General features: G+C 43.1%; 1 protein-coding gene across 10 annotated transcripts; it reads left to right on the top strand.

The window, feature by feature from the left end:
• The first annotated feature begins 17,583 nt into the window (after positions 1-17,583).
• BCL2L14 (BCL2 like 14) lies at positions 17,584-54,216 on the top strand. 10 transcript variants are annotated; one of them, XM_059886235.1, is made up of 9 exons: positions 17,585-17,715; positions 19,251-19,309; positions 35,043-35,167; positions 37,279-37,724; positions 43,366-43,530; positions 44,443-44,547; positions 46,083-46,153; positions 48,316-48,582; positions 53,434-54,216. In XM_059886235.1, the coding sequence occupies exons 4-9, from the start codon at positions 37,286-37,288 to the stop codon at positions 53,470-53,472; spliced, it is 1,086 nt and encodes a 361-aa protein (XP_059742218.1). In that variant the 5' UTR covers positions 17,585-17,715; positions 19,251-19,309; positions 35,043-35,167; positions 37,279-37,285; the 3' UTR covers positions 53,473-54,216.
• The last annotated feature ends 17,873 nt before the right edge of the window (positions 54,217-72,089 follow it).

The following is a 72,089-nucleotide window of genomic DNA, read 5'->3' as shown; positions in this document are numbered from 1 at the left end:
CCAAAGATGGAGAAGCTCTATACAGTCAACAAAAACAAGACTGGGAGCTGACTGTGGCTCAGAGCATGAACTCCTTATTGCCAAATTCAGACTGAAATTGAAGAAAGTAGGGAAAACCACTAGACCATTCACGTATAACCTAAATCAAATCCCTTATGATTATACAGTGGAAGTGAGAAATAGATTTAAGGGCCTAGATCAGATAGATAGAGTGCCTGATGAACTATGAAATGAGGTTCGAGACATTGTACAGGAGACAGGGATCAAGACCATCCCCATGGAAAAGAAATGCCAAAAAGCAAAATGGCTGTCTGGGAAGGCCTTACAAGTAGCTGTGAAAAGAAGAGAAGGGAAAAGCAAAGGAGAAAAGGAAAGATATAAGCATCTGAATGCAGAGTTCCAAAGAATAGCAAGAAGAGATAAGAAAGCCTTCCTCAGCGATCAGCGCAAAGAAGTAGAGGGAAACAACAGAATGGGAAAGACTAGAGATCCCTTCAAGAAAATTAGAGATACCAAGGGAACATTTCATACAAAGATGGGCTGGATAAAGGACAGAAATGATATGGACCTAACAGAAGCAGAAGATATTAAGAAGAGGTGGCAAGAATACACAGAACTGTACAAAAAAGATCTTTACAACCCAGATAATTACGATGGTGTGATCACTGACCTAGAGCCAGACATCCTGGAATGTGAAGTCAAGTGGGCCTTAGAAAGCATGACTACGAACAAAGCTAGTGGAGGTGATGGAATTCCAGTTGAGCTATTTCAAATCCTGAAAGATGATGCTGTAAAAGTGCTGCACTCAATATGCCACCAAATTGGGAAAACTCAGCAGTGGCCACAGGACTGGAAAAGGTCCATTTTCATTCCAATCCCAAAGAAAGGCAATGCCAAGAATGCTCAAACTACCGCACAATTGCACTCATCTCACATGCTAGTAAAGTAATGCTCAAAATTCTCCAAGCCAGGCTTTAGCGATATGTGAACCGTGAACTTCCTGATGTTCAAGTTGGTTTTAGAAAAGGCAGAGGAACCAGGGATCAAATTGCCAACATCCGCTGGATCATGGAAAAAGCAAGAGAGTTCCAGAAAAACATCTATTTCTGCTTTATTGACTATGCCAAAGCCTTTGACTGTGTGGATCACAATAAACTGTGGAAAATTCTTCAAGAGATGGGAATACCAGACCACCTGACCTGCCTCTTGAGAAACCTGTATACAGGTCAGGAAGCAACAGTTAGAACTGGACATGGAACAACAGACTGGTTCCAAATAGGAAAAGGAGTATGTCAAGGCTGTATATTGTCACCCTGCTTATTTAACTTATATGCAGAGTACATCATGAGAAACGCTGGACTGGAAGAAGCACAAGCTGGAATCAAGATTGCTGGGAGAAATATCAATAACCTCAGATATGCAGATGACACCATCCTTATGGCAGAAAGTGAAGAGGAACTAAAAAGCCTCTTGATGAAAGTGAAAGAGGAGAGTGAAAAAGTTGGCTTAAAGCTCAACATTCAGAAAACGAAGATCATGGCATCTGGTCCCATCACTTCATGGGAAATGGATGGGGAAACAGTGTCAGACTTTATTTTTTTAGGCTCCAAAATCATTGCAGATGGTGACTGCAGCCATGAAATTAAAAGACGCTTACTCCTTGGAAGGAAAGTTATGACCAACCTAGATAGCATATTCAAAAGCAGAGACATTACTTTGCCAACAAAGGTCCGTCTAGTCAAGGCTATGGTTTTTCCTGTGGTCATGTATGGATGTGAGAGTTGGACTGTGAAGAAGGCTGAGCACCGAAGAATTGATGCCTTTGAACTGTGGTGTTGGAGAAGACTCTTGAGAGTCCCTTGGACTGCAAGGAAATCCAACCAGTCCATTCTGAAGGAGATCAGCCCTGGGATTTCTTTGGAAGGAATGATGCTGAAGCTGAAGCACCAGTACTTTGGCCACCTCATGCGAAGAGTTGACTCATTGGAAAAGATGCTGATGCTGAGAGGGATTGGGGGCAGGAGGAGAAGGGGATGACAGAGGATGAGATGGCTAGATGGCATCACTGACTCGATGGACGTGAATCTGGGTGAACTCCAGGAGTTGGTGATGGGTAGGGAGGCCTGGTGTGCTGTGATTCATGGGGTGACAAATAGTCAGACACGACTGAGCGACTGAACTAAACTGAACTAATTTACAGATCTGTTGTGAAAGTAAAATGGAAGCATGAAAGTGGAACTCTGCATCAAGCTGGCCTCAGAACAGATATGAGGTCTGAACAGAGGGTTTCTAGGTGGAGGGGAGGAGAGTAACAATTAAGGAAATGGAAAAGTAAGCCTGGGGGGGCGGGGGATGTGAAAACTCTAAAAGAGCAGGCTCTAAGTGGCTATGCAAGTTCCCACACTGATTTTTCTGGACACACACAGCCATGAGCCACTTACACGAATGGGGCCTGGAGCTGGATGATTGAGTGCCATCTTCATGAATGTATGGGACAATGGCATGAACTTGGCTTAGGATCTACCCCCATGGGAGGGGAAGCTGAGCTGGTCTGCAAGGCCTGTACTGAAGAGGTATGGAAGGCAGGACATGAACAACCAAATCTGCTCAAATGAACAGCTGGTGGGACAAGAGCATCCTATTGAAGAAAAAAAGGAAAAGGCTCTCTTCACTGAGAGGATCACATAAAAAGATGGCAGAAGAGAACGAAGGCAGCAAATCTAGGCAGAAAAATGATAAGCAAACAGGGACTTCCCTGGTGGTCCAGTGGTTAAGACTTTGTCTTCAATATAGGGGGCGAGGGTTCAATCCCTGGATAGGGAACAAAGATCCCACATGCCTTAAGGCCAAAACCCAAAACATAAAACAGAAGCAATATTGTAACCAATTCAATAAAGATGTTAAAAATGGCCCACCTCAAAAAAAAAAAAAAAATCTTAAAAAGATAAGCAAACACATGATATAGGAAGCAGGTAAATGTAAAATTAGAATTCGACAAGGTACTTAATGGGCAAAAGAGAAATGAAAACAGGACTCTCGAGTGTAGACAAACCTCGGGTATTTAACTCAAGAAGACTCTAGAAGTGTAGACACAGCACCATCTCAACTAAATGTATTATCTCATATTCGTAACTAGTCAGCAAAGAGATGCAACCAAGTGTGATTCAGTGCAGCTCATGAATTTCCTGAGGACTTTCCGACACCGGGCTGTTGTGTGTCAGGAGCTGGGGGACCAAGATTACGGAGACCATATCTCTACCTGCACAAAATACCCAGCTCTCATGGGGGAAAGGCACACGGAAACCAGTCAAATGTAGTGTGGCTTTGGTTCTTGTATCCCTCGGCCACTCACTGGCTGTGTGACTGTGGCCAAATGACTTAACCTCGGTTTTCTCATCTGTAAGATGGGGATAATAATTAGCAGCAGGCCAGACTATTATGAAGATCATTGTGACCACGAGTGAGAGCGCGCCTAGCGCACTGGCTGGCCTGCAGTAACTCAACGACTCTCAACTTGACAGCAGGAGGCGTGTTCGAATGTGGGCAACAAGGAGAGCCCCTAATCCCCTCAATGTCCTGACAAGGGGTTGGTGTCCATCTATGCTGAGCCCATGACAAGCCCAGGAACAAGGTAAACTTTGAGAATCACTGTGAGCATCTCATTCAATTCAGTACTTACAAAGAATTTTCTGTATGCCAGGTTCAGAAAAACACTATAGTTAACATTATTGCAGCATAGTGATTGAAGAATGCATAAAATGTTGCTGCTAAGTCGTTTCAGTCGTGTCCGACTCTGTGTGACCCCATAGATGGCAGCCCACCAGGCTCCCCCATCCCTGGGATTCTCCAGGCAAGAACACTGGAGTGGGTTGCCATTTCCTTCTCCAATGCATGAAAGCGAAAAGTGAAAGTGAAGTTGTTCAGTCGTGTACGACTCCTAGCGACCCCATGGACTGCAGCCTACCAGGCTCCTCCGTCCATGGGATTTTCCAGGCAAGAGTGCTGGAATGGGGTGCCATTGCCTTCTCTCTGCATAAAATGTTAAGAGAGTACAAAAGAGACAGCTCCTGGCACAGGGTCGGGTAAGACCCGAAGACCCTGGCTGTTAGCCAGGCAAACAGGGGTGAGAACAGAAAGGCAGGAACATGACTGTGTGCAAGGAACTACAACCCAAGCTTTAAATGGTTGGCAAATTGTGTGTCTGGTAGACAAGGGCAAATTCATGAAAGACACACATGTCGAGAAACTTACCTAACCCTGGGGAAGGTGAGTGTACCTGAGGGTACGGATGGTGTGAAAGGGAGGCTCAGGGTTTGCACTGTGCTCCAGGTGGTCTGGGAAAGCAGGTCCCAAGCTGAGTGTAATGAGAGCACAGCCGGCCTCAGCTAGCCCAGTTTGAAAAGAAATACCTCAAAGGTAGGGTCCTGCCACACTCAGCTTGGCTTCCCAGACACCCACCAGAGTCTGACCCACAGGAACCATTCGATTGAACAGAATCAAAATGAATCAACTTCCTTATCCAAACCTTTTGCATTTTAGACCTTATCGCCAACTCTGGGATTCATTCCATCACAGTTTTATTAAGCCACCTGATGGGTGCACCCTCAAGTGGGGAGGGAAGATATGAAAGCAAATAATTACAATATAGTGAAATAAAGGTTATAATTCAAGTGCATGCAAAGTACTTTAGGAGATAGACAAAGAAGCAATTCACTGTCAGGGAAAGCCAGGAAGTTTTCACTATAGAAGGAATATTTGAACAGGGTTTTGAGGGAAACATAAGAGTCTGGTAGTCAGTGACCTACAGCCTGAAGATGGGTAGAAGGAGGGAGTTGTGAGAGAAGAGCTGGAAGCATTCCAGGATGGATGATCAGTACTTCTATTCACTGGGGATTAGGTGTAAGATGACAAAGAGAAGAGCCTAGAATAGCAGGTTTCCAACCTGGGCTGCACATTAGAAATACCTGGGAAGCCTATAACCATCAGATGCCCTAACCACCCTCCAAACCAATTAAATCAAGATCTCAGGCTGGCAGCCAGTCATAGGGACTTTTTTAAAGCTCCCAGAGTGATTCAGTGTGCTGCCAAGTTTCAGGACCACTAGTTCAGAAAGAAGAGAGAAAGATTTGCAGCCATCCCTGGAGGTCAGGCCCTTGCCCCCGAAGTCCAGGCACACATGCCCCTGTGGGAAAAAAAGACCAGCCAAACCACAGCCAGGGGCTTCCTCCTGCTGCTCCTCTTCCCCCACCAGCTCTGAAAAAGCGGTTCTCAAAAGTGTGGTCCCCAGGCAGCCTCAGCCTCACAGGAGAACTTGGTAAAAATGCAAAGTTTCCGCCTGCCCCTGAGACCAAGGCCAACTAGAGCGAAAAGTGCGGCCCAGCAATCTGGCTTTCCAAGCCCCCCAGATGATTTTGCTGCCTGCTTAGGTGTGAGAACCACTGCTCTGGAACACTGATTCCTCCAAGTTGCAGCCCAGCAGCATCTAGGTGTAGCTCTGAAAGTGTGGAGGTGGGAGTACCCCCAGGACCTGGTGGAATCTCTGCTTAATCAGCAGAGATGCTGGAAGCTGACCTGTGCCTGGAGTTGAAGGAGCCAGGGGGTGGATACAGCAGGCTGCTTTCTATCAGACCAGGAAAATGCTTTAGGGTAGGGAGGCATCAGAGAAGGCAATGGCACCCCACTCCAGTACTCTTGCCTGGAAAATCCCATGGGCAGAGGAGCCTGGTAGGCTGCAGTCCATGGGGTCGCTGAGGGTCGGACACGACTGAGCGGCTTCACTTTCACTTTTCACTTTCCTGCATTGGAGAAGGAAATGGCAACCCACTCCAGTGTTCTTGCCTGGAGAATCCCAGGGACCGGGGAGCCTGGTGGGCTGCCGTCTATGGGGTCACACAGAGTCGGACACGACTGAAGCGACTTAGCAGCAGGGAGGCATGGGTTTTGCTTATTTTCTCCTTTCAATACAAAGTGTCCCCTTGTAAGCCCGCCAGGCTCCTCTGTCCTTGGGAATTTTCCAGGCAAGAATATTGGAGTGGCTTGCCATGCCCTCCTCCAGGGGATCTTCCCAAATTCAGTGTCAAACCCAGGTCTCCCACATTGCAGGCAGATTCTTTACCGTCTGAGCCACCAGGGAAGCCCCTTGTAAGCCAACTTTCAAGCTGTTTTAAATCAGGACTGACAGGAAAACCCATGATGTCCATGGGCCTGGATTTACCATACGCATTTTTCTTTTTGCAGAAAGGGGTCAGTTGGGGTGCTGGACGGCTTCCCAGGTGGTGCTAGTGGTAAAGAACCTGCCTGCCAATGCAGGAGACCTAAGAGATGCAGGTTCAATCCCTGGGTCAGGAAGATCCCTGGAGGAGGGCATGGCAACCCTCTCCAGTATTCTTGCCTGAAGAATCCCCCAGACAGAGGAGTCTTGCCGGCTATGGCCCATAGGGTCAAGAGTTGGACACGACTGAAGCAACTCAGCACAGGAGACGGTGGAAAGCCTTAGTAGGGGGAGGGGTGGGAAGGAAAAGAGGGCGCTGCTAGTTCACAGCTTCTTCCCTGCCCTCCTCACGGGTCCCAACCTGGCTGAGAATTCACAATTCTTGGGAGGAAAATAAAGGAAGCAACAAAGGAAATGAGTTTTCTGTATAGAAATGGAAATTGCCTTTCCCCTTAAGGTCAGACGGTCAGATGTGAAGGAGTACACCTTGCAGAATGACCCCGGGCTTTCTTGTTGCTGGAGCCAGTCGCTTCCTGAGTCCCCACTCAGGGGACTTCCTGAGTCCCCATTGGAGAAGTCAGCCAGTTGCTCATTTACTCAGTGAATTCAAAGAACACCAGTGGATTCTCGGCCACACAACTAAAGAATGCTCTAGGGGGTCGGGGGGCGGGGGGATACCATCCCCTTTCAGTTCTACTGGCCCATGCTGAAATACTGGAACCACGTGTTTTGCCTTTTTTTTTTTTTTTTTCCTGTTTCAGTAGATCAAATTCCCCAGACTGGGGAGGAAGAAAAGCTCATACACGTTGTTAATTTGACAGCGAGTGTGTAGCGCCACCTGGTGACCACTACTTATCAGAACAGCTTTCTTCCCAGTTCTCTTGTTTATGTTTGTATCAGAGGCTCCAGCTTACAGACAGGTATACACGTTCAGATCGCATGGCTGGTCTACTTTCCCGTGGGAATTTCAACCTTGGCTGAACACCTCCTGTGTTTTCACAGGCACAATATAAATAAGCAGCAGAGCTTTTTCTCTCTCCCTTAAATAACCAAGCATTTTAAATCTCCTAAGGTAACAAAAAGCTGGAGCTCCAATACTTTGGCCACCTGATGCAAAGAGCAGACTCATCTGAAAAAAGCGTGATGCTGGGAAAGATTGAGGGCAAGAGGAGAAGGGAGTGACAGAGGATGAGATAGTTAGATAGCATCACTGACTCAGTGGACATGATTTTGAGCAAACTGGGAAATAATGAAGGTCAGGAAAGTGTGGCATACTGCTGTCTATAGAGTTGCAGAGTCGGACATGACTTAGCAACTCAACAAGAACAAGGTACAAATTAACTGACAAAAGGAAGTGAGAAAGCAGTTTCTGGCTGTTCCTATCAATCATGACGAATTGTCAGGGGTACTTTCTCTCTTACTATGATTCCTGTGGTCCCAGCAAAACGAAGAGCTGAAGTATCTTTGACACTGTATATCCTGGTTTTCAAGTTTCCAAAGCAACATATTTTTTTAATTGGGGTATAATTTTACATACAACAGTGTTAGGTGTACAACATAACAATTTGATATTTGTATACACTGCGAAATGATCACCACAGTAAGTCTACTTTACATCCAGCACCAGACATAGAGGCTTCCCAAGTGGCTCAGTGGTAAAGAATCCACCTGCCAATGCAGGCGACACGGGTTCAATCCCTGGGTTGAGAAGATCCCTGAAGAAGGAAATGGCAACCCACGCCAGTATTCTTGCCTGGAAAATCCCGTGGATGGAAAATCCCATGGACAGAGGAGCCTGCAGCCCATGGGGTCGCAGAGTCGGACACGACTTGGCGACTAACCACACATAGTACCGTGTTCTGGTGACCAAAGAACGATCTGGGGCTGAGACAGAAGGATGGTCTGCAGGGCTGCTCTAGGTAGTGGACCTTGCAGACAATGAGACACCAGGGGAAATCAGTCCTTGTCTGGGCTGCTGCTAACCTGCTGTGTGACCTTGGGCAGGAATACTTCATCTATTTGCAAACTTAGTGTTCCAGACATGTTACCCTCTTCACTGTTTTCCCGTGATTCCAAAAGACGTTGCCTTCCAAAACGCAGCTCTAAAAGTAGCTAACAAATCCTCTATCTTTGGGAATCAGATGGACCCATGTCCACTGGAGCTTCTGAACATCATAGAGCAACCAGAGTTACTGCAATGACTTTACATTCCAGACAGAAGCCGAGACACCATATCCCTCCTTATCCTGATCCTTGGTAAACATATGATTTCTATAAGGCTTTTAGAGTATCAAAACTAACTCCCAGACTCTAGTTATGATGTTCCCAGGCCCTAAGGGCTGGGGAAGCCCAATGTGGGAACCAACATTTGGTTAATCATGAAAGCAACTCGAGCTCTTATGAACTAACACAAGAGAATAACGTAAGGCTGTGGTATGTGTGTACAGGTAGCATCTTGATTTAAGAAACGTCATTACAAGGAATTAACATTTAAGAAATGCCCGCTCTGTGCTAGTTCTCAATGCGGAATGCCCATTGGTCCCCACACTAACCTCTGAAGTAGCCATGCAGATGAGGAAATAAGCACAGAAAAGTCAAATAAATTGCCTGCACCACACAACTGGGATCAGAACCAGGTCTAATTTCAGAGCACACAATCGTTTAAAATAGCCAACTTGTAAAATAAAACATGGTAATTCTTGAGTAGGAACCAATATCCCAACTTAAATCTCTTTGTTGAATGGATACCCTAGCCATTGCAAGTTCCCATCTTCTTAACATGGATCATTTTTGGTTTAGTGGTTATTGACAAACCTCTTGGATATCTATGCAATGTTAATTATTTTTTCACTATCCAATCGTTTACTGTAGTAAAGCCAATTTCCTGACCTCCTGTCCTCTTATCTGAAAGCAAACTGTGAAGTGCTTCCATTCTACATCCTGCCAGTTTTTAGTGACTTGAGCTCATGTGTTATTTCAAGATATGAAAGCTCAGTTCTGAAATATTTTCTTCTATTATTCCTTTGATAATTTTTCTACCCGTTATCTCTGTTCTCTCTTTCTGAAATTCCTAACAGTTGAATATTGGACCACTTGAATAGATATTCTTGTTTCTTAACTTTTCTCTTTGTATTAAGGAATATGATTCAGCTAGGAGTAGAAGAATATCCAATTAAACAGTAACTTAAATAAACTGGGTTTGTTTTCCCCACACAAGAAGTCAAGAGCTAGCTGGGCTGGTATTATTTCAGAGGCTAGAGAATATCCGAGCAAGGATCTCTGGAACTCTCTTGGCCTCTTAATCACAGCTGCACAACAATTGCTGCAGCTCCAGCCATCACATCCACATTCATAAAGAATAAGGAGGAAGCAGAAAATGTTGCATCTGTAGCAGGAAAGTAAAGGTTTTCAGAAATCCCCTGCAGACTTCAACTTTTGACTCATTTACCAGACATGTGTCAGAAGTCAAATCTAATTATAGGATAGTCTAGAAAAGGAAGTTTAGTATCCCACCCCCAACAGTGAGGGTAGAAAAGAGATGGGGCAGCATGGTTTGTAAAGGAGAATTGCACCAACCAGGTGTCCCACTGTACAGTCTTTTCTTTTATACTACTTTATGCAAGAATTCTTCAATTTCACCTTCCAAACTGATTTTTTTAAATTTCTGCTCTAATCATTTTGGTTTCCAAGAGTTCCTTCTTATTTTCTAATACTCCTTTATTTTGTTGCTTTAATGGCATCCATTCTAATTTCATGGCTGCAATATTTTCACATCTCTCTACTTGTAATTTTTCTTTAAATGTTTTGCTTCTTCCTTACAATATTTTCTTTTTCTTAAAATTGATAGTTTACACTCACACACACACACTTTGATCTCTTTCTTTCATGTTGGTGGTGTCTGATGACCCTTGGTTATTGGTTTATGCTCAAAAATGAAGTCGCTCAGTTGTGTTCGACTCTTTGTGACCCCATGGATTGTAGCCTACCAGGCTCCTCCCTCCATGGGATTCTCCAGGCAAGAGTACTGGAATGGGTTGCCATTTTCCTTCTCCAGGGCATCTTCCCAACCCAGGGATCAAACCCAGGTCTCCCGCATTCCAGACAGACGCTTTAACCTCTGAGCCACCAGGGAAGCCCCTTATGCTCAAAAATGAGACACAAAGAAGTTGTTTGGAGACGCTGTGTGATTAGATCAGTATTGTCATCTGACAGCTTGCAGAAATATCAGGTGTTGAGCCCCTCTGTCATTAGAGGAGCACACACCTCTCCCAATTGTCGTTCTGTGTGAGTATTTTCTCCAGGGCAATCAAATTTTTCCATTGACTTCCTCTGATCTTCTCTGACTTGATGGAGTTAAAGAACTGGGTCTGAGTAATGAGCCTGGAGCCATAGACGGAGAAGGGAGTCTCATGGGGGCTCATCCTAGCATGTCCCAGAGCCGGAGACTCTGGTCAATTTCTGCTGAGAAAGAACTGTGTTCTACACTAATCAGGGACAGGTTGTCCCATATTGGTGTAGGTCAGAGGTATAACAGATCCTTCAAGAAACTTTTAAACCATCTCCCTATCCACAGTCCCATGAGGGGTCCCATGTGCCCCCTCCACTGTCATCCTGTCTTCAATTCTATATGTTTCCATGGTTCTAGCAAATGAATCTGCTGTTGATCAGTCTTCCTCTCCACAGGCACTTGAGTTTTAGCCATCTCTTCTCAGCTAAGCCAGTTGCCGTCCTTCAAAACACTTTTCAATTCTCAGATGCTATCATATCTCTCCCCTAATTCTTACCTCTCCTCCAATTCTCTCTGTCCTATGGATTTCTGCTCTTTATTCCTTCACTGTAATTTTGGATGGGGAGAGGGGAGGGAAGGTACAGCACAGAATATGTATGTATTTAGTCTGCCATGCTTAACTGCAAGTGTATGTATATATATGTGTGTGTGTGTATATATATATATATATATATATATTGGAGATTTTATATATATTTAAAATCTCCAATTTCAAAGCACATTTCAAAAAAACCCCATATAGTTATTTATTATGAATGTGGCACCAGGCTTCTCTCATAGTGATAATATGTCTTAGCAAGTTTATAGGCTTATACAAGGTTGAAAAAGTTTGACAAACACTATTCTGAAAACCACATTTAGTTGGTAATCCCTATGAATTTCTCCAAAATAAATAATTTGTTAAAGAGGAAGAAGGTGAAACAAATTCAGATCGTGTTCATGTTCTGTAAGTCAAAAGAAGAGGGTTTTGAGAAGAAAACTCAGATCTTCCAATATTACAAGATCTGGAGGGACAAGATAAAGTGAGCTGGGCTGGTATATCACCAAAATAGCTGAACACCTATTTTAAAAAATATGATTTCCAGGGAAAACCAAACTGTGAAATTTTACGAACAACCTCAAGATAATCAAACAAAAGAAAATCCATCTTCATATCTAGGAATAAACTTATCTAAGGAGACAAAAGAACTGTACACAGACAACCGATGAAAGAAATCAAAGACAACATAAACAGACAGAGAGTTATTCCATGTTCCTGGGTAGGAAGAATCAATATTGTGAAAATGACTATACCACCAAACACAATCTACAGATTCAATGCAATCCCTATCAAATTACCAATGGCATCTTTCACAGAACTAGAACAAAAAAATTCACAATTCATATGGAAACACAAAAGACTCCAAATAGCCAAAGCAGTCTTGAGAAAGAAGAATGGAGCTGGAGAAATCAAGCTTCCTGACTTAAGATTATATTACAAAGCTACAGTCATCAAGACAGTATGGTACTGGCACAAAAACAGAAATATAAACCAATGGAACAAGATAGAAAGCCCAGAAATAAACCCATGCACCTGTGGGTACCTTATTTTTAACAAAGGAGGCAAGAATATAAATAGGGCAAAGACAGCCTCTTCATTAAATGGTGCTGGGAAAACTGGACAGCGACATGTAAAAAAATGAAATTAGAACACCTCCTAACACCATACATAAAGATCAACTAAAAATGTATTAAAGACCTAAATGTAAGGCCAGAAAATATAAAACTCTTAGAGGAAAACATAGCAGAACACTCGATGATGTAAATCAAAGCAAGATCCTCTATGACCCCTTCCCAGAGTAATGGAAATAAAAACAAAAGTAAACAAGTGGGACCTGATTAAACTTAAAAGTTTCTGCACAGCAAAGGAAACCATAAGCAAGGTGAAAAGACAACCCTCAGAATGGGAGAAAATAATAGTAAATGAAACAATTGACAAAAGATTAATTTCCAAAATATACAAGCAGTTCATACAACTCAATACCAGAAAAACAAACAACCCAATCAAAAAGTGGGGAAAAGACCTAAACAGACATTTCTCCAAAGAAGACATACAGATGGCTAACAAACACATGAAAAGATGCTCAACATCGCTCATTATTAGAGAAATGCAAATCAAAACTACAATGAAATATCACCTCACACCAGTCAGAATGGCCATCATCAAAAAGTTTATAAACAATAAATGCTGGAGAGGGTGTGGAGAAAAGGCATCCCTCTTGCACTGTTGGTAGGAATGTAAATTGATACAGCCACTATGGAAGACTGTATGGAGATTCCTTAAAACTCAGAATAAAACCACCTTATGACCCAGCAATCCCACTCCTAGGCATATACCCTGAGGAAACCAAAATTGAAAAAGACACATGTATCCCACTGTTCATTGCAGCACTATTTACAAAAGCTAGAACATGGAACAGCCTAGGTGTCCATCGACAGACGAATGGATAAAGAAGTTGTGGTACATATACACAATGGAATATTACTCAGCCATAAAAAGGAATGCATTTGAGTCAGTTTTAATGAGGTGGATGAACCTAGAGCCTATTATACAGAGTGAAGTAAGTCAGAAAGAGAAAGAAAAATATCATATACTAATGCATATATACAGAATCTAGAAAAATGGTACTGAAGAATTCATTTGCAGGGCAGCAATGGAGAAACAGACATACAGAATAGACTTATAGACATGGGAAGAGGGGAGGAGAGGGTGAGATGCATGGAGAGAGTAACATGGAAACTTACATTACCACATGTTAAATAGATCACCAACGGGAGTTTGCTCTGTGTCTCAGGAAACTCAAACAAGGGGCTCTGTATCAAACTAGAGGGGTGGGATAGGGAGAGAGATGGGAGGGAGGTGTAAAAGGGAGGGGATATATGTATACCTATGGCTGATTTATGTTGAGGTTTGACAGAAAACAACAAAATTCTGTAAAGCAATTATCCTTCAATTAAAAAATAAATAATTTAAAAAAAGAAAAAGAAAATGCATTTTCAGAAGCTAAGAGACACAGAGGAAAAAAGAGCTAGCTGAACTATATGGAGAATATTGATAAACCAAGGACTCAGAGTGGCTTGTGAAGCTCACCTTTTGATCTAACAAAACTAATTCTAGGGATCTGTTGTACAGAAACAGTTGCCCAAGTGTTCAGCTATGTTCATTCAAGTATGTTTATTTTGAAGTATTTAAAATAATAACACAAAATGGAAACATCCTATAGATCCTTCAGTAAGGCCCATGAGACCCAGAAGTCCATGATATCTGATACCTGGGGAATGATACCTGAACCCTGAGTATAAACCAAAGGACTGTAAACCTGGGCCAAAGTTCAGCACCAGCAAGGTTTGTGGTGCAGCAGTGGGTGGTGTCTCACTGGGTTGAGCAAGGCCCATTCAATGGCAGAGGTTTAAGACTGCTGGTGCTCAGTCTCTCCAACTCGCTGCCTGGCATCTGGAAACCACATTAACTTCTTAAAATTGAATAAATCCCTGGAATAGACCATGTGAGGAGCCAGGACTTCCTCCTCCACCAGGTGGTAAAGAGGAGGCTCTCCCTTCCCTGATGGGGTGATATCAAAGGAGGCAGGATTCTCACCGTTGTCCAAAGGTTATGAGACCACTTCCCCATGGTGTCTGTGGGAGCCACACAGAATCTCAAGGACCCATGAAAGTGTTAGTTGCTCAGTCGTGTCCAATTCAACTGTCTGTGACCCCATGGACTGTAGCCCACCAGTCTCCTCTGTCCATGGAATTCTCCAGACAAGAATACTGGAGTGTGTTGCTATTCCCTTCTCCAGGGGATCTTCCCATCTCAGAGATTAAACCTGGGTCTTCCACATTGCAGGCAGATTCTTTACCATCTGAGCCACCAGGGAAGCCCCCAAAGACCCATGGGATGCTAATAAAAGATCTAATATTCATGTCATTGGGGTCCCAGAAAGAAAGAAGAAAGAAGGCAGAGCTAAAATAGTATTATCATAGAAAAAAATGGTTGAAAACTTACCAAATTTGCCAAGACATAAAGCTAGTTTCAGAAAGTTGAGTGAAACTCAAATAGAATAAACCCAAAGATATCCAAACCAAGGTATGGCACAGTTAAATTTCCCAAAACTTAAAACAAAGAAAATCTTGAAGTCTTCCAGAGAAAAACAGGGACAAAACAGTTAATGACAGTAGAGTTCATATCAGAAACCACGGATGCTAAAAGGAAGTGGCAAAATGTTCAAGTGCTAGAAAAAAAGTACCAGCAACCCAGAATCTTATGCTTGGGTAAAAAAAAAACAATCCTTCCAAAAATAAAGGGAAATCAAGATATTCTCAGATGAAAGAATACTAAAAGAATGTGTTACCAGGAAGCTAAGAGAATGTGTTAGCCTAAAAGAATGACTAAAGGAAGTTATCCAAATGGAAAGGAAATGATAAGAAAGAATCTTAGAACATCATGAAGCAAGGCAGAGCATACACAGTAAGCAGAAATATGGGCAAATACAATAGACTTTCTTTCTCTGAGTTTTCAAAATTACATTTGATAACTGAAGCAAAATTGACTTACAACACTTAACACTGATATAGTTCTCAATGGGCATGAGGAAATATTTACAGTAAATATACTATGTAAATAGAGAAGTCAAAGAGATGTAAAGGGGGAAGATTTATATGCTTCACAATAACCGATAAGATAATAATAGCAGTTGACTATGATAATTATATAAATTATGTATATATAATTTAATACATAGAGCAGCCACTAAAAAGGCTATACAAAGAGACATTTAAAAACACTACTGGTAAATCAAAATGTAAAAATGTTTAACCCAAAGGAAGGCAGGAAGATGTATAGAGAAATGAAACTCAAGAAACAGAAAACAAAAACCAAAATGTCAAATCAAAATTGACAAACCTCTAGCAAAACTAACCAAGAAAAAGATGGAGAAAACATAAATTACCAATGAATGAAACAGGGGATGTCATTACAGACCCTGAAGACATCAAATGAATATTGAAGGAATTCTACAAGCAACTCTACACACATAAATTTGAATATATTGATGAAATGGAACAATTCCTATAAATAACTAAATAAAAAACTGCAATTCATGCAATATGAAATCGGTAATTTGAATAGCCTTGTGACTAATAAGAAAATTAAATTCATAATTTTAAAACTCACAAAGAAGAAATCTCCAGGCCCAAATGGTTTTACTAGATGATCTACCAAGTATTTAAAGAGTTAACCCCAATTCTACATAATCTCTTCCAGAATGAAGAGAAGGAAACATGTCCCAATTCATTTGATTTATACCACAACCAAAGGCAGAAAAGCAGAAAACTATAGACCAACATCCTTCTTGAGTACAAAAGTCCATAAAAAAAAAAAGAAAAATCAGCAAATAGAATTCAGCCCTATACAAAAAGAATTATACACCATGAGCAAGCAGGGTTTATTCCAGGGATATAAGACTGTTTTAATATTTAAAAATCAATCAATGAGTCAATCACATTAACAAACTACAGAAGAAAAAAATCACATGATCATATCAACTGACTGTATCAATATCAATATCCTGACTATGATACTGTACTACAGTTTTTGAGTGATGCAACCATAGAGGAAAACCAGATAAAGGGTACACAGGATCTCTTTTTATTATTTCCTACAAGAATCTGTGAATTTACAATTACCTCAAAATAAAATGTTTAATTTTTAAAAACTCATGCATGACATAGCAAGAAAACCACACCACTTAATTTTCCATAAATCTGCAAGGTTCAGCTGATGTAGCTGGCTCTGCTGATTTGGTTGGCCTCACTGATGTGCATGGTTTTCAACTAATCTAGGCTGGGTCCCCCTAAGTCAATCTGGGAGCTTGGTTCCAATCCATGTATCTCTCATCCTCAGCAGCCAGGCCTGGACATGTTCTCCCAGCTACTGCAGAGGTGCACGAGAAAGCATGTTCTAATGGACAAAGGCCTCTCAAGCCTGGACTTAGTCATGGCTTTCACATTATGATGGTTGAAGCAAGTAACATGACTGGAGTCCAGTCTCAAGGGACAGAGTAGCTTATTCTACTCATGGGAGGGTACTCGTAAGGTACAGGCATGGACACAGGGAGTAGTGAAAAGCTGGAGCTGTGATGGACTCTACCTCACCATCCCTGATCACCTCCAGGATTAAAAACACCTACTGCTATCTTCCTTCTCAGAGGCAGGCTGTGCTTATTCTCCACTGTTTCAAGGGTCATATAACAGGATCTGAGTGTCCCTTTGCCAAAGACAGGTCACAGGGGAAGAGAATATATGATGTCTAATAACTTCCTAGTGGCTCAGAGGTTAAAGCGTCTGCCCGCGATTCGGGAGACCTGGGTTCAATCCCTGGGTCAGGAATCCCCTGGAGAAGGAAATGGCAACCCACTCCAGTGTTCTTGCCTGGAGAATCCCATGGATGGGGGAGCCTGGTGGGCTATAGTCAATGGGGTCACAAAGAGTCAGACACGACTGAGCGAATTCACTTCACTTCACTTCAATAACTTCCTACACTGAGCCAAGCTCCCTCTAGACTGTCCTACTGCCCTTGTCTCCACCTTGCTCAACCCCGATCTAATCCTTACTCCATCTGTGCTCCATCGCTGATTCTCTTCTCACCCCTTAATCTTATAGATTGAAGTTCCTTTCCTGGCATTCACCAGACTCTTTTTTTTGTTTTTTTTTAGAATCTCTGTCTAAAGTCACTAAGATTAGTCTTTTCTGGTCTCCATTTTCTCATCTGTAAAGAGGGAATAATAGCAGTACCTACACTGCTCCATCAGAGGGTCCCTGTGGGGATGAAACAATACAACTCACATAATGAGTTTACACTGCCTGGTACATAGTAATCTCTCAATAAATTGTATTGTGTTTTTTTTTTTTTTTTTTTCCTTTTCTTTCAATATAGAGGTGAGAGGCATTCCCAGTCTAACTACAGGTACAGGAGAGTCAGCATTCCAAGTTGGAATTCTGAACATATTTTCCCATAGAAGCACTGTTCTACACTGTGATGGTATTCTACACCACCATTACCACTCCTAAGGATTCCACAGTGCTGGTACTTCAGCTTACCCCTACAAGTTAAATGGGCTCTCCTGGACTGGTCTGGCAAAACTCACCACCATGAAGAATACTACTTCAAGAGAAAAACGTGAGTTCTAAATAAGTCCCTTACAAATGAACTTTTGAAGTAGAACCCACTCTTAAGTTTAGTGCTGGCTAGAAAGTTGTGAAGCCAGATGCTTTGGAGACTACAGATGTATCAGGTTGACGAAGGGTAGATATTCTACAGACCTGACCTCTCTGAGCAAGAACCTTAGGAATGAGGCCAGATGGCAAAGATGCTCAGGGCCAATGGTGAGAAGCAAAATTGTGTTGTGAAGAAAATTAGGTTGACCTTGGGGGTGGGGGCAAGATCACAAGGTCACAAGTGATACCTGGGTATACAGAGGCCGGGTAGATGTCTTGGAAAGGAGGCTCAAAAACAGGGTCTTGAGGGCAATGCCAAAGGAGTAGGTACATACTTGTTGGTGGGAGGCTGTGAAAAATGAAACATTTTAAACCAGAAACTTATAGAAATATATCTGGAATCCAAACATAGCTAGATCCATCATTTGAAAATGAAATGGAGGGACTTCCCTGATGGTCCATCGCTTAGGATTCTGTGCTCCCACCACCAGGAGCCCTGGGTTCCATCCTTGCTTGGGGAACTAAGACCCCACAAACTCTGAAGCTGTGTGCAGCAAAAAAAAAAGAAGAAGAAGAAAAAGAAAGAAAAATGAAAATGGAATGGAATGATCAGAAGAAATGTAAAAACTATAGCTCCAGGGCTAAGAGCCAAGAAGAGAGAGATTTGGGGCCTTTATGTGGGATGCTTGTAAGGTCTGCATCACACTATAACCGGATGTTAAAAGCCAAGCTGAGAGCTTTGGGATATAACTGAGACACTCAGGACACTCCACGCTAGAAAGTTCACATGAAGGTGACCTTCTGGGTACACAGGATAGCAATGAGCAGAGGAGGAAAGGGAAGGAAAGAGATTCTGCAAAACTAGAGGAAGTAGGGAGAGGAGCTGGTTGTCTGTGGTGGTACAGGCCCTACGCACCCTGGACTAGCAAAGCTAAGAATGAACCTGAGAGAGACCCAGGTCTCCCTGGGCAGTGCTGGGGTCCCTCTCAACCCTGCTGGACACCCTAAACCTCTACTGTGTCTGCAACTACATGTGGACCCTAAAATGGCACCAAGATCTTGAGTGATGCTGAGCGTAGCTAGCAAACAGGGAACTTGGAGGATGTATCCTGTATTACTACTTACTTCGTCCCTGACAGTGGTTACCAAGCTTCAATCTGAATATCTTCACTGATGGAGACTCACCTCTCATAAGGTCCCCCTTTCCTTATTAAATGTCTGTCATTGTAAAGGGTTCTCTCCAAACAGCCAGACCAAATCTGACCCCACCCTGGTCCTCCTCCTGTTCTCTGAAGCTAAGTAGCTAAATCCAATCCATCCTCCTCCGGAGAATCAGTTTCATTCCCTCCAGATCTTCTCTCTTCTGAGAAATAGTCCACATTTCACAACCTTAATTACCAAGTCCAATGATCACGGCAGGACGGCCCATCTATGCAAAGCACCATGCACATGCTAAGTGGGATCCTAAAGTGAATAAATGATCTCCTTGTTCTTCAGGCAAACAGGGTGAAGACAGAGGTGTGGACAAGGGACCCTAATACAAAGAAGACTGATAAGTACTATAATCAATGTTCAAAACTTGCTATGGTGTAGCTAAGGGGAAAGAGGAGACCAATTCCATTCAGGAGCATCTAGAAGGGTTTCTAGGAAGAGACGGGATTTGAGTTGGAGTTTGAAAGACTTTGATGAGCAGGGGTGAGGAAGGGGTGGTGAGTGGAGAAAGCACACAATATGGACTTGACCCTGGTTCTTAACTTCCTATGTGACCTTGAGAATATTGAAAATGAGGGCACTGAATTCACTGATCACTAAAGTCTAGTGATGGAGACCCAAAAGGGTATGAGTTTGAGCATTCCAGTTTAGGGAAGAGTCCGAAATTGTTCTGAAGCCCCTTCTGTATCACGGGAGTGGTGGGTGTGTTTGGGCCAAGGGTAAGGGGAGAGGAGGAGGAGAATTTATTCAATATTCTGCCTGTCACATGGCTGCAGCACCCAGCACCATTCTGCTCCTGTCACTGGGGGAAACTGCCAATGCCCTTCTTAGAAAGGTGATGATACCACTACCGCCAGCAGCAACAGCACTTCTTTGGCAATTATTATTAGCCCAGATTTTAGAAGCGTTTTATATGTTTACACTGACATCCCATTGAATCCTCATGACAGCCCTAAGAGGTAGGTACCAATTATATTATTCCTGTTTTACAGATAGGAAAGTAGAGGCACAGAGAGGTTGGGTAACTCAATCAAGTTCATAGAGCTAGTCTCATGGTAGAGCTGGGATTTGAACTGCTGCTGTCTAGCCTCCTGCTTTACTTCCTCAATAAAAAACACAAGGGCGGAAATGACCCCAGCTCTGTAGGCGTGTTCTGCCTCCCCAAGAGGAGAGTATAAATGGCACCATAAGCTTCTCTGCACCCCCATTAATTCAGCCTAAGACAACACTGACTTTTTTGGAAGCCATACCATGCTGATGATTCACATTCATCGGGCAGTTGCCCAAAATCCCTAAAATGATTTTGATATGAACTGCTCTAAAGCCAGGTCAGTCGCATTCTGTTCACATGCAGTTGAGTAGTTAATCCTAAACGTTGGGCTTTAGGCTTTAGTAAGCCGGACTACATTCTAACTCTAGGCTCATAGCTTGGCCCTACAGTAATTTTTAAAACATACTATGTTATCCAATATAAATTCTCCCAATTTAGGGATAATGTAACAATAAGAGCTAACAGTTACTGGAGAACTGTCTTTGGGCCAGGCACCTTGATAAGTGTTTTTTCATGTAGTATCTTATGTAGTTATTTAATCTTTACATGGAATCTATTATTATTGTTACTATTTTTGTTATTATTCAAGTAAATAGAAAATCAAGGCTAGTGAAGTTAAGAAATCTGCTCAAGATCCAATTAGGAAGTGACGGACCCAAGGTTCATATTCCAGGACTGTCTGACCCTGGGGCTTGAACTCTTATTCATCCATGTGTTCCCTCAGCTCTTTGTATCAACCATGTACTTGCCATTAGATAAGTCAATCATGAAAAATGTCAAACAGAATCAAGGACAGAACTCAGAAATAAATTACATCCCTCCAGGCATACGTGAACCAATTTCTCATGGAGTTATAAACAACTAGAGATTGAAGCATTTTTTATATAATACTGAGAACCAGGGAAGCTGAGCGATTTGCCCACGCTCACACAACAAATTAAGGAGATGGAGAAGTAAACAGTCCAGAGAATCCAGTGCTTCATTCCATCAACACACACTTTGAGTATAAAGGAAAAACCAGCTGAAAAGTTTTGCAATTACAGCATCATCTAAATTGCCATTTTCCAATTTGTTCACATTGATCTCATGAGATTTTTATCAAAAACCTTGCTGGAGTCAATGTTCACTTCATCAAAAGCACCCCCCTGATCTGGGGAGATGGGATTAAACTGTCCCAACCAACTCACAGTGAACACGTGGAACTCCCTCCTCTAAAGGTTCATAAATCGTCTGCCTGATAATTCAGTAGAGGATTTTGTGGAGGATTAACATCTGTGTGAGGTTTTGCAAGGCTGCCAAGGCCTGACAACCATGCAAGTTATCCCCAGTCACCAAGCATCATCCAACAGTGTTACTGAGTCCAAGCTCGTACTGCTTGCCAAACTAAAACCATTTGGGTGTCGTTTCAGCGGCTCCAAAGAGCTCCAGTACCATAGTCCTTCATGTCTCAGCACAGAGAAGAATCCATCGAGAGCAAAGAGATAGATAAGAAGAGATTTATTAGAACAGGACACTTGTGAGGCTTAAAAGCAGGCAGGCGAGGGGGCACCCCACCCTGAGAACTTACTGGGCTTTATAATCAAAGGAAAAGTGGGGAGGGGGAGAAGAACTTCTTTGTCTTTCTTGAGTGGATGTCATGCTTCCATCATCACTTCCTCCTTCAGGCCTGGCAGGGGAGTTTTCTTGTCCCTACATGGTCAGGCTAGGTCCACCAATTATAGTCTTTTATGTGTGCAGAGAGCATGTCCTAGGGATTATTAACTTACTGAGCTCAATGGGCAGGATACGGGTCTCATGTCACCATCGCTTTATTGTGGGGGGGCATGTCTCATGCTTCTGTTGCATTTTTTTTTTTTTTTTTTTGCTAAGCAAGCCTGCTTGGTTTTGTGGTTAAGTAAATCTTCTTTCTTGAGCAATCATTAACTTATAGGGAGTCTCCCATATTTCTTCCAGTTATTGATACAATCCCCTAGTGGGGTTAACTATTTAATCACCTACTTTGTCCCTTCACTCTGTCCCTATCAAAATGACAAGTCAATAAATTGAGAGATGAGGTTTGTGGAAAGGAATAGTGATTTTCTTTGGAAATCCAGCAGACAGAAAAGATGATGGACAAGTGTTCCAAAGAACCATTTTACTGCCTTCTTCTATACTAAAACGGGAGAGAACTGTGGCTGCTTGTTACAAGCTTCTTGGTGCAGGAATCCTTTGTTCTTGCAGCTGTCTGCATAGGTTTGATCACAATGTTCCTATATACTTCCAACAGGACAAATGTTATTCTCTGTTCTGCAACTTTTTATCTCTATATGAATGGGAAAATGCTACCTCTTTAAAGGTCAGAGACCTGAGAATATGCTATCCTGTATATTTCAGGCTAGAGAGAACATACTTTTAGGAAAGATTCAGAGCCAGCATGACCAAGCACGGGAAAACCACACAGGGGTTAGAGCTAAAGCAACAGATGCAATATGGAGTCAGATCTGTTCTTCTCTGTTACAAATGGTGGTTCTGGGTCTTCCTACTGTGGGCCTGAGATCTACTTAAAGATACTCAACACATCTCTGTCATCTAAAGTTCCAACTTCTCTCTGTCATTCCCAAGTGAGACTGCTTTTCTTGGTACAGAAGACGAGTCAAATTGAATCAGAGTGGTTCTGTTTTCTTTCTGCCTTCTGTTGTTGTAACTGAATCTGAAAAACCCCTTGTTTCGTCATTTACATTTTCAAGAACCTCGGCTCAGTCTGACACTTAACTCCAGACCTATCTTTGCTTTTTGTCACAGTCCTTGTCAAAGACTGTCCCTGAACAAACTTTAGTCAGGTTCCTCTGAGCCCAGCTAGGTCCCATCATTGGGCACATTATCCAAGAGCCCAGTTTTGGCAAGAATCCTGCTAAGTTAGTTTAGCCAGAATCTCCCACCCTTGATATCTGATTAAGTTCTTCATCCTCGATCATTCCTCAGTAACATCTGGTTACCCTGGCTTGCCTTCACCAAGAATCCTATCAGGTCATTTTAGCCAAAATCTCCCCTTACTCCTGATTCTTCCTTAGTAATTTTTCATCCACTGGTACCATCTTCCCCCAACCCCGATTCAGCTCCTTGGCTATGAATTCCCACTTTTCCTTACTGTATTCACAGCTAAGCCAAGTCTCTCTTCCCTATGCAAAGCCCCATTGAGGTAGCCCCTGTAACCTATCACGACAGTCCTGATCACAACAGTGACACAAGAGACAGAATAAGTCTTCCTTAATATCTCCTCCAGACTTCTTTCATACATGTAATTTTTAAGCCCAAGAACTTCCTTTCAGCCTCAACTTCAAGTGTCTTTCTTTTACTTCCTTCTTCAGAACACTCTCCCCTACCCTTCATTTAGTAAGAGGTGGGATCAGTATTCAACTGCAAACCACCTTTGGAGCCTCAGCCTTTTACTGCTATGCTATACTATACCTATATTATCTGCAAATGTATCAATAACTAAGGCATTGATTAAAACACAGCCCCTAACAGAATCTTGAGATTTCTACCCACCTGTCTCTCAGTCAGTTAAGCAGACCATCAAAGAATAGCCTGAAGGGAACATGAAGGTCCAGAGATTTTGAGTAATTTAATCAGTGTTAGTAGATAATTTCTTTAAAGATAAAAGCATGACTCTGGCAAAGACAAACCCAGTAAATGTGGTCAGGACAGACCTTAATCAGTCATAGACTACAGCAGTAAAGAAACCAAAGTGAGCTGCATTTGGATTTGTGCGTTTTGAAGGGAGAATGAGGGAATAGGGACAGAGTGGGGACTCGGTAGAGTCACAGGAGTGGTACATTACAGAAAATAGGAAGGGGAGGCTGGTCGGCATGTTAGGCTTCTCTCCTCCTACAGACACTGGGGAACAGGGACCCTACATTTAGGTGTTGGTTGGAACAAAGAGCAGATTATGTTCTCAGGTAGGCACTTGAAGGTGGGGGGTGGGGTGATGTGGGGGTTGGGTTGGGTCATCCTAAGGATGTAGCTATGAGCTGTTAGTGTTGTGTTCACATCTTTAAAGGACTAGTCAAGAAAGGCTCAGAATTTGATTAAGGCTAGAATCTTAGTCAACTCTCAGAACATGTGTCAAATATTTTACTTAACTCATTAATTAATAATAGAACCAATTAAAATGTTACAACCAATTCAAAGGAGAACTCACACTACTGCACACTTATAGTCCAATAAGAAATACTGAAATGATTTTACAAATAGAGACAAAACTGGAAAAACCAGTCTGTACCCATGGACTGGTTTTTCCCCACAATGATAAACAGTTGCATTCCAAAAGAGACAATTTGCATTTTATGAAAAGAAGTATTTGCGTTACTATCAAATAAATAAAACCAGAAATCAAAGAGGAGATGTTACAAGTGAAAACGCAGAAATACTAAGAATCATAAGAAACTACTATAAACAATTATATGCCAACAGATTAGATAACTAGAAGCTGCTGCTGCTAAGTCGCTTCAGTTGTGTCCGACTCTGCGAGACCCCATAGACAGCAGCCCACCAGGCTCCCCCATCCCTGGGATTCTCCAGGCAAGAACACTGGAGTGGGTTGCCATTTCCATCTCCAATGCATGAAAGGAAAAGTGAAAGTGAAGTCGTTCAGTCATGTCCAACTTTTAGCAACCCATGGACTGCAGCCTACCAGGCTCCTCCATCCATGGGATTTTCCAGGCAAGAGTACTGGAGTGGGGTGCCATTGACTTCTCCATAACCTAGAAGAAATAGATACATTTCCTAGAAACATACATCCTATCAATATTGAATCATGAATAGAAAATCTGAATAGAATAATTACTAGTAAAGAAATTGAATCAGTAAAAAAAAAAAAAAAAAACTCCCAACAAACAAAAATCCAGGAAGAAAAATCTAGTCAGGAAACCAGATCCCACATGTGACAAATAAGAGTTCAAATGTTGCAACTTCAAATGCTGGAAGATTCTGCATGTTGCAGCTAAGACCTGGCACAGCCAAATAAATAAATAAGCTGCTCATATTAAGAAAAAAAAAAAAAGGACCATGCTGGAGAGGATCTCCATTATCCTTGGGATTATGCCTTCTGCTTCCTTCATCCATCTTGAGGCTTTCCAAATCCTACTGACATACGGTACAAGCTGATAAGGAACTGGCAGCCTGCAGTGCAGTGAAGTGAAGTGAAGTCGCTCAGTCGTGTCCAACTCTTTGCAACCCTGTGGACTGTAACCCACCAGGCTCCTCCGTCCATGGGATTCTCGAGGCAAGAACACTGGAGTGGGTTGCCATTTTCTTCTCCAGGGGATCTTGCCGACCCAGGGATCGAACGCTCGTCTCCTGCACTGCAGGCAGACGCTTTAACCTCTGAGCCACCAGGCAATAAGCCTGCAGTAACAAACCCCAATAAGGATTCTGAACTCTTAAAATAAAAAAAATATGAGGACCCTCCCTGAATTGAGGAAATTCTTTAATTATGGCCCTTCATTTTGTCTTTGACCAAGGAATGAACAATACCCAAGGAGGTATAGTTCTTAGGTATTGTTCACCTGGATCTTGGGAGGTTTTACCAGGTAACTGTTTAACAGTCTCGCCAATGGAAAGGCAGTTCAGAGAATCAGGAAAATGTGAGTTTTCACATGAGGAAGGACAGTGGGGAGAAAAGGGTGGTACCTCTTATCTCCTGTGTAGTTCACTTTTCCCTAGCCTTCCATAACAAGCTTTTTAATGAAGTTATTTTGAAGCTTCAGAGCAGCTCTGTAGACCAATTTGGCAGACTTTATTTTAGGGGGCTCTAAAATCACTGCAGATGGTGGCTGAAGCCATGAAATTAAAAGACGCTTACTCCTTGGAAAGGAAGTTATGACCAACCTAGACAGCATATTAAAAAGCAGAGACATTACTTTGCCAACAAAGGTCCATATAGTCAAGGCTGTGGATTTTCCAGTAGTCCTGTATGGATGTGAGAGTTGGACTATAAAGAAAGCTGAGCGCCGAAGAATTGATGCTTTTGAACTGTGATGTTGGAGAAGATTCTTGAGAGTTCCTTGGACTGCAAGGAGATCCAACCAGTCCAGGAGATCAGTCCTGAGTGTTCATTGGAATGACTGATGTTGAAGCTTAAACTCCAGTACTTTGGCCACCTGATGAAAAGAACTGACTCATTTGAAAAGATCCTGATGTTGGGAAAGATTGAAGGTGGGAGGAGAAGGGGATGACAGAGGATGAGATGGTTGGATGGCATCGCCAACTCAATGGACATGAGTTTGAGCAAGCTCCAGGAGTTGGTGATGGACAGGGAAGCCTGGCGTGCTGCAGTCCATGGGGTCACAAAGAGTCGGACACAACTGAACAACTGAACTAAGAAGATGGCATACTTGACTCTAGAATTTAAGAATCCAACGGAAAGACTCCTTTAGAGAATGAGTTTGGGGTGGGGGCGTGGGAAGGGACAGTTAGGGAGTTTGGAAGGGACATGTACACGCTGCTGCTGCTAAATCACTCAGTCGTGTCCGACTCTGTGCGACCCCATAGACGGCAGCCCACCAGGCTCTCCCGTCCCTGGGATTCTCCAGGCAAGAACACTGGAGTGGGTTGCCATTTCCTTCTCCAGTGCATGCAAGTGAAAAGTGAAAGTGAAGTCGCTCAGTCGTGTCCGACTCTTAGCAACCCCATGGACTGCAGCCTACCAGGCTCCTCCGTCCATCGGATTTTCCAGGCAAGAGTAATGGAGTGGGGTGCCATTGCCTTCTCCGATGTACACACTGCTATGTTTAAAATGGATAACCAACAAGGACCTACTGTATAGCACAGGGAATTCCACTCAATGTTACATGGTAGCCTGGATGAGAGGGGAGTTTAGGGGAGAATGGATACTTGTATATGTATGGGTGAGTCCCTTCACTGTCCACCTGAAACTATCCCAACATTGTTAATCTGCTATACTCCAATACAAGGTAAAAAGTTTAAAAAAAAAAAAAAGAATTTAAGGATTCTGTGAGCTAAGTGTTTGGGTTGCTGCTGCTGCTGCTGCTAAGTTGCTTCAGTTGTGTCCGACTCTGTGCGACCCCATAGACAGCAGCCCACCAGGCTCCCCCGTCCCTGGGATTCTCCAGGCAAGAACACTGGAGTGGGTTGCCATTTCCTTCTCCAGTGCATGCAAGTGAAAAGTGAAAGTGAAGTCGCTCAGTCGTGTCCGACTCTTAGTGACTCCGTGGACTGCAGCCTACCAGGCTCCTCCGTCCATGGGATTTTCCAGGCAAAAGTACTGGAGTGTGGTGCCATCACCTTCTCCCAGTGTTTGGGTTACTTGGAGCCAAAGGAAAACCTAAAAGGGTTCGAAGCTGTGTTGGGTACTTTATGTGTTCTACAGTGTCCCTCGTTGCACAGAAGTTTCCCTGAGGTTGGCAGGTAACCTGTAGGTCTAACCTATTCCAAGACCAACTTGTCTCAACACTGGAGTTTTTTATTTAGGCAGCAATGGTTCACTTGTGCCCACCAATTATTGCAGCTTTTTGGCCTCTGAGACCCCCGCTAGCAATAGCATTTACATAAAACAAGACAAACATGTGCACTTTGACATACCAGCAGTGCCCAAGAGATGCCACTGTGACCTGGCCTAGAGAAGGCCTGTGAACTACAACAATTTCCACAGAACCTTGACCAGTCAAAAGGACTGAACCAACAATGGGGATGTAACATGTGAAACTGCAGCCTGGGGGCTCTACATGGACAGAATCAAGGGTTGGGGTTTTTCCACTTAAAACCTGCAAATTGTCTGAAAGGCTAGCGGCTTAACTCAGTTGGCTGGGGGTAGAACCACTCACCAGCAGAAGCTGACCTCCTCCGTATGCCAAACAGATCAGGAGCTGGATGCAAAGAGAGAGGGATGGGACTTCTCTATTGGTTCAGTGGTCAAGACTTTACCTCACAATGCAGGGGGTGCCAGTTCAATCTCTGGTCTGGGAACTAAAATCCCACATGCTTCAGAGCCCCCAAAATCAGAACATAAACAGCAGAAGCAATGCTGTAACAAATTCAATAAAGACTTAAAAAAAAAAAAAAAAAAGAACCAAGAGGGAAATTACCCACAGCCCTCAGAAAGACAGTGAGCTCAAAAAGGGTCTCACAGGTACCTCATCAGTGTTTTTCATTGTCCGTGAGGCCATCAGGAGTCTCCTTCATCCCTCTGCTGCCGTCACATCTGTTAAATAACAAGTCAACGGTTAAGGCTCTAATTGGCTTTATTGGATGATTCACGAACCAGGCAGGATCCCATCTAGCAAGTAAAGAGGAACTCTACTGAGCTGCAGAAAAGGAAAGGTTTTCAAAAGGCAGCAAGGGAGCAGACAAAAGGAAATTATCAGCAAAGATGTATTGTTTTAGGCGAGGCCTCACTCCTGAGGGGAACAGAAGGGTCTATCTGCAAATTTCCCAAGACTGACCAGGAAATTCCAGCGTGGCTGGAATCACATTCCTCGGAAGGCTGAAATTATAATCAGCTTAGGCATCAAGTCCTGGTCTGCTGCCATGGACCCAACACAAGCGACTCCATTTGCGGTCTGTTGTTTCCTTCTTAACAAGGGGCAGGGGTCACTTGGTCCATGTGACTGCAGGGGAGCATCCTGGTAGATGCATGACTGAGGGCAGCATGCAGAGAACGGGCAGTGGGCCACACAGACACCTCAAGGGCAGCAAAGTGATACTGTCCCAGAAGGAAGGAATTACACCAAGTTTTTAATTATGTATCACTGGATGACTGGATCATGGTGGTCTTTATTTTAGGTATGCTATTTTTTGTTCTACAAGTTTTCTACAACAAATGTGCATTTTTTAAATTTTTACAGTGTTGTGTTGGTTTCCGTCATACAACATCAATCAGCTATAATTATACATATATCCTCTCCCTCTTGAGCCTCACACTCTAATGTGTATTTTTAGAATCAGAAGAGAGTAGGTTTTGCTTCGTCTGCTGCTGCTACTGCTAAGTCACTTCAGTCGTGTCTGACTCTGTGTGACCCCATAGACAGCAGCCACCAGGCTCCCCCATCCCTGGGATTCTCCAGGCAAGAACGCTGGAGTGGGTTGCCATTTCCTTCTCCAATGCGGAAAGTGAAAAGTGAAAGTGAAGTCCCTCAGTCGTGTCCGACTCTTAGCGACCCCATGGACTGCAGCCTACCAGGCTCCTCCATCCATGGGATTTTCCAGGCAGGAGTACTAGAGTGGGGTGCCATTGCCTTCTCTGTTGCTTCGTCTATTAATATATAACATGTATTGAGCCCCATCTACTTTGTGCTAGTGTGTTGGAGGTGGGAGCCACAAAGCTGAATGATTAATGAACATTCTCTGTCTTCAGTGAGCCTGACTCCCGGTGTTCATACTTCCTTGTGTTCATACTTACCTCGTAAGACCTCTAAACGGTTTCTGTCACCAGTGTCCTTAAGTTATGTAGCTCTGAACTCCAATAACAACTGTCATCCCTACTATGTGATTTACTTATTGATTACAAGCATTTGTTGATTCTTAAATTATTTTGAATGAATATATCTTTTCTTCCCAAAAAAAAGACCAAGTTATTAAAAAAAAAAAAAAAGTCAATATTTCTTTAACATCTCTCAAGTTGACTAGACTGGTATACATTATGGACAATAATATGAGTTTGCTGGTTAAAATTCACTTCAAATCACCAAAGGACTTTCCCATAACTGTGCACGCTTCCTTCATCTTTACATTTTGACTAGCCAGTGCTCATGGATTTCAGTCAAGAATCTGGATAGAGCACAAAATCATATGTTTCTTTTTTCTTTTACATAGGAAATTCTATCCCTAAACTGTGGCACGTGGCCTTTATCAGCGTTTGTGGCTTTCACTATGGCTGGTGTTGGATTCCATTTGGAAGTGTTTGCAGTGGTCCTATTTGAATACAATCTATGCTATGGTGTAAAGCCAAAAAGACCTAGCTTTGGATTTCAACTCAGCTGATGGGGGACCACCAGCAAGATACCTTAGCTCTCTGAGCCTCAGTTTCCTAGTATATAAAATGGTAACCCTAACACCTCCTTCTTGCCGTGAAGAATAAACACATGTGACCATATCTGCCACAGAGGTGATCAGTAAACATTTGCTTAACTGATGAAGGCTTCCCAGGTGGCGTAGTTGGTAACGAACGGCCTGCCAATGCAGGAGACTCAAGAAACTCGGGTTCAACCCCTGGGTCGGGAAGATCCCCTGGAAGAGGAAATGGCAACCCACTCCAGGATTCTTGCCTGGAGAATTCCATGGACAAGGAGTCCTGGCGGGCTACAGTCCATGGAGTTGTAAAGAGATGGACACAAGTGAGCACCCACACAGTTGATTCAACTTGATTGAAACTGATCAATGGAAAAGTAAAGTCCTATGGGGGGAGGGCATCCACATAATTGTCCCCGTCCTAAAGGGCAGTGAGAGTCCTTAATGAAGATGCAGAACTCCTAGAGTCAAATTACTTGGGCAAAGGTCAGTCCCTCCTTCAGTTAAATAGCTGCGGGCAGGGCTTAACAAGGAAGTGACTCCCTTCCTAAGCCTCCCTCCAGCCTCAGTCCCAACCTGAACACGCTACACTCCGGTGGCGTCTTAGGTCACAAGGGCCTTCTGAAATCAGGAGCCAAGAAGACTAGGCCACAGTTTCCTCTTAAGTTTCGTGGAGAGAGACTCGGGTATAGAAATATCCTTACAGCCACCTGACTCGAAGCAGGAGCAACCACTGACAGCTTGAAGACCAGGTAACACCAGGAGAGATTCAGCCTTCCCAGCAGGACATGGGGGAGGAGGGGGGGGAACTACAGTCCTGGATGTGTTCATTAGGCACTCTAACTGGGGGCTGGTAAACCTAATGCTTACTTCGTTTGTTTAGGAGTTCTGATCCTGTAAGTCTCAGGAAGCAAAAGTAAGAATCTAAAACTAAAAGCTAAGTGTACAGTTTGTTAGGGGGTTTCAGGAAAGGCAAAGAGAGACATTTAAGTTTCCCTTTCATTTCTCCTTTGCTCCAGAATGGCTGGGGCAGTTAAGAAAATATAACTGGCTGAATCATTTTTAATAGTATGCAGACCTGTCTCACTGAGGATGTGACAGCATGACAGAAGCCCATGGAAATACTAGGTCCCTCCTCCAGGGCACAAATGGGCTGAGGACAGGAGTCCCTGGCTTTGAGCCCAGAGCATCTCTGGGCACAAGATCTAGTCCTCTTAGAGCCTTCCTTCAGCACCCGGCTCAGGTGAAATGGGAATTCCCCCTCCCCTTTGAAAGACTCCCTCCTGAGTTCCCTGCCCGCTCTGTTCTATAATCAGAGCCTGAGTCTGTGTTTAATTCATGAGACCTGAGGTTCTCTCAGTTTAGCTTCTATTGTAGGACGGTAAGACATTTTACCTCATTTCACCCTTAGGATTAAAGACCGCGTCCTACTCAGAAATGACAAGTGGGGGAGAGATAAGGATCCCAGAAGGTCTGACGTTCAGGGAAGAAAGCAGAGGGGAGGCCTGTGAGAGGGCAGAGAGTGCGAAAGGAGAGGCGTGAGACAACCAGACAAAACCCAGCTCATCAGCTGGTCTGCGTAGGTCCCTCTGGGATGAGTGTCCTCCCCTCCCCCACCGCCCCCGTCTTACACTCAGGCCTTGCCTGTGTGTCCAGAGTGATGAAGCCAGCTCTGCGGCTGAGTCTGTTGGGCCAAAGGGTGTTCCATGTCCCTCACACCCGGGAAAGGCCAGGGCAGAGTTCTGTCCAGCTTTCTGGGTCACAGCCTCTGTGCACAGGAATCACGGAGCACGCGTGAAGGCTGTTTGCTCCACGACCTGCGACAGGAAGAGAAGCAAAATCTAAGCTTGACCAACAAATCCAGAGCTAGGAAAATCCCTACAGCGTATCCTGTGATCCTGGAGGTCAGCTGCAGCTCTGCGGTGCTTCCAGGGGACGAGCCACCAGTGGGGACCCGGAGGACTTCGACCACTTTGGGGGTTGTAGGGGGTGGAGGGGAGGAGAAGCAAGTCTCCAAGAAAGAAGAGAGACTAGGAAAAGATGCCGTGTAACCTAGCTTTGGGGAGTAGGTCTGCCAGAGTTTGCTGTAGATAAGGAAGAGGGTATATAAGGAAGACTGGGTCAAAAGGGTAGGGCCACTGAGTCACTGAATCATAACAAGCCTCACAGAGAGCTTGTTATTCTGGAGCTATTCATAATTTCCACTCCAGGCTCTGAACTTACATTCTGGGGCCCCACCCAGGGCTTCATTTCCATCAGTGTTATGTATAAAACTCATCTGTACGTTTCCATTAGGAGAAGCTTGACTTTAAATAGGAACAGCAAAAAGCAGAAGGGCTGCAATTTGTGATAAAGAAACTCAATCCTTTGCTTTAAAATAAGACTTCACTATCCATTTAACAGCTCTCCCTTCATTCCCAACGCAGATTAATAGGAAAAATACCCTATGCTTGTTAAGCGCATCCAACGTGTTTTAGCTGATACTTCAACACAGCTGCAGGCAATTGCCCAGCCTGACTACCCTCCACTCCTGGGGGCTGCTGGGCCCTCTGCTTCTCTGGCCCTTGGCCTGGCCTCTAGGTTGGGCCAAGCACTCAAATGCTTTCTAACCTGGAAAACCACAAAATCCTCTTCTTTCACCAAGTGGAAGGGCTGTGTTCTCCACCTTGACCTCAGGTTTTCCCCTCTTTTCAGATGTTGCTCCTGAATCAATAGTTAGCAAACTCTGGTTTCTCAAAGAAGTCGGGCCCTTTCTCCAACAGCAACGCTACTCCACACACACCCACACCCACACCCACACCCACACCCACACCCACACCCACACACAATGTTGAAGTCTTCACAGTACTTTAGAAAGGTTTGGGTTTGGTTTTTTGTTTAATTTACCTGGTTTCTCCCGAGCATAGTATGCTGGCTGCAAATTTAAGGCCTTGCTTCCTAGAGGACCCAGGTGTATGTCCTGCCTAAGGCATCCAGAGCTGCCCAACTCAAAAGGAAGGTCCAAATTAAAACCCACATATATGCTCTCCTGGGGCCTTCCAGCGCTGCCCTCCAGCCCCTTCTACACCGAGTCACTTCCCTGCATCTGGAACCATAGGTCACACTCTCCTCTCACTTTTTAACCACTCTTTCTCTGGTGAGACTCAGGTCGCTCAGTCTCCACCTGGGTCCACTTTACTTGCTTCCAACAATCTCAGATCTCAATTTTTATAAACAGCACTTGTTAATCACAGAATTGCCAGATTTGCACAAAAATACAAGAGGCCCTGTTAGGTATGAATTTCTGATAAACAGCAGACATGCTTAGTGTAAGTATTTTCCACACAATATTTGGGACTACTAAAAAATTATTTGTTGTTTACCTGACATTCAGATTTGACTGCTGCTGCTAAGTCGCTTCAGTCGTGTCCGACTCTGTGCGACCTCATAGACGGCAGCCCACCAGGCTCCGCCGTCCCTGGGATTCTCCAGGCAAGAACACTGGAATGGGTTGCCATTTCCTTCTCCAATGCATGAAAGTGAAAAGTGAAAGTGAAGTCGTTCAGTCGTGTCTGACTCTTAGCAACCCCGTGGACTGCAGCCTACCAGGCTCCTCCGTCCATGGGATTTTCCAGGCAAGAGTACTGGAGTGGGGTGCCATCGCCTTCTCCTAGATGTCTCATATTTTATCTGGCAGCACTGTATCATTTTTCTTTCATTCTTCAAATATTTATCAAGAAGTTACCATGTATCAGGCATTATGTTAGGTGCTGGGAAAGCCAGCCAAGTTCCAGGCTTCATAGCTTATGGTATGTATGCTTTACACACATACACACACACACACTATATATATATAGTTTCCTATAGTCATATATAGGCTTCCCTGTTGTCTCAGACAGTAAAGAATCTGCCTTGCAGTGCAGGAGATCTGGGTTCAATCCCTGGGTTGGGAAGATCCCCTGGAGAAGGGAATGGCTACCCACTCCAGTATTCTTGCCTGGAGAATTCAGTGGACAGAGGACCCTGGCGGGCTGTAGTCCATGGGGTCACAAGGAGCTGGACCCCACTGAGCGACTAACACTTTCACTTTTATGCACTATTTTAAGTGATTCACATGTGCCAGTTTTTTTTTTTCTGTCCACATACCCATGTTTTATAGGTTTAGGAACAATTTTTTATTAAGGTATAGTTGATGTACAATATTATATAAGCTTCAGATGTATAACAATTATTCACAATTTTTAAAGGTTATACTCTATTTACAGTTATTATAAAGTAGTGGCTACTTTCCCTGTGCTGTACAATGTATCCTTGTAGCTTATTTTTTTATACCCAACAGTCTGTACCTCTTAGTCCCCTACCGGTCTCTTACCCCTTCACCTTTTCCCTTCCCAACTGGTAACCACTAGTTTCTTCTCTGTACTTGTGAATCTATTCCTTTATTGTTATACGTATTAGTTTGTTGCACTTTTTAAGAGTCTACATATAAATGATATCATACAGTATTTGTCTTTCTCTGTCTGGCTTATTTCACTTACTCTCCATGCTGTTGCAAATTTCATTCTTTTTGATAGCTTATGTAATAGTATCTCACTGTGTGGAGTGGGTGTGTACACATACATACCACATCTTTTTACCCATTCATCTGTTGATGGACACTTAGGTTGTTACATATATTGACAATTGTAAATATTGTTGCTATGAACATTGTGCCGTGTGTGTCTTTTTGAATTAGTGTTTTTGGTTTTTTTCGGATAGGTACACAGAAATGAGATTGCTGGGTCATATGGTACTTGTATATTTTTGAGAAACAGCCATACTGTTTTCTGCAGTGGACACACCAATTTACATTCTCACCAGCGGTGTATGGGAGTTCTCTTTTCTTGATATCCTTGTCAATGTTTGCTATTTGTAGACTTTTTGGTGAGAGCCACTCTGACAGGTGAAAGGTCATATCTCATTGTGGTTTTGATTTGCATTTCTCTGATGATTAATGATACTTTTGATATAACTAATAAGTTTTATTTTATAATCACATTTAGCAATGTACCTAACAACTGGAGCACACATATTCTGATCAAGCACACATGAAGTGTTTTTGAGAACTGACCATACAATAGACCATCAAGCAACATTCAACAGAGTTCAAAAACTGCATCGCATACAGGTCATACTTTCTCACCATTAGAGTGGGTTGCCATTTCCTTCTCCAGGGGATCTTCCCAGCCCAGGGATCAAACCTGGGTCTCCAGCATTGCAGGCAGATTCTTAACCATCTGAGCCACCAGGGAAGCCCAAGTTAGAAATTAATAACAAAGTATAACTATGATAGAAAATACTTGAATAAAGAAGTAACCAAACAACTGATTAGGTAAAATTCTTCTTTATAGAACAATTCAGCTACTAGATGCAAAAGTAATAATAGAATTAGCTGTTATTTTCAATAATTAATAAGATGAATGTAGGCAACTATGATTATTAACAATGTTGTCTCTTTTCCTGTACCCATTGGCCATCTGTATTTCTTCTTTGAAAAACTGTCTCTTCAGGTCTTCTCCCCATTTTTTAATTGGGTTGTTTGTTTTGGGTAGGGAAGTTTTCAGGTATTATGCCTTCAAATATGTTCTCAGCCCCTTTCTCACTCTCTTCTCCTTCTGGATCCCTAAAATGCAAATATTTGTGTGCTTTATGCTGTCCCAGAGATCTCTTAAGCTCTTATTTCTTTTCATTCTTTTTTTTTTCTGTTCAGCATTAATGATTGCCACTAGTCTGTCTTCCAGCTCACTAATCCATTCCTCTGTATCATCTGGTCTACTGTCAGCTCCTTCCAGTGTATTTTTCATTTCAGTTTTGTATTCTTCATCTCTGGTTGTTCTTTTATTTTCTCACTCTTTGTTAAAAGCCTCTAACTTCTCACTCTCCATTCATTCTCCTCCCCACTTCTTGCATCATCTTTATGATCCCTACCTTGAACTCTTTCTTGAGTAGATTGCCTATCTCCACATCACGCAGTCCTTCTCCTGAGGCTTTATCTCATTCCTTTGTTTGAAACATGTTCCTCTGTTGCATCATTTTGCCTAACTTGTTCTTATTTCCATGTAGCCAGTAGGTTGGTTACATTTCCTGATCTTAGAGAAGTGGCTTTTTTGAAGGAAAAGTTCTCTGCCTCCCAGAATTCACTCCCTTCTCATCACCAAGTGCTCCCTGTGTGGTTGCATGTGCCCTTCTGCTATGGTGGGCTGGCTACCATGGGCAGTCTGGTAGGCTTGGTTGGCCCCCGACCCAGTTGGATGGCAGGCCCTACCTTGTGCTAAGGCTGCCAGCAGCTGGTTGGCAGGGTCAGGTCACAAGGTGTCTGACTCTGGAACCCCAGGGAGACCCGTGGTTACTGATGAGTTAACTAGAGGATTGAGTTAGGGTTCAGGAGTCCCTGGGACGGTTGCCTTCCCATTGGTGGGTGAAATCACATCCTGGAGCTAGTGCCCACTTACTGGTGGGTGGGGCCAGGCCTGAGGGTCCGGTTGCAGGGCCCAGGGAAACAACCTAAATTCACCTATGGTCTGCTCTGTGCCCAGATTGTTCTAAGCCCCAGAATCCAGTCACAAGGAGCCTGCACTTGCCTCTATTTGCAGCTCTCTGTTCTTCCCCCACCTCCTATGTTTGCTCCAGTATCTTTGTTCAAGCTCCTAGCTCACTCTCTCGGTCTGGAGTTATCTACGTACACATCTCCTCATCTCTGCAAATCTGAACTTGCAGAAAGAACCCTGGCTTTTCCATCTCTGGCTACCCGCTGCCTCCCAGCACAAACAGAATTTGTTCAGTCGCTCAGTCGTGTCCGACTCTTTGTGACTCCATGGACTGCAGAAAGCCAGGCTTCCCCGTCCTTCACCATCTGCCTGAGCTTGCTCAAACTCATGTCCATCAAGTCAGTGGTGCCATCCAACCATCTCATTGTCTGTCACCCCCTTCTCCTCCCGCCCTCAATCTTTCCCAGCATCAGGGTGTTTTCCAGTCAGTCAAGCTCTTCGAATCAGGTGGCCAAAGTACTGGAGATTCAGTTTCAGCATCAGTCCTTCCAGTGAATATTCAGGGTTGATTTTCTTTAGGATTTACTAGTTTGATCTCCTTGCAGTCCAAAGGACTCTCAAGAGTCTTCTCCGACACCACAAAGAGAATAGGTGCTCAGTAAATGCTTACTGACTTTCACCCCATCTCCCCTTTCCTACCAAGAGTAGGTAGCTCCCAGGTGGAAGGACACGTGTGATTTTGTCATTGCAGCCCCACCATGTGCACTGCCAGCCCCTGTGACCTGGAAGAGATCCCCCTGGATGATGAGGACTCAGACAGCTTGGAGTTCAAAATCCTGGAGTTCTATGTCAAACACCACGTCTTCCAGAACACCTCTGCCATCCTCTCACCGAAGCACCTGAGAACAAGGAGTCTGTCCCAGAAAGGGCCAGAGCGCTGGCCAGTGAGTGAGGCATGGACGCAGGGGCCGTGGCCCTGCAGACATTCTCAGTCCAGCGAGAAGGCCATAAACCTCACCAAGAAAAAATCATCCTGGAGGACCCTCTTCGGGGTAGCAGAGAAGGAGGAAGACTCACAGAGCTCGCGTCCGGAAATCTGTGCCCAGGCACAAAGGTCGGGGGTACCTCAGGCCCGTCCTCGGAGTCCGAAATGGCCAAGGTCCCGCTCCAGCATGGACCAGCGCTTAGAGCACAAAGGTAAGCTTTGGGGGACCAGCTGCACTTTCTCTCCCACAGCCACTTCTTTCCCTTCTTTGTATGCCTGGGGGTTCACCTCCTCCCACCCTGAGGTAGGGAACTCTTTGAACCTCAGCTTCCCAACCTATTAATACTCAATTGTTTTGTTGTTGTTGTTTTTTAATTTTATTTACTTTTTATTTTTGGCTGTGCTGGGTCTTCATTTCTGTGCAGGCTTTTCTCTAGTTTTGGAGACTAGGGGCTACTCCCTAGTTGGGGTCTGTAGGCTTCTCATTGCCGTGATTTCTCCTGTTGCAGAGCACAGGCTCTGGGGCTCACAAGCTTCAGTAGTTGTAGCACATGGGCTCTAGAGCACAGGCTCAATACTTGTGGTGCATGGGCTCAGTTGTTCCACGGCACATGGGATCTTCCCAGATCAGGGATCAAATCTGTGTCTCCTGCATTAGCAGGCATATTCTTTACCACTCTGGTTGTTCAGTCACTAAGTCATGTCTGACTCTTTGCAACCCCATGGACTGTAGCACTCGAGGCTTCCCTGTCTATAACCAACTCTCAGAGCATGCTCAAATTCATGTCCATCAAGTTGGTGACAATGTCCATCACCGACTCGATGGACATGAGTTTGAACATGCTCTGGGAGTTGGTTATAGACAGGGAAGCCTGGAGTGCTACAGTCCATGGGGTCACAAAGAGTCAGACATGACGAGCAACTGAACTGAACTGATCAGTGATGCTATCTAATCACCTCATCCTCTGCTGCTCTCTTTTGCTTTTGCCTTCAATCTCTCCCAGCATCAAGGTCTTTTCCAATAAGCTGGCTCTTTGCATCAGGTGGCCAAATTATTAAAGTTTCAGCTTCAACATCGTTTCCAATGAATATTCAGGGTTGATTTCCTTTAGGATTGACTGGTTTGATCTCCTTGCAGTCCAAGGGACTCTCAAGAGTCTTCTCCAATTCCACTGAGCCACCAGGGAAGCCCAATTCTCAATCCTAATTGTCCTACTTTCCTTAAGACTGAGCAGAAAGGAAAAGTTTCGTGTCAGTGGGTGACAGGACTGGTTTTCTGGCTCCACCATCTATAGCTAAGCTTGCTGCCCAAATTCCTAATCCTCTGTGCCAGAGACCAATACAAAGGGAAGATCCCCAGATCGGCTCAGGCTGTCCTTCCTGAGGGACGTCAACTCCCATCTCTGAGCCTCTGCATTTCCATCTGTAAATTGGCTTCTTGAAGGTGGATGGAAAGATCAGATAGCCATATACAAAAGTGATTTCAAAGTTCAAGCCACTCAAAAAACCAAGAAGCATTTTGACAAAATCTTCTTTCAGCGGGACAAAACACATTGTATTGAACAGAACATTTTCATGCAAGGCTTTAACAGTGTTGCCCTCCATCCACAGACCTAGGCATAAACATCTTCCCCTCCAACCATATCTTCTGCCTGATGCCCAGATTTTAAAAGAAACCTGCTCTCCTGCTGGGCTGTTTGGCCTGTGTCAATAATTAGTCAACAGGTGGCAGTAATGTCTCAAGTTTTAAATGTTGTGACTGTCAGGCTTGTTGGAGAATCAGCACACACAATGACAGCTTTAGAGCACTCGCTGCGATCAAGGAAACTTCCATTTCCCATTAGACTTGTAAACTTTAGGGAGGCGAATTTAAGGTTGGGATTATCTGAGGAAATCCTCCTCCCTCCAGGGGTTCTTCTGCTGGGGGTGGGATCTGAGGTCCACAGCAGACAGAACAGTTTGGCTTGCTTGCCTGTGTGTGTGTTGTTGTGATTCCACGGACGGTAGCCTGCCAGGCTCCTCTATCCATGGGATTTTTCTCGGCAGGGATACTGGAGTGGGTTGCCATTTCCTACACTCCAGGGGATCTCCCCAACCCAGGGATCGTACCCGGGTCTCTTGTGTTGCTTGCATTGGCAGGCATATTCTTTACCACTGAGCCACGTGGGAAGCCCCATAGAACAGTTTCAGTTCAGTTCAGTTCAGTCGCTCAGTCCTGTCCGACCCTTTGCAACCCCATGAATCGCAGCATGCCAGGCCTCCCTGTCCATCACCAACTCCTGGAGTTTACTCAGACTCACATCCATCGAGTCAGTGATGCCATCCAGCCATCTCATCCTCTGTCGTCCCCTTCTCCTCCTGCCCCCAATCCCTCCCAGCATCAGAGTCTTTTCCAATGAGTCAGCTCTTCGCATGAGGTGGCCAAAGTACTGGAGTTTCAGCTTTAGCATCATTCCTTCCAAAGAAATCCCAGGGCTGATCTCCTTCAGAATGGACTGGTTTGATCTCCTTGCAGTCCAAGGGACTCTCAAGAGTCTTCTCCAGCACCACAGTTCAAAAGTATCAATTCTTTGGCGCTCAGCTTTCTTTATAGTCCAACTCTCACATCCATACATAGAACAGTTTAGAGGCACATAAATAGGTTTTTCTGCTTGTCCCATTCTTTGAAGTTTGCAGGAAACAGAAGATTTTACAGACTTTAACTTTCTGGCTTTCCTGAGGAAAACAATGTTCTGTATTTCAAGATTACTGAAGGGTCATTGGACCTTTGCTTATTTTCTCAATTTCCAGATCTCTGTGTAGACCTATAGATGTTCCTACAAAAGTGGAAATGGTTATCTCCTAAGGAGGCTTAGCTTTAATAATTCGCTTAAGTTGATCTCCCTCTCCCCTTTCTCTCTTTTTGCTTTCTTGTTTAGGTAATTATGTGGGTGGTTAGCTGGTTCTATGCTGGGTGTGACCCAAGAGGGACTTGCCCTCCCTTTCTCTTTTGCCACATGTAAATCAGAACTCAGTAGTTGGTGTCCCCTGGGTTCTTTTAACTAAAGGTCACAATGTAGCTTGTGCTGCCATTTCAGACACCAGGCTGGGCTAAGAACTATGAGATTATGTCCCAAGACCAAGGTCTAGTAGGGACAGGCCTTGGGATGTAGAAAAACGAATGGCAATACCAATTTGAGAAACATCAACCCAGTTTTTCTGTGAGTCTCTTTTTTCTCCACAGCTGTGATCTGCTGTAACTTCACTGACATAGAGATTATTTTTCTCTCCTATAAAAGAAAACCACAGTTAGGCAGTTCAGGCTTGATCTGCCAGTTCCCCAGTCTTTAAGGATTCCTTTCTGTTGTCCCTTAGCTAGTGGCTTCCAACCTCAACGTCACCTTCAACCCCAAGATGGCTGCTCAGATTCCAGCCATCACGTCTACATTCTAAGCAGGGAGAAAGAGGAGGCAAGGAGAAGGACAAAGGTTATCTTCTTTCTAGATAATTCAGCTCTCTTTAGCAAGCTTTCTTAAAACAGTAGCCAACTTCTTACATCTCAGTGCATACACCTTATTGCAAAAGAGGCTGAGAAATGTAGTTCTGTCAGCTTCCCCTGACATTTCAGGGGTCTGTTACTAAGGAAGATAAAGAAAAGGGATACTAGGTAGGAAATAGCAGACTTCCCTATATGGAATTCTCTCCCAAATGCCCTGTCCTTTCTCTTTCAAAGAAAAACCTCAAGCCAAATGCCTTCCCCACTCTCCTGCTCTCCTTAACTGCACAATGAGCCCCCAGAATAAACTCCAAAGGAAGGGCAGCCTTTCCATTTTCTCTCCACCCCCATCCAACATTTCCTTGCCTATCAGATCAGACCAACTCTGACCAGAAGGAAATCTTGGGGGAAAAAAAGATATTAGAATGGAAATTTTCTTTTTCTTTTTTATTTTTTTGCCATACTGCAAGGCCTGTGGGATCTTATAGTTCCCTGACCAGGGATTGAACCAGAACCTCCTGTGGTGGAAGCACAGAATCTTAACCACTGGACTGTCAGGGAAGTCCCTAGAATGGGAATGTTAACCAGATTAATTCATTTGAGTTTCAAAATGTGTTTGCTTATAGATTTTCCTGCACATATTTTGTCTGCATTCCTCCAATCCATAGAAACAGATACACAGGTTAGTCAGCTTGGGGACCACCTCTGTGTCCTCTGCTGGTCTCGTGACCACGTGGTGGAGACTGGGAGATGGAAAGGGACAGCCATGAGGGCCTTCATCTGCCTCCTTTGAGGGCAAGGTGGGCAGAGTGTGACTCTTCCATGGAAAAGAACATGCTGATCACCCAACCAACCACACAAGGTTAGAGAGGCAAGGCGTGCAAGCTTTCCTTTTCCAGCTCCCGTGGACACAAGGGAAGGCTCCCACTGGTTTGGGAATCCAGCCTCTTGCCACCTCCTTGCATGGGTGGCTGGCATTCACGAGGAGGCTGGTTGGGTTGCAGTAAGGTGATTTAAAAGTGGAAAAGTATTTTTGGTAGGATTATTGTTAAACGGAAAGGAAAAGCACTGATCCTCCACTCCTTGACCTCTCCAGTTCTCTCTCTAATCCACTGCTGATCTGTTTTTGAACCCAATGGAGCACCATGATAAATGTGGCTTTTTAAGGAAGCCATTATGCCTTCTTTTTAATAGGAAGGCATTGTGGACAGAGCATCAGTGGCCTGTCAGTGAACACCCAGGAGGGTGATGGGAGAATCTGGGAAAAGAGAACCAGACATCACCTGGCAGCTCCTCAGGAGGTCACACCCAGCTCTTCACATGACACCCACACCTTGCCTTGCTCATCTATCCTGATTGACAAAGTCTGGGAGTTCCTCTGAGCACGCTGACCTTCTGGCCCAAACCTGTTACTGTCAACAAGTCTTATGAATTAAATACTGTTGTTCTTAAACATTACATGATACGACTGCTCCATATCAAAGGCAGAGCTTGTACAAGCTTCTACGTGTTAAGAACGTAGTGACAGATTAACAATGAAATTTTACTCCCAAATAACTCAGCAATACTGCCTGCCCTCCTACCCTAACCCTGTCCTCCACCAGGGGCCAAGTCGACTTATCCTTCACAGGCCATGACGTTCAGGGGCCAGAGCCGTTTAAACCTTCATGTCCCCAGATGCCTTATTCTCCAGTTACACGCGCAAACGCTTGACATAAGTCTTTTCTCGGATTGTAAATTCTTGAGGGTCATGGGTTAGATTTTATGCATCCTTGTTTATCTATCCACATTTTCTGCATGTTTCCCAGCTGGAGTGGAGGCGGGGAAGATGACACGTGACCATACCAGCAAGGGGAGTCCGTGTTTCCTTGATAATGGACTTGAGTCAGGAATACGGCCCAAGAGAAGTGATATTTCTCTCTCCTCAGTGACCAGCCCCCAAAGGCTTGTCACACTGCTGAATGCCTTCCGAAGTGCATAGGGGCCAGCTCTCCGAGATATAAAGCATGCCCCGAAAAAGAATAAAAATAAAAGCGTAATGAGCGTTCCCTCAAGCAAAGAACTAAGCACTGCCTTTTGTGTTGCAAAGGGGCAAGGGGACCCTAATTTTGCAAGACTTCCAAAAGAGGGTGCAGAGGGGTAATTGTTTCAAGGTGGCAATCATTCCTGTGTGCCCCTCCCCCATCCCAGCCTCTGCCAGGCAACTGCCCAGGCTTTCTGAAGAATGCCACCACCCCCACAAACGCACACTCCTGCTCGGCCCCAGGCCATTTCCTTTCCCTCTAGGCCCGGTGTTTTCATTTCGGGCAACCGTGCATACCAATGAGCCAGACAAAGTTCTGGGAAGGGCCTGTCAGCACCGTTTTGTCTTCTTTCAGCCGCGGACCCCAGAGTCGTTTCCATTGCCAACCGAGTCGCTGAAATCGTTTATTCCTGGCCTCCGCCAGAAGAGGTCCACAGCCAGGGAGGAGGCTTCAAGTCCAAAGGGGTTCTGGTATTCCAGGGTCCCCAAGGGCAGTCTGGAGCTGAAAGTACCAAGAAAGGTAAACTTCCCTTCTGAGCATTTGCCCCAGGGTGCGTGTTGGCCAAGCAGAGGTCCATGAGCACGTATGCATTTATTCAGCTCAGGGCCCTGCCACTTAGGAATCTCTGCTAACCTGCACTCAGGGCACCACAACCACACACTGGAGGCACTGACCTTTAGCTGGAGAACCCAGCCCAAGCCAAGGGGAGAGCGCCAGCAGAGGGAAGCAGCATGCCAAGCTCACTGCTAAGTCCAAAGAAAAGTCTCCTATTGAGGGGCAGGAGGAGGTACAAAGGGAGCGCTCAATCTTGCTCACAGTTGGGGGGCAGCGGGGGAGAATACAGCATTAGATTTCACCAGGTTAGCCATGGCCAAGGCCCGGTGTGCTCAAGCTAGTGCACAGGCTGTAGGTGGAGCGTCCACCCGGGAGTTTACACTATTGCCTTGGGCTCCCGTGAAGAAGCAGGGGGCTTGTCAGGCACAAGCCTAGAGCCAAACATGAAGCAGACCTGAGAAGCAGTGATCCGGCTGGGTCGGTTGTCACCCAAACTGGAGCAACAGCCAGGACTGTGGACCCCAACTGACCTGTAGAAATTCTAGATGTGAGGGAAAGGGAAACTGAAGGTGTTAGTCATTCAGTTGTGTCCAACTCTTTGTGACTCCATGGACTGTACTCTGCCAGGCTCCTGTGTCCATTGGGTTTCCCAGGCAAGAATACTGGAGTGGGTTGCCATGCCCTCCTCCAGGGGATCGTCCCTACCCAGGGATGGAACCCGCATCCCCTGCATTGGCAGGCGATTCTTTACGGTCTGAGCTACCAGGGAAGCCCAGAGTTGAGAGAAACAAGACCAAGTGCCCGGGAAGAGGAGTTCAGTCTGACATTCCCTCACTAATGACTGTCCAGCCTGTGGTTCTCTTTCTCAAACCCCAGTGGACGATGAGGGGCCCAGCTGGCTCTTGAGTTTGCAGCACCTTGAGCTACAAGGCAAAAGATTCTCCAGTCATGGCGGTGCCCTCCAACCCCAGAACCAGACTGGTAAGTGTGTCCACCCTTGCTGAGCTGCCAGGACCACAGACTACCAAAGGGGCTTAGAGTGAGGAGCTGGGAGAGCAGGGACCCCCAGAGAGCAAAAAAAAGGGAAACCAAAGTGTTCGTACTTTACTGCTATCTCATGAGTGTCTGGGCCACATAAAGTGACGACACCAAACAAGCAAAAGCTCAGGCCCCGTCTTCCAGGCACGTGAGAAACTGGGATTGCTGCTGCAGCAACTTTCCCAGAAAGAGGCAACAGAGTCAGATACAAGCTACACACGGGCGGCGGAAGCATCCAGTCCTTCTACCAGGCGACTTGGGTCTCAGGCTTCCTACCTTATTGCCCTTCACGTGACCTCGTGGCATGACTTTCCTGGCCTCTCCTCCCCTTCTCCTCTGGGACACACATGAGGACTTCATGACTTCAGAGACTATGCCCCAAGGAAAACATGCTGTTCCCTCAGTAACAGGCTTGTCTCTGTTTGGATTCAACGCTATAGCAATGACTGTTTTCCTAATATTATTTCCCTGTTAGCATGTTTGGAGACAAGGGAAAGCAGACTCCACCTTCCCTGTTCCAACACACACAGCACATACCAACTGGAGCCATCTCTGTCTCCATCTGCCATGTTAGCCTTTGGGGTGGGAGAACTTATTCATTGTATTTACTTAGACTCTACCCTGTTGTGAAGACACAGCATACAAAGTACATGTTTTAGTTAGATAAGTCCAATTTGAAAGATAATGTTAAAAAAAAATTGTAGGAAAACAGGTGGGTTTAGGAATGACTTTAATTCCCCAAATTCAGGAAGACTGTACCTTCCTCTTAGGAGGCCACAGTTTGGCTCTGAGTTTTCTAGCAGTTAACACAAAGGATGAATATGATCAAATAGGGGTTTATGATGTCTACATGGGAAAAGACCACCTGCTCAGGAAAACCCTAAAGACCTGAGAGACATTTCTTCTAAGTATCGGGGAGAAGGGATAGTTAGGGAGTTTAGGAGGGACATGTACACACTGCTGTATTTAAAATGGATAACCAACAAGGACCTACTGTATAGCACAGGGAACTCTGCTCAATGTTATATGGCAGCCTGGAACATAGCGGAGTTTAGGGGAGAATGGATACATGTATATGTATGACTGAGTTCCTTTACTCTCCACCTGAAACAATTACAAGGTTGTTAATCGGCGATACCCCAATACAAAATAAAAAGTTAAAAAACATTTCTTCTAAGTATCATTAGAGATAAGCTCATGCGTCTTCAACAGCATTCTTAGAGCAAATAAAGTGATGAGTTTCCTGGTGAGAATCGGGGGACTAGGGGAGGAAAGAAGGGAGAAAAGAAGGGGATGGAGGAGAGGGTGTTCAGAATGCTTTGGGTGTCATCAGAAGAGGTGAAGTAAGATTTACTTTGCTCTAAGTTACAAAGTGCATGGTCTTCCTCACTCCCTAACCAGGCTACAAGCTTGTCCCTGGAAACATACAAGATTATTTTTTTCTCTTGAAAGAAATAACTGTAATTTTCCCCTGACAGAAGGAGAAGACCAAATAATAGCCAGAATTGTTGAGCTGCTGAAATATTCGGGGGAGCAGTTGGAAAGAGAGGTAGGGAGCGTCTTGAACTAATGGGTTTTCTTTCTGTGTCCCCGCCCTGTACCGGGGAATGGAACTGGACTGATGGTTGTACTCCTTTTTCAAAGTTCTGGTTTCCACTTAAGTCCTAAATTTTATTTCCCTTGGAGTCAAAACTCTTCATGCTGGCAGGGTCTCAAAAATGAATCACTTTGGAAAACATAAGTAAACCTTCTGGAGCCTCCTCGGAATTTTTGGAAAGGAAAAAAGTCACCAATAAATTAAAATTCGCTGAATAGAATTATGAATCTAGTTCCCCATGTAACTGATCCTCAGGGAAGTTTAGATTCTTGTATTTGCCCTGCAGCCTGAATATCTGTGTCCCACAGCTGCTCCAAGTCTGGAGTGTTGTCTGAAATCTCCCCCTAGAATGGCCAGACTGTTCTCTCTCAACAGTTCGGCCAGGGGACGGGTTAGCGTTACCTGGAGAATGCTGGGTTTCAGGCCAGTTAGAAGTTGAGACTGGTTATTCCCATCAGGAACGTGCAAGGGTTACCTTCAGGTAAGGAGGTGGTGGACAGGCCCCCCTGTGATCACGGCTTCTGAAGGCATCTCGTCTCTCTGTGTTACCCGTAGATGGCTATGAGGTCTCCTGCATCTGGCCATTGGGAGCTGGCCTGGGGACACACTCTCTTGTTTTGCAAGGATCCATGGGCAGGAAGTCAGGTCCGAGGAGCTCTGCAGGAGGGGTTAACAGCACTAACTAGCCAGCCACCCACCCCAGTCCACCCCAGTGTGCTTGGTGGCTCCTCGATGCCTTTGTCAGAGGTGTCCCAGAGGATGGTGACCAGGATGGGGGAGGAATATGCGATGGTGCAGAATGAGAAACATTGAGGAAACCAAGGTATCAGACCAAAGAAAAGAGGAGGAAATAGGAGAGCTTTGGGGCCATAGTAGAGGGTGGTCAGGGGTGCAGACGAAGCAGAAAACAGAACAGGGCATATGATGACCCTGTGTTTCTCCAGAACTAGCATCAATGGACAGGAGTACGGGGCAAGTCATTTCTCCCCGTTTGAAGGATGAACCTTGTAGCTCTCAAGGCTGTCCACTGAGACTTCTCTGGTGGTCTAGCTGTTAAGACTCCATGCTCCCAATGCAGGGGACATGGGTTCAATCCCTGGTCAGGGAACTGAGATCCCATATGCCATGCAGCGTGGCCAAAAAAAAAAAAAATAATGCCAAGGGAGTATTGTTCTTTTTCTAAGACCATGATACTCTAAAGGGAGGAAAGCTAAGAAATACAACGTTCAAGAGAGGAGTATAAGGTAAAATCAATTGAGTAGAACAATGGAAGGGAATCAATGGATTAGGTTTTGTTTTTCTTTTCACATGAACTCAGGTAACTCATGAAGGTTTCAGCATCCTGGACACATGCTAACATTTCAAGAGCATTTCCTCCATGTTGGGCACAAAGCCAAGTGTTTCAAAACTACCCTGGGTTTCCCTGGTAGCTCAGATGGTAAAGAGTCTGCCTGCAGTGTGGGATACCCAGGTGCAATCCCTGGGTTGAGAAGATCCCTTGGAGAAGGAAATGGCAACCCACTCTAGTATTCTTGCCTGGAAAATCGCATGGATGGAGGAATCTGGCAGGTTACAGTCCATCAGGTTGCAGAGAGTCAGCCACAACAGAGTGACTTCACTTTCACTTTTTTCATAGGGGCTGTTGCCCCAGTTTAGAGATGACATAACTGAAACTGAGAAGTTAAGTAATTTCTCCAAGATTGCATAGCTAATAATAAATGGAGCAGGGGTTTGAGCCAAAACAGTGATTTCCAGGTTGTGGATTCTGCCCATTACACAACCTCTGACAAAGCACCTTTCACTGGGTCACAAGTGTCAGTGGACTCTGAGCCCCTTGAGTGAGGACGCATCTTAATCATTCACAGTACCACCTGTCGTAAGCGCTAGGAAACATTTGTTGAATGTCCTGTGAACAGGCTGTTCAGTCTGTATTGGTTCCCATGGAAGGAAATCACAGAGAAAGTCCATGCCTGTCTGGTCCTGTGGGATATGGTCCCACATTTGAGATTAGAATCCAGGGTTTTCCACTGGGTGTTTTAGTCTCCCAGTGTCCACCTGGAGAGTCTGCCTCCCCGGCCAAGGCTGATAAATACTGTTTCTCCTCTCATACACAGTTGAAGAAAGACAAGGTTTTGATGACCTGCTTCCAGGATGTGTTATCCTATTCTGTTGTCAAGACCATCACAGACCAGTTCCTAAGGGGCGTGGACACCAGGGGAGAATCAGAGGTCAAAGCTCAGAGCTTTAAAGCTGCTCTTGCAATAGATGTCATAGCCAAGCTCACGACCATCGACAACCACCCCATGAACAGGGTGCTGGGTTTTGGAACCAAGTACCTGAAAGAGAATTTCTCGCCCTGGATCCAGCAGCATGGTGGATGGGTAAGTGAATTCTATCTAAAAATGAAATCTTCCCAGAACTCAGGGAGCACAGCATGGAAAGAGGTTTTTTTCTGGGGGTTGTTTTTTTTAAGTGAAGGGAACCCATCTTTGAAGCGGTTCTCATGGGTTTAGGATACTTGAGTGGCAAGAGATTTACCCCATTAATGGGAACATATTTTTAGTTATTATCTTCATTATCAATAAATATTTACTGAGCTTCCAAAGGGTATGTGGGGTATGTGAGTGAGAGGAGAGGGACTGGTCAGACAGAACAGGAAATGAAGAGATGCTGAGATATAAAATGTTTGGATAGATACAATTTCTGTTTTCACAAATTTTACAGGCAACGGAAGTCTGGCAGTGAGACTAGGAGAAGTTCCTTATTCTCTCAGGGGTGTGGGAATAATCTTTACACAGAGGTTCAGGGCTTATGACATTTTGTCATTGCTGTTGGGACCCAGACATTCTGACAGGGACATTTTGATACAAACTGAAGAGCAGTTTAATTTTCATCTATTTTTAAATTATCTGCTATCAGGCAAAACAGACATCTTTACCCTGATTCCTCAGCCCTTCCCCTACCCTTTTCCTCTGAGACTTCCTTAAAACTGTCCTGTTCAAATGGCCTCATAAGGGGAGCCTTTTCAAACTGCTTTATCTCAGAGCTCTAAACCTCAGCAGGCTAGGACATTTTTGTCTGTTCCAGCCCTTCTGGAGGACATGCACTACTATCATGAGTCCTCTTTCTACTAGGGTGGTCCAGAGGCCAGGAAAAGACTTGAGTCTGCTCTGGGCATGGCCAGCGTGACCCCAGGGCCTCCAAACAGGCTTAGTCTCTTGGCTACCAGATGGGAAGTATAGCTGATCATGCCTATGGCGCTGATGTGCCCACCACAATCACCAGTTGCTGCCCATTAAACTACCCAAACTTCTGTTCTTTCCTATTTTCCACTGTCGCACCAGATACGATAGCCCTTAAGTGGCTAATCTGAGCTTCCCAGGTGGTGCTAAAAGAACCTGCCTGCCAGTGCAGGAGAGGCAGGTTCTACCCCTGGGTCAGGAAGATCCCCTGGGGAAGGAAATGGCAACCCACTCCAGTATTCTTGCATGGAAAATTCCAAGGACAGAAAAGCCAGGTGGGCTACAGTCCATTGGATTGCAAAGAGTCAGACATGACTGATGTAACTGCAGCAGCAGGAAGTGGCTAATCTGAACAAGGCTCTTGCTGCTGCTGTTGCTTCAGTTGTGTCCCACTCTGTGTGACCCCATAGACGGCAGCCCACCAAGGCACTGCCGTCCCTGGGATTCTCCAGGCAAGAACACTGGAGTGGGTTGCCATTTCCTTCTCCAGTGCATGAAAGTGAAAAGTAAAAGTGAAGTCGCTCAGTCATTTCCAACTCTTAGCGACCCCATGGTCTGCAGCCTACAAGGCTCCTCCGTCCATGGGATTTTCCAGGCAAGAGTACTGGAGTGGGGTGCCATTGCCAGTGCTCCAAATTCAAGCTGCCTTAACTCATGGAGGAAGATAGATTCCTGAATATCACTTCAGATTTAACAGCTCTTAGGCCCATCAAGACCAGGGCCCCCTCAAGTCCAGCCCCAGAGCCCCTCCTGAGTACTCCAGCTCAGGACGCTTACCAGCCTCTGAGCCTTTACAACACTTCATATTTGCACTACAATTATATACAGGAAATTACCATCATTGTTGGTCTTCTTAATATATTCTTCCAGAGGGACTGTAAGTATCAACTGGATTTACAAGCCAGTTCTCAAAATCTAGTTAACTAATGTAACTGAAATGCCAAAAGTGTTCTATGAAAAATAGTGTTTCTATACCAAAGTACAAACAACAAAGGAAAAAATAAAAGGGACTACATCAAGATTAAAAACATTTCTGCTTCAAAGGATACCATCAAGAGGGTAAAGAGACAACCCACAGGATGGGAAAAAGTAGTTGCAAATTATATATCTGATAAGGGACTTGTATTCAGAATACGTAATAAATTCTTACAAGTCAACAATAAAAGGACAACACCCCCCACCAATTTTTAAAATGGGCAATCAATTTGAACAGACATTTCCGGGACTTCCCTCGTGGTCCGGTGGTTAAGAATCCACCTTGCAATGCAGAGGATGTGGGTTCGATCTCCGGTCAGGGAGCTAAGCCCCCACATGCTGTGGAGCAACTAAGCCCGTGCACCACGACTACTGCGCCTGTGTGCTCTGGAGCGCGTGAGCCACAACTAGAGAGTCAGTGCACTGCAACAGAAGACTGTGCATGACACAGTGAAGATCCCAGTGTCACAGCTAAGACCTGACACAGCCAAATGAATCAGTATTTTTTAAAAACAGACATTTCTCCAAAGAAGATATACAAATGGCCAATGAGCACATGAAAAGATGTTTGCTTGACATCTTCATTTCAACATTCAGTTCAGTTCAGTTCAGTTCAGTCACTCAGTCGTGTCCGACTCTTTGCAACCCCATGAATCGCAGCACGCCAGGTCTCCCTGTCCATCACCAACTCCCGGAGTTCACTCAGACTCACGTCCATCGAGTCAGTGATGCCATCCAGCCATCTCATCCTCTGTCATCCCCTTCTCCTCCTGCTCCCAATCCCTCCCAGCATCAGAGTCTTTTCCAATGAGTCAACTCTTTGCATGAGGTAGCCAAAGCACTGGAGTTTCAACATTAGGAAAATGCAAATCAAAACCACAATGAGATACCATTTCACACCCACTAGCATGGCTAAAACAAAAAAGACAAGTGTTGGTGAGGATGTGGAGAAATTTGAACCCTCATACATTGCTGGCTGGATTCTAAAATGGTCTGACCTCTTTGGGAGACAATTTGGCAGTTCCTCAAAATGTTAAATGTAGGGTTACCAATTCCACTCTCTGTCTATACCCAGGAAAACAGAAAACAAGCGTTCATGTAAAAGCTTGTACGTGAATGTTCAGAGCAGTATTCATTATTTATAAAGGCCCCAAAGTAGAAACAACACAGAACTTTTTCCATGATGAATAACGAATGGAAAAACCAAATGTGAAATATCCATACAGTAGAGTAATATTCAGCCATAAAAAGGAATTAAGTATGGACAGATGGATGAACCTTGAAAACATTATGCACAGTGAAAGAAGCCAGACAAAAAGGCCATAAATTGTGTGATCCCATTTATATGAAATGTCCAGAATAGACAAATTGGTAGAGGCAGTGACTTCCTAGGGCTTTGGGGAGAAAGAATGGTGTGTGACTGCTGATGGACACAGTTTCTTTCTGTAGTAATGAAAGTGTTCTAAAATCAGGTAGAGCTGGTGGTTGCACAACTCTGAATACACTAAGAGCCTCTGAATTATATATTCTTAAAAGGCAGAATTTTATACTGTATTTCATGAAATCTGTCATTAAAAATAGTGGTTGTAATTCTAATAAGCAAATAAAAAGAAAGAATAAGTTCTATTAATTTTTAATTTGGCTGCTAGTGCTAGAGAGAAAAACAATTCCAGTCAGAGAAAACAGATGGATTTTTTGGGGTAGAAATAATAAAGTGAATTTCCAAAGGCTTTAGAATTTTGTGGCCCTAGTTCTTTATCACATGTATTTTCAATTCAAAATTATTAGTTTACTTTTCCAGGTCATCATAAATCCTAATCTTAAGTCTTGGCCACAGTTAGGTTTAATTTGGAGCACAAAGCTAGAAATTAGGAGAGGGAAGGGGAAAAAAAAAAAAAAGGACTAATTTTTTCCAAAGTCAGAGACAGAGTTGCAAAAAATAAAGGATGCTGCTGAAAAAATATTTATGAGTCAATATGATTATGGGAATATGGAGAAGATGTGGATTGACATGTGAGCTCAGTTTTACTGAACAGGAATAAGGGGACACTGGTGGCCAGCCTTCCATTGCCCCAGGGATTTCAGTGGCTCTCTGGAGTGTCCCTGTAGTGGTGTGGAAGGAGAAAAGCTATTCCTAGGCATACCATTTCCAGGAGCGTTGGGGTTCCTAAGTATTATATCTCAGCATTCCACGTCACACAGGAGTGCACCAAATCTTCCCAATGGAACCACAAGCCTATGAAGGCAGGGTTATGTATTTCATTCCCTTCTTTCTCTCTCGTGGTTTCCATTACCTTTACATAAGTCACAGATGCTCAGCCAATACTTGGAGAGCAATGTGTGTGTTAGTTTCTTAGTCATGTTTGACTCTTTGGAGCCCACCAGGCTCATTTGTCCATGGGATTCTCCAGGCAAGAATACTAGCGTGGGTTGCCATTTTCTTCTCCAGGGGATCTTCCTGACCCAAGGATAAACAGGTCTCTCACATTGGAGGCAGATTCTTTATCATTTGAGCCACCAAGGAAGCCCTGGAGAGCAATAATTAATTAGTCAAATCAGTGAATAGTGACTGTATCCACAAAGCATACCAAACAAGCCACAATTTGATTTTCATTTATTCCTTGGCCCTTTTTGCCTCACTTGAAGCACTATTCATGTAGCTATCCTGTGGTCCTGCAACCTCACCCCTTCTACCGCACCTTGAAAGGAGAGGTTAGCAAACTCCATAGTCATCAACCTTTTTGAATTTAAATACAACATCAACGACTCTTCCCATCTAGACTCTTCCCATACTCAACCCTGAGTGTGTAATGTAAGTCCTTAGCTGGTGTTTTCCTTTCAGGCTCATACCAAGGATGCTAGTCACCTTTCCAAACCCTCCCCCAACTCTAACACGTCTCCATGCCTCGGGTCAGGCTTGGGATAAGAAAGCAGAGTTAACAGGCATATGTTTTCACTTCAATACTGAATCAAATTTGGAATTCTAAAAATTTATTTCTCTTTTTCCCCTTCTAGGAGAAAATACTTAGGATGCCACACGAAGAAGTAGACTGAAACATCAGAGGATTTGTAACCTGGAATACTCATGGTCCGGTTCTGGTCTTGTGTACATCGGTCTCAGCACAGACTACGGGAGAAAACACAAATGGAAAAGGTCGATGGAGCACCAAAGGTTGAAAAGCCATTACTCCTGCAAGTTAAGAGGCATCAGGAGAGACCTTGACTGTTTCCGGCTCCTAGGATGTAGAGCATAGCCTCCGGCATCCATGTTTTCAGGTTGTCCAGTGAGTATGCAAGGAAGTCTAGGAAGACAAGTGATAACCTTCTGTTCAAATGCTTACAACAGAAACCATCACCCAACCTCTGCTGGCCACTTTAGGGAAAGTGCGTGCCACATACTTGTTGACCTCATGAAGGTGAAATGATAAATGGTGCATGTGCTTACTCTCTGGTTTCTAGTACTGTTTATTTTTCAAAGTTCACTTGAGATGGTCTGACCTTGTTTCAAGCCTGCCTTTAGGCTGATGTAGCTGTTCATGTTGGTAGACAGAGGTCAAAGAGACTCTCGAGTTTATGGCCAGCCTGGGGAGCGACTGCCTGATCTGCCTTTTTTGGCTCCCTTCTCTGGACAATTCTTTGGCAGTTTGAAAAACTTGTATTTGGCAGAAAACGATTATTTCTGTCACCCTCAACTATCTCAGTGACCTCATCTCTACTTCTAGAGGTTTCTAGAACTTTGTTATTTTGGGGGCTAGTGTAATGATTAGTGCTTGGTAAAATAAATGAGTGGAAAGACAACTGTTTAAAGAGTACGTTTATGGTTAAAATAAACTGTAAGTAAAAGCATATGATTTCTGTGAGGATCATAGAAGTTAATTTATATCAAGTGCTTAGAAAAGTGCTTGTTATTTAATGCTGTGTTTACTTATGTCCACTACTGTGTGCTGCCCTCTGCTAAGCTGAAAACGTCTTCTCCTCTCAAAGCTGTCACTATTTGTTTTTCTGAAATTGACACTGTTTCAAGTGAGGTTTTTTAGTATGTGAAGTATGTTCCATAGTAGGTGTTTAAGGCAAAAAACAATTTTAAAAAATACTATCAAATTATGGTCTTCCCTGGTGGCTCAAATAAAGAATCCACCTGCCAATGCAGGAGATGCAGGTTCCATCCCTGGGTTGGGAAGATCCCCTGGAGAAGGTAATGGCAACCCGCTCCAGTATTCTTGCCTGGAGAATTCCACGGAGAGAGGAGCCTGGCGGGCTACAGTCCATGGGATCCCAAAGAGGCAGTGCTATCAAATTAGTCTTACAACAAATTTCTGGCTCTCCAGTATCCAGCATGTAGCCTGATGTAAAACAAGAGTTTAATAGACCTTTGATGAACAAATAAATGAATGAGTTAATCAGACATTTTCATCTTCAAGGGAAAGCCAGAGCTATCTATTATGGCATGCTTCACTACTTTACCCTTCTGGATAAAAATGAGTTATTCTCTTTTATTTTCTTCCCCTACACTGAAACTCAGACATTTTAGGGAGAAAGGAGTTTCCCTTTACAGAGGGAGACACTAGAGATCACTTCCTCTTTATTCCAAACTATCTGCAGTCCCCCAAATGTATGACATAACCTCGTACCTCTGAGCCTCATAACAGCATTTTCTCCACTTGGACTGTTCTTGTTGGTCAGTCCTCTTTCCCCTGTTTTCCCTATTGCAACTCATTCCAGCCCATTTTCCAAATTTGCATCTTCATTTTCTCAAAGAAGCATTTACTAACCTTCCCTGGGCCACCATTTGGAAAGGCCATTTGGATGCCTTTCCTCATAAAGATGTTCCATAACACCCTGTAGAGAGACATTATACCTAATATATTTTATACTCATAAAAATAAGTCTTTTGCACTGGATTATATAAATTATTTTGTAAACAAGTATTATGTCTGGGCTTCCCTGGTGGTTCAGTAGTAAAGAATCTGAGTGCAATGCAAGACACCTGGGTTCAATCCTTGGGTCAGGAAGATCCTCGGGAGAAGGATGGCAACCCACTCCAGTATTCTTGCCTGTGAAATCCCATGGACACAGGAGCCTGGAGGGCTACAGTCCATGGGGTCACAAAAGAGTCGGACACAACTCAGGGACTAAACAACAAGTATTAGGTCTACTTTAACTTTGTAAAAGCTTGGCACATTTTCAGTGCACAATTGCAGAATCACACCCTAGCTCACTGCTATAACCTATAAATCAGTAAGGACAAAGCACGGCCGAAGGTATGTGTACTTTTAACAACCATTCCAAGTGTTCCAGTATCATCTGCAGCTTCAAGATAAGATGAAGGACTAGTAACTGAATTTAATCTCCCGCTAAAAACAACTGGAAGAACCCATGGGATTTATGAAAGAACAGTTATCAACACACTGTGCATCAGGTAATGAAGGATTGGTCCCTGAGAGATAAGAAAAAAAGTGAGCCCAATGACTGCCCTAGATTACTGCAGGTAAAGAGTTCCCAGGCCACGTTACAGAAAAGGGAGCCCTCACAGGGCTGAGCATTCTCCCTGGAGAGAGAAGGCAGAGCCTGGAAGTGCAAAAAGGCCAAGGCAGCTCAAATTTGCAGGGCAAATGGAGAGAAGAAAATGGCACACAAAGTTTGAGAGATCTGCAGACAGTTCCCCTTAAGTTTTCAGATGAATGCTCATCAACACATGCGTGTGAAGAAGTTACCCAAGGCTTGGGAAAGAAATGCCTGAAAATACAAAGCTGAATACTCTCTTCCAGGCTCACACAGGGTTGGGAGCAGGGCCTATTTCCACTAACCAGAAAGGAAAAACCTCAAAATTCTCATGCCAATAGGCAGGGTATAAAGAAGAATTTTGCCTCAGTAGTGGGGAAAAAATTAGCCGTAGACTAAACATACTTATAGTTCTCTCCAACAAAAGCGAAGAGCAAGTACCAAAAGGATTAAGCTGTTATCATGTAATTTAGCTATGTTCCAGAACAAAGCTCAAGAATCCTCAAAGGATCACAAAAATATACAACACCCAACAAGGTAACAATCACAATCTTTAGTATCTAATACAAAATGACAAGGCATGTAAAGAAGCAGGAAAATTAGGCCCATATAATGAGGGGAAAGTTACACACACACAATGATACAGTTGATAGAACTATTAAAAGACATCAAAACCATCCTGATTGTGTTCTGTTTGTTCAACAAGCCAGAGGAAAGATAAATATGACTCAAATCAAACTCCTAGGGAAGAAATCTATAACTCCAAGATGAAAAATACATTGGATTGGATTAATAGCAGACTAGACACTGTAAAAGAGTAGATAAGTAAACTTGAAGACAGAGCAATAGATTCAAAATAAAACACAAAGAAATAAGACTGGGGGCGGGCAGAGGGGGTAGGACAACAGAGCAACAGTGACTTGGGAAGTGATTTCTACCAGCCTAACAGACTGGTTCCAAATAGGAAAAGGAGTACGTCAAGGCTGTATATTGTCACCCTGCTTATTTAACTTATATGCAGAGTACATCATGAGAAACGCTGGGCTGGAAGAAGCACAAGCTGGCATCAAGATTGCCGGGAGAAATATCAATAACCTCAGATATGCAGATGACACCACGCTTATGGCAGAAAGTGAAGAGGAACTAAAAAGCCTCTTGATGAAAGTGAAAGAGGAGAGTGAAAAAGTTGGCTTAAAGCTCAACATTCAGAAAACTAAGATCATGGCATCTGGTCCCATCACTTCATGGGAAATAGATGGGGAAACAGTGGAAACGGTGTCAGACTTTTATTTTTTGGGGCTCCAAAATCACTGCAGATGGTGATTGCAGCCATGAAATTAAAAGATGCTTACTCCTTGGAAGGAAAGTTATGACCAACCTAGATAGCATATTGAAAAGCAGAGACATTACTTTGCCAACAAGGTCCATCTAGTCAAGGTTATGATTTTTCCAGTGGTCATGTATGGATGTGAGAGTTGGACTGTGAAGAAAGCTAAGCGCCGAAGAATTGATGCTTTTGAACTGTGGTGTTGGAGAAGACTCTTGAGAGTCCCTTGGACTGCAAGGAGATCCAACCAGTCCATTCTGAAGGAGATCAGTCCTGAGTGTTCTTTGGAAGGAATGATGCTAAAGCTGAAACTCCAGTACTTTGGCCACCTCATGCAAAGAGTTGACTCATTGGAAAAGACTGATGCTGGGAGGGATTGGGGGCAGGAGGAGAAGGGGACGACAGAGGATGAGATGGCTGGATGGCATCACTGACTCGATGGATGTGAGTTTGAGTGAACTCTGGGAATTGGTGATGTACAGGGAGGCCTGGCATGCTGCAATTCATGGGGTCACAAAGAGTTGGACAAGACTGAGTGATTGCACTGAACTGAACAATTTGAAGATTTTCCAAATTTGAGGAAAACTATAAACCTACAGAGCCAAGAAACTCAATGAATGCCAAGCAACAACAACAACAACCCCCAAAATGTAGAAAACTACACTAAGGTACATCTTAACTGCTCAAAGCCAATGATGATGAAAAAAAAATCTTAAAAGTAGACAGAGAAAAAGGTACACTACCTACAGAGAAACAAGAATAAAAATGACAGCAAATTTTCTTGATAAACAATACAAGACTGAAGAAGATTAATAACTTTAAAGCATGAAAAGAAAAAAGCAAACTTGTCAGCATAGAACTCTATACAACAAAAAGATGATTTTTTTTTTAAATTAAACATTTTTTAACAGGGCAACTTCATTAATTTAACAGCATCTACAAAAATCCTATAATTATTAGGGTCCTAAGTTGCTTCTGTCACGTCTGACTCTTTGCAACCCCATGGACTGTAGCCTACTAGGCTCCTCTGTCCTTGGGATTTTCCAGGCAAAAATACTGGAGTGGATTGCCATTTCCTTCTCCAAGGGATCTTCCAGACCCAGGGATTGAATCCACATCTCTTAGGTATCCGGCATTGGCAGGCAGGTTCTTTACCATTAGTGCTGCCTGGGAAGCCCAATTATTAGGATATTGATGGTAAAACACAGGTTGCTTCCCCTTAGGTCAGCAAAAAGATGACTGTAAAAAGGCAGAAGGAAAATTATATCAAATAGAAATCTCAAAGAACAGTGGGCACTGGAAATGATAAGTATGATAAAATACTCTTATTTGAATCTCTTAAGATAATGGACCATTTAAAGAAAAAATAAAAACAACATATTGTAGGATTTATAACATATGTAGAATAAAATGTGTGATAATAATAGTACAGGGATGTGGAGAGAGAGATGGAAATATAATTGCAAGATTCCATGCTCTACATGAAGCTTATAATTTCATTTAAAAGTAGCCTGTGGTAAATTTAAAATGTATACTGTACATCTAAAAACATCACTAAAATATGCACATACATATACACTTACACAAGACTTAACAGTTCATAAACCAACAGATGACAAATCTAATTTACAGCAATTTTATTGTCCAGTAGTATTCTGGCTATGGAGAAGGAAATGGCTGCCCACTCTAGTTTTCTCACCTGGAGAATTCTATGGACAGATAAACCTGGCAGGTTATGATCCATGGGATCACAAAGAGTCGGACACGACTGAGTGACTAACACACACATTCTGGCTAAAGAATCTAGCGCTTTCTGCTGGGAGGCCATGGCTTGAGCCATTTGTTACTATTCCCATAGTAAAAAGAAAATTTAATAGTTGTAAGAGAAGAACTTGAGATCGTAAGGTTGCAGGTGGCAGCTCCCAGCAGACACTGCTTTGAGAATGGCTAGTAGCATCACTGAGCCTGACACAGGTCACAAAATTCAAGTTCTCATCTCACCTCTCCATTCACATCCAAAACAGCCACCCAGCTCCACCCCAGATGCCTGAACCACAGCCACACCACTCTGACTTTCAAATGAATTCCCTTCCTTGATGGCAGATATACAATGCATGATGGACAGGCCACAAAATAGGCCATGCTGATCAGAATAAAGTTCAAGTTAAATCATGTATGAGCCAGAATGACTTTTCCATAACTCAACATGTGAAGATTTCTTCGATTGTTTCCCCATATGTTTGCAAATCTTTTGATATATCAGAATATTTGTCCCTCAGTGCTAGAGTGGTTGCTACCTGCCCTGGGTCCATAACATCCCTCAGGGATAGGCCTCCTCTTTGATCATATATTTATATATAATTTATATAAATATACATATATAAATCTGCCCCAATAAATATACATATCTGCCTAGTTGTCCATGTTGGGGGAAAATTAATCAGAATCAGTGAAACCACACAGAGGTATGCTAATGGATAAATATTTTATAAGCTATACATTTTACCAATTATGCTGAATTATAACACAAATATTGTATATGTGCTTTTAGCAGTAGACTTGCAGTGAAATATGTCATGAGTAGTTATGATAATAATTCATAATTCTCTGTGACAACTTCACTAGAGAATTTTCTTACCATCCTAACCATTGAGGGCAATGGTACGTTTAGAAGTAATGTATGTTTATTTTTTTTTAATTTTATTTTATTTTTAAACTTTACATAATTGTATTAGTTTTGCCAAATATCAAAATGAATCCGCCACAGGTATACATGTGTTCCCCATCCTGAACCCTCCTCCCTCCTCCCTCCCCATACCATTCCTCTGGGTCGTCCCAGTGCACTAGCCCCAAGCATCCAGTATCGTGCATCGAACCTGGACTGGCAACTCGTTTCTTACATGATATTTTACATGTTTCAATGTCATTCTCCCAAATCTTCCCACCCTCTCCCTCTCCCACAGAGTCCATAAGATTGTTCTATACATCAGTGTCTCTTTTGCTGTCTCGTACACCGGGTTATTGTTACCATCTTTCTAAATTCCATATATATGCATTAGTATACTGTATTGATGTTTTTCCTTCTGGCTTACTTCACTCTGTATAATAGGCTCCAGTTTCATCCACTTCATTAGAACTGATTCAAATGTATTCTTTTTAATGGCTGAGTAATACTCCACTGTGTATATGTACCACAGCTTTCTTATCCATTCATCTGCTGATGGACATCTAGGTTGCTTCCATGTCCTGGCTATTATAAACAGTGCTGTGATGAACATTGGGGTACACGTGTCTCTTTCCCTTCTGGTTTCCTCAGTGTGTATGCCCAGCAGTGGGATTGCTAGATCATAAGGCAGTTCTATTTCCAGTTTTTTAAGGAATCTCCACACTGTTCTCCATAGTGGCTGTACTAGTTTGCATTCCCACCAACAGTGTAAGAGGGTTCCCTTTTCTCCACACCCTATCCAGCATTTATTATTTGTAGACTTTTGGATCGCAGCCATTCTGACTGGTGTGAAATGGTACCTCATAGTGGTTTTGATTTGCATTTCTCTGATAATGAGTGATGTTGAGCATCTTTTCATGTGTTTGTTAGCCATCTGTATGTCTTCTTTGGAGAAATGTCTATTTAGTTCTTTGGCCCATTTTTTGATTGGGTCATTTATTTTTCTGGAGTTGAGCTGTAGGAGTTGCTTGTATATTTTTGAGATTAGTTGTTTGTCAGTTGCTTCATTTGCTATTATTTTCTCCCATTCTGAAGGCTGTCTTTTCACCTTGCTAATAGTTTCCTTTGATGTGCAGAAGCTTTTAAGGTTAATTAGGTCCCATTTGTTTATTGTTGCTTTTATTTCCAATATTCTGGGAGGTGGGTCATAGAGGATCCTGCTGTGATGTATGTCAGAGAGTGTTTTTCCTATGTTCTCCTCTAGGAGTTTTATAGTTTCTGGTCTTACGTTTAGATCTTTAATCCATTTTGAGTTTCTTTTTGTGTATGGTGTTAGAAAGTGGTCTAGTTTCATTCTTTTACAAGTGGTTGACCAGATTTCCCAGCACCACTTGTTAAAGAGATTGTCTTTAATCCATTGTATATTCTTGCCTCCTTTGTCAAAGATAAGGTGTCCATATGTGCGTGGATTTATCTCTGGGCTTTCTATTTTGTTCCATTGATCTATATTTCTGTCTTTGTGCCAGTACCATACTGTCTTGATAACTGTGGCTTTGTAGTAGAGCCTGAAGTCAGGTAGGTTGATTCCTCCAGTTCCATTCTTCTTTCTCAAGATCGCTTTGGCTATTCGAGGTTTTTTTGTATTTCCATACAAATTGTGAAATTATTTGTTCTAGCTCTGTGAAGAATACTGTTGGTAGCTTGATAGGGATTGCATTGAATCTATAAATTGCTTTGGGTAGTATACTCATTTTCACTATATTGATTCTTCCAATCCATGAACATGGTATATTTCTCCATCTATTAGTGTCCTCTTTGATTTCTTTCACCAGTGTTTTATAGTTTTCTATATATAGGTCTTTAGTTTCTTTAGGTAGATATATTCCTAAGTATTTTATTCTTTCCGTTGCAATGGTGAATGGAATTGTTTCCTGCCGAGGTCCAGCCCCAGCTGATCCAGGGTATTCGAAGGGGAGACGGCGTTGGTGACTATTTATTTATTTATCAAAGATATAAAGAGTAATAGCATGAGGATAGCTCAGTAGGAAAATTCAGTGGAGAAAAGAGGCTGAGTAGCTTGGTTTACACGGGAGACCAATAAAACTTCAAGACAAGAAGTTTGCACCACTTACGTAGGCCGCAGGCGCCCTCTCGAATAGTGGAAGGTGCCCCACCCTAGACACCTTCTCTAGTGGGTCTTAGAAGCCCAGGCATAATTAGTAAGCATGGTGGGTTCCGCACTCCAGATGGAGACTTCAGCCAGAATTTAAAGGGAAGAATGACATGGGGAGACCAAGCGCTGATGAGCAAGGCCCATAGCTTTATTTTTAACAGGGGCTTTTATACCCTAAGTTACACATAGAGGATAATAGGGGATGCAAAGTCAGCAGTCTTTGATTCTTATCAAAAACCAGGGTTTCTTTCCTGCAAATTTATCGTATACAAATGGTTTAGGTGATTTACATCATCTTCTGGCCAGAAGGCCTATTAACATTTTATGACTCTTGACAAGGACTTATCAACAAAGACTTATTTTCTCTAAGAGTAATTATTTTAAGGTTTGGCGCCATCTTCCGAAGATAAAATTGCATTCCTATAGGGTGGATGTGTAATGGGTTTACAACAAAGGAAAGAATATATTACCTTAAGGGTCTAAAGTTACTAGCACCAAGGCCACTACTTATTTTTTCTACATACCAACTATATTAATACACATTCAAGGATACAATTCAGGGGATGTGAAAACTTGGCAACAATCATTGGCTCATCAATGAAATCCTTTACTAGTTTATTCTGACAGTTTCTAACTCTCTGAGAGGTTCTAAGCTATTTGAATATCTTAAGCTTCCTATGCCTCTCGAGGCTGGGAGACTGTAAACAATCGTATGCACAGCTGTAGGAGTCTGGGTAAACTTGTCAGGCGAGTTAGAGAGCCATCTGAGGGGTTTGGATTTAAACACTCTTAATTGCCCAGGAACTTTATTAATTGGAGCTGTAAGTTAACTCTTTGACAGAGAGAGCGAGATGGTGGTAGGGGACAGCCCCTAGTAAAGTCAGAGGTGAGAGCACAAAGCAATAAAGTAGGCAGACTCTGGTTTTTGGGGGGAAGATACTCGAGAATATCCGGGGAGACTCCCGAGGCTCGACCCTGCCTTCCTTCCTCATGACCTTTGTCACGAGCGGAATGTCTCGCCGGCTCCCGGCAGTTTCCTTAATTTCTGTTTAGAATGCAATGTTAATGGAGAGACACACATTTGGTAAATAGTTCAATTAGATTAGTGGGATTGGTTTTACCAGCATGGTCCAGATTGTGGGTACAGCTGCCTACCGTTGCTGTTGTCTTCTCATCCTAGTGTGGGTCTGGGTTTGGGGGGTCAGCAGTCCTTACCATAGACCAGTTCAATGCAGAGACCCTTCTTAAGAGAGAAACACAAATTCAAGAGACAATTTCCTGTAGTTTTGCTGTGCATGAGCTCGTTAAGAGCACCTGGTAAACGTCCTTTTATCTGGGATAGACAAAGTCCTTTAAATGATGCCTTTTCCAGTATATATAATCTCCTGGCTGCAGGTCATGGGGCATCTGATCTTCATCCAAAGATAAACAAACAAAGCATCCTTTAAATTATTCAGTTAAACTTTAAGATTATGTAACATAACAAGGAACTATCTGGGAGGTGAGTCTTAGACAGTAAATACAGACCTCAACTAACAAATTTTAGAACTTAGTATCTACAGAAACATAATCTTCCTCTCACTAAAAGGAAACCCGTCTGCAAAATAAGTCAGATTTCAATAAACTTGGCCTGTTTATTTATATAGCTGTAATTGATGACATTGGGTTTCATTTTTTTTTTTTTTTAATTCCTTGTGCTGGAACTTTTCATAAGGAATCTCAGATTGAATCTTTAAAAGATCTCAAGGCCAGAAAAACGATGCCAACAGCTTGTCAGATTCTGCCTATAGATCTGGGTGAATTCCTCTCTTCTTGAGATCCTGAAAATATCTTGAGATTCCTGCACCATCAGGAAGGGACCTTCTTTTTCACCTGATAAGGCTGTTGGGAACATGCATACATATATGCATGTGCAGTCGCTCAGTTGGGTCCAACTCTTTGCGACCCCATAGACAGTAGCCCACCAGGATCCTCTGTCTATGGAATTTCCCAGGCAAGAATAATAGAGTGAGTTTCCATTTTCTTCTCCAGGGGAACTTCCTGACCCAGGGACTGAACCCACATCTCCTGTGGCTTCTGCATTGGCAGGTGGATTTTTATAACACCTGGGAAGCCCCAGTTTGGTTTCTAACTTCTAAAGGAATCAGGGAGAGAGAAAAGATAAATGTTTCCATCCTATTTACGAAAGTATAATTTACCAAGTCATTACAAGCCATAAGAACTTTGAGAGGAAAGGTTCCTTGTATTTGGAAAACACAGATTAAAAAGCCAGTAATATTTCAGACAAAACCCATAAAAATTATAACTGTATTCACTCGAGCATTTCAGTTCAATTCAGTTCAGTTGCTCGTCATGTCCGACTCTTTGCGACCCCATGAATCGCAGCATGCCAGGCCTCCCTGTCCATCACCAACTCCTGGAGTTTACTCAGACTCACATCCATCGAGTCAGTGATGCCATCCAGCCATCTCATCCTCTGTCGTCCCCTTCTCCTCCTGCCCCCAATCCCTCCCAGCATCAGTCTTTTCCAATGAGTCAACTCTTCGCATGAGGTGACCAAAGTACTGGAGTTTCAGCTTTAGCATCATTCCTTCCAAAGAAATCCCAGGGCTGATCTCCTTTAGAATGGACTGGTTGGATCTCCTTGCAGTCCAAGGGACTCTCAAGAGTCTTCTCCAACACCACAGTTCAAAAGCATCAATTCTTCGGCACTCAGCTTTCTTCACAGTCCAACTCTCACATCCATACATGACTACTGGAAAAACCATAGCCTTGACTAGATGGACCTTTGTTTGCAAAGTAATGTCTCTGCTTTTCAATATGCTATCTAGGTTGGTCATAACTTTTCTTCCAGCATTTAGTCTTATGTAATTAATCCTTTGTGTTAGCAGTATTATGAAGCCACTGTATTTTGTCAGAATTCTTTCTTACCCAGTTCATTGGTATGTTCTAAATGTTATGAAAATATATACTTGTCAAAAAGGCCTTTCTATGAATCTTCTTGAAGATGAAACATTTTCTTTTTGTAAAAGTACCAATAATAGCAAAACAACTCTATAAATGATAAGACTTTAAAAGACACCATTTAACACACAATTACATTGTAATGGACAAAGAAACTCGGTTATGATGTGACAGATATTTTAATAACTAGAATTGTGACTGATAGCATTATACCAAAATATACCAGATTTTTAAAATTTCATACAATTTCTAAAATCTTTATATTAATGACATTTACCCATATAAGCTAAGAAAATTTATTACCAATTACTTGACAATTTTGATATACCAAATAACCCTAACTATTTCAATCTCTCTCTCTGAGATGTTTTTGGTTTCCCCTGAAGCATTCTAAAGATAGCTGGGGATCAAACGCACTTCAATTAGAATTTGATATTTGGAAAGTTTGTCAGAAACATGAAAAAGTTGCAGAACACCTGGTCGAATCAGCTCACAGGTCACTGTGAAATAATACTTATTTACTTAACCAAAGTGACAGTAAAAGATTTTAAGAGCAAATTCAGAAAGTTACAACAAATTACTTAAGAAACTTTACAGTCTGTTATCAAAATCTGATCAATATTCCAATAAAATTGTGTTCCCTTAACAGAAAAACATAATTCAAGTTTTGTACTGCTTTACTATCAATCTTAATACTCAAAGTCATTCTAATCCTAGTCCTGATCACACATAGAATTCCTTTTAAAGATTCTTTTTCGTTTCTATAAATCTACAACTTTCTGTATCAATATTAGTTTATCCCTTATTTCCTTTCCCATTTAGAAGTAACCAGCTTTAGGACAAAATTACTTTCTCTTCCCTTAAAAAAATACATTCCAATTTCTTATAAATTCTTTTAATAAAAACACACCTCCAACTTTCCCTGCATACTGAAATGCTTTCTTTATTAGTTTAGTAGTTTTACATCACATATATTACAAATTTTAACCATCAAAGACAATCTCTAGTGAAAACCACAGAGTAAGCAACTGTGAACATTCCAGCATTTCCTGATTGGTCAATGCATAAATATATTCTATCACCTCTAGAAACCTCTAGAAACTAACCTCTAGAAACCAATCTCTAGAAACCTCTAGAAACTAACATCTTTTGCTGGCACAATTTCCTTCCTCATTGTGGTACCAGATATGTGTCTAACAAACACAAACATCTTTAGTTTTCCTCTCACAAGAAGACAACAGTAGGTACACTTATATTTATCTAACAACTAATGTTTCAGCATTTTACCTTATGTGAAATGACCTGGATATTCAATAAATTTCCATCATTTAAGTTTCAAGTTACCAAAACCTGGAGAGATGATTTTCAAGTAGATATTCCAAATTAAATATTCACAAAAACTACCACTTCATATAAAGTTTCATCGTAACAACTTATTTTCCTTGCTGACAAATTTTGTAACAGGAATATTAAAATCTTACTGATGCTCAGTAAAACTAGGTACAGTAAAAACATTCTACTTAATGTCAATGAATCAAAAACATGTCTACATTAAATCAATAAATTTTAATACCAGAAATATTTAATACTAAATATTTCCCAGATCATGTGAATCTGAAATTCATTCGGTTGACTTTCTTTTATAATTCTGAGAATTTATGTATGTGCTTACTTTCCTTTAAGCCAATTAAACACAGATCATTTCCAAATTAATTTTGATAATATCAACCAGAGGAAAAAACATAGCGTCCTTGTAACGTACACATCCATCCATATAGACACAGATCCCATAGTTTTCCTGAGAGAGTTAAAAATCCCTCTTTTTCCTTTTTTTCCCTTTAGTCTCAGGAATTGTGGATGTCAAAGTTTCTGAGAGTCCAATCAAAACGTTTATATCTCAAATGCACAGGGAGAGAAATGCAAGTTCCTCCTAGAAAACCTGCTTCCTCTATTTGCATTACAGAAGAACAAACGAACAAAAAAAAAAAACATTTTAGAATGTCAAAGAGCTCCATCTTCATCATTTTTCTCTGGAGTCTAAAGGACTTTGTGGCCACATGGTATTATAGAAAAAAAAACTAGGGACCCCAACTGAGGGTGGTCTATTTTTGTAGGATGCATCATAAAGAGCTATTTTCAGGAAATGAATTTTTGTTTCTCAACTCCACCAATCAAAACACTGCACCTTCTTTAATACAAATATACACTCACAACGCCCCCCCCCACCCCCAATATGTAAGCCAAACCAGTTCCAAAAGGCTCAAAGCCAAACCATTTTCAAAAGATTTAATTAGACACAACAGCATAAAAAGCCTATGCATAAGGAATTTCATCACATTTTCCTTCCCTTTTATAAAACAGTTCTAGTTGAAAGATGATGTTATAATTTAGAGAGCCATTAGAGTCCACTGTTCTCCATATCTCAAGGAGTAACCAGTCCAAGCAGTTTAAAAAATTTTTTTCTTTCATGTGAGTATAGCTAAAGATCTCCCAGATCTACAAAATATACTGTAGGGGTCTACAAGATAGAGCTCGGGTTACCCGTCATTAATGATCCACGGACGGTACTGTTAGATATCCACCAGCAAGTGCCAAAAGAAACACCAAGGCAATGAGGTCTCTCAGGATCACAGCTCCTTAGTTCAAGAGTGAGGAACGTCTTCCGCTGTTCTAGATGGTGATGTGTGGGTCCTCGTCCAAACCAGAGATCTCCAGGTACCACCCCAGGTGGTACACAAGGGTCAGAAAGACTCCTCAGTCCAAAAGAGAAAAGCCACTTAAAGCAGTGCTCCACTCACACAAAGCCAAATGACCAAGTCCCAAACACTAAAGAAAACTTCCGGTGAAGGCAACACAATAGGGAAGAAGACCCTGGTATCATCACACAAAAGACTTATGCTACTCACCAGACACTTGAACCACCTCCTTCAAATGCCATGTTTCCTTCACCACAAATATCGAGAGCATGTGGGCCAATGACTCTCAGTCAGTGGCAAGCAACAAATGTGCTCAGGCAGCTGCTAGACAGAATCAGAACCACCACAAACTAGGGTCTAAGGTGCCACATGAGACACACCCATGTGAGATGATGAGGCCCTACGTGGGTGCAGAAACTGTTACCAAATCCATCTTGGGTCTGCTCATAAAGCCAACCTACGGACTCCAGGCTTTGGTATAGGAAAGTACAGCATTTATTTGCAGGGTACAAGCCAAAGGCAACAGAGGAAAGGAAAGATATGCCCATCTGAATGCAAAGTTTCAAAGAATAGCATGGAGAGATAAGAAAGCCTTTCTCAGTGATCAATGCAAAGAGATAAAGGAAAACAATAAAATGGGAAAGGCTAGAGATCTCCTCAAGAAAATTAGAGATACCAAGGGAATATTTCATGCAAAGAAATAAAGGACAGAAATGGTATGGACAGAGCAGAAGATACTAAGAAGAGGTGGCAAGAATACACAGAACTGTACAAAAAAGATCTTCATGACTGAGATAATCACGATGGTGTGATCACTCACACTCACCTAGAGCCAGACATCCTGGAATGTGAAGTCAAGTGGGCCTTAGAAAGCATCACTATGAAAAAAGCTAGTGGAGGTGATGGAATTCCAGTTGAGCTATTTCAAATCCTGAAAGATGATGCTGTGAAAGTGCTGCACTCAATATGCCAGCCAATTTGGAAAACTCAGCAGTGGCCACAGGACTGGAAAAGGTCAGTTTTCATTCCAATCCCAAAGAAAGGCAATGCCAAAGAATGCTCAAACTACTCCACAATTGCACTCATCTCACACGCTAATAAAGTAATGCTCAAAATTCTCCAAGCCAGGCTTCAGCAATACATGAACCATGAACTTTCAGATGTTCAAGCTGGTTTTAGAAAAGGCAGAGGAACCAGAGATCAAATTGCCAACATCTGCTGGATCATCGCAAAAGCAACAGAGTTCCAAAAAATAATCTATTTCTGCTTTATTGACTATGCCAAAGCCCTTTGATTGTGTGGATCACAACAAACTGTGGAAAATTCTGAAGGAGACGGGAATACCAGACCACCTGACCTGCCTCTTGAGAAACCTGTATGCAGGTCAGGAAGCAACAGTTAGAACTGGACATGGAACAACAGACTGGTTCCAAATAGGAAAAGGAATATGTCAAGGCTGCATAGTCACCCTGCTTACTTAACTTATATGCAGAGTATATCACGAGAAATGCTCGGCTGAAGGAAGCAGAAGCTGGAGTCAAGATTGCCAGGAGAAATACCAATAACCTCAGATATGCAGATGACACCACCCTTATGGCAGAAAGTGAAGAGGAATTAAAGGGCCTCTTGATGAAAGTGAAAGAGGAGAGTGAAAAAGTTGGCTTAAAGCTCAACATTCAGAAAACTAAGATCATGGCATCTGGTCCCATCACTTCATCGGAAATAGATGGGGAAACAGTGGAAACAGTGGCTGACTTTATTTTGGGGGGCTCTAAATTCACTGCAGATGGTGACTGCAGCCATGAAATTAAAAGATGCTTACTCCTTGGAAGGAAAGTTATGACCAACCTAGATAGTCTATTAAAAAGCAGAGACATTACTTTGTCCACAAAGGTCTGTCTAGTCAAGGCTATGGTTTTTCCAGTAGTCATGTATGGATGTGAGAGTTGGACTATAAAGAAAGCTGAGCACCAAAGAATTGATGCTTTTGAACTGTGGTGTTGGAGAAGACTCTTGAGAGTCCTTTGGACTGCAAGGAGATCCAGCCAGTCTATCCTAAAGGAAATCAGTCCTGGGTGTTCATTGGAAGGACTGATGTGGTAGCTGAAACTCCAATACTTTGGTCACCTGATGTGAAGAGCTGACTCATTTGAAAAGACCCTGATGCTGGGAAAGATTGAGGGCAGGAGAAGGGGATGAGGGAGGATGAGATGGTTGGATGGCATCACCGACTCAATGGACATGGGTTTGGGTAGACTCCAGCAGTTGGTGATGGACAGGGAGGCCTGGCGTCCACTGGTTCATGGGGGTTGCAAGAGTCAGACACAACTGAGCGACTGAACTTAACTCCTGTGATGTCAATATTCCCTGGTTGATGAAATTCTCAGGGGAGGGAATTTATCATTTATGACAATTGTGCTCCTTTTAGATAATCTGTCTTTAGGTAGATAATGGGAATTCAGAGACAGCTTTTCTCTGCATTTGCTATTTTTTAAGGGCCTACTGATCAAAATAATCAAGATGCCAATGTGGCATATTTTGCAGTGGTATACTCTGCTACCCTTCAGTATCATCATATCCTATTGGGCTCTGAACCAGGAAAAGCAATGTTCATTTTTACAGAGAATTTGGAGGAGGAGAAGGGGATGGCTTAGAGCCTACATCAGGATGTCTTCCAGGAACTTACTAATATCAAGAGCATTCTGAAGCACAAACTGTGAAACTGAGCTGGAGCCTGTGAGGCCCTCCTGTTTCTTGCCTGCAGAATAAGGCTTCAGTCTCCGAGATTTCCCAAGTTCCTGCTAATTAGGGAAGCAGGGGAATGTAGAAATAAAGGAAAAGCAGTCAAGCAAGAAAAGTAATGACAATAGCTCTGTGATAAAACAGCTCGTTCTCAAGGATATATATAACAATCTGATGCCTATCTCTGAGTTATTCCACAGAAACTAAACCCTCCCAACCAGGTAGACGATGGTGACTACATGCTGACCACAGGCGATATCACAAAGGTGATGAAAGAGATTCCTGAAACACCACTGCTACATTACCACCAACCAATCAGAACAATTTGTAAGCCCTCCTCAGACAACCATTTTGCCTTTTTCCATTTCTTTTTCTTGGGGATGGTCTTGATCCCTGCCTCCTGTACAATGTCACGAAGCTCCATCCATAGTTCTTCATAGACACTCTATCAAATCTAATCCCTTGAATCTATTTCTCACTTGCACTGTATAATCATAAAGGATTTGATTTAGGTCATACCCAAATGGTCTAGTGGTTTTCCTTACTTTCTTCTATTTAAGTCTGATTTTGGAAATAAGTTTATGATCTGAGCTACAGTTAGCTCCTGGTCATTTTTGCTGACTGTATAGAGCTTCTCCATCTTTGGTTGCAAAAAATATAATCAATATGATTTCGGTGTTGACCATCTGGTGATGTCCATGTGTAGAATCTTCTCTTGTGTTGTTGGAAGAGGGTGTTGCTGTGACCAGTGCATACTCTTGGCAGTACTCTATTAGCCTTTGCCCTGCTTCATTCTGTACTGCAAGGCCAAATTTGCCTATTACTCCAGGTGTTTCTTGACTTCCTACTTTTACATGTCAGTCCCCTATAAAGAAAAGGACATCTTTTTTAGGTGTTAGTTCTAGAAGGTCTTGTAGGTTTTCATAGAACCATTCAAACTCAGCTTCTTCAGCATTATTGGTTGGGGCATAGACTTGTATTACTGTAATACTGAATGGCTTGCCTTGGAAATGAACAGAGATCATTCTATTGTTTTTGAGATTGCATCCAAGTACTGCATTTCAGGCTCTTTTTGTTGACTATGATGGCTACTCCATTTCTTCTAAGGGATTTTTGCCCACAGTAGTAGATATAATGGTCATCTGAGTTTTAAATTCACCCATTCCAGTCCATTTTAGTTTGTTGATTCCTAAAATGCTGTTTACTCTTGCCATCTCCTGTTTGACCACTTCCAATTTACCTTGACTCATGGACCTAGCATTCCAGGTTCCTATGCAATATTGCTCTTTACAGCATTGTACTTTACTTCCATCACCAGTCACAACCACAACTGGGTGTTGTTTTTGCTTTGGCTCCATCTCTTCATTATTTCTGGAGTTATTTTCCCACTCATCTCCAGTAGCATATTGGGCACCTAAGACCTGGGGAGTTCTCTTTCAGTGTCACATCTTTTTGCCATTTCACACTGTTCATGGGGTTCTCGAGGCAAGAATGCTTAAGTGGTTTGCCACTCCCTTCTCCAGTGGAACATTCTGTCAGAACTCTCCACGGTGACCCGTCCGTCTTGGGTGGCCCTACACGGACAGCATGGCTCATAGTTTC

Source organism: Bos taurus, chromosome 5, assembly GCF_002263795.3.
Source record: "Bos taurus isolate L1 Dominette 01449 registration number 42190680 breed Hereford chromosome 5, ARS-UCD2.0, whole genome shotgun sequence".
NCBI lineage: Eukaryota > Metazoa > Chordata > Mammalia > Artiodactyla > Bovidae > Bos > Bos taurus.
Note: the sequence above shows the minus strand (reverse complement) of the source record. Positions and strands in the feature narration are given on the sequence as shown.

Bases quoted from the DNA above. Each gene is read 5' to 3' on its own strand.
- BCL2L14 (XM_024991535.2), top strand. From the start codon at position 37,286: ATGTGCACTGCCAGCCCCTGTGACCTGGAAGAGATCCCCCTGGATGAT. The intron at 37,725-43,365 runs GTAAGCTTTGGG...GTCTTCTTTCAG, and splicing joins CCAGCGCTTAGAGCACAAAG to CCGCGGACCCCAGAGTCGTT. The intron at 43,531-44,415 runs GTAAACTTCCCT...ATGACTGTCCAG, and splicing joins AGCTGAAAGTACCAAGAAAG to CCTGTGGTTCTCTTTCTCAA.